The following is a 72089-nucleotide window of genomic DNA, read 5'->3' as shown; positions in this document are numbered from 1 at the left end:
ATGCAAAATCACTAGGAGAGTGGACGACTACCGGTGGGCTAACGGGGTTAGGTTGGTGGGGGTTTTAGAGAGTAGATGTTGGAAAAGCGATGGGTGGCGAAATGGGTGATTTCCAATGCCAAGATTGACCAGAAAAGGCTTGAGAAGTCACGGCCCAAAAGGTATCGGTGGTCAGCGATTGGCGGAGTAAACAGATGAGGTATGATAGGGGTTTTGGTGAGAGGGCTAAAGGGAGGAAGATGGTGGTGTCAGGGAAGGCCAACAACGCCGGGTACTTGCCAACGAGGCCGTCTCGAGAATATTTGTAACCCTAAGTAAGAGTTACTTTGAGGGTCTTCTAATAATATAAGCATATATTAAAAAATTTATTTCAAATTTATTTTTCTTGCCTTTTGAGATGCAAAATCACTAGGAGAGTGGACGACTACCAATGGGCTAACAGGGTCAGCTTGGTGGGGGGGTTTAGAGAGCAGATGTTGGAGAAGCGATGGGTGGCGAAATGTAACAACTTCTTTCTACTATCATACTCGTAAAATATATTAATAAAAAGACAAGTATATTTATCAAAATGGTTAGGCTCAAAAATTTTTTTTACTTAATAAATACATTCTTTACATAGTACAACATCATTTGTACAAAAAGACTATCAAAAACAGTGGACAATGCAGCCAAGTCTCCCCGCTTGCCGACGTCCCTCCGACCACGTCCTCACCTATGTCCTGTAAAGCATAAAAAACACGGGGTGAGCACAAAGATGCTCAGTAAGTAAATCTTCTACTCTATAATCCCCGTGCATTACTCGTCAATTCTTTTCGTACTCTCTAATTCAATCTCTCTTGCTCTTTCTCTACTTTTAGTTCTCACTATTCTTTTCTTTCTTTCTATTCTCATCACCCATGGAGAATATCATAACCATGCATGGATGAGACACTAAAGCATAACAATGCAGTTTCTTTCTTTTCTTTTCTTTTCTTTCTATTCTTCTCTTATTTTTATTCTTATTCTTTCTTAGTCTTTCTTATTCTTTTTTATTCTTTGTCGATCGGTCTTGGTCGATGCATGGATTCGAAACCCTTGACCATGTGAGTGTACTCTCTCTCCTGTATAGCTCTCATCCGCATGTATTCTCACGACTATACAAATTCTTTTTCTCTTTCTCATTCTGCTCTCTCATGGAGGAGACCACTCTCTCACGGCGGTTTACATTCGGGAAATTTCTACACTCACGGGCTCCCCATCGCACAACCTATTCTCTTTTCTCTTCTGTAGCACTTATTATTCATTTTATTCTCTAGTGCTAATTCTTTCTTTCTCTTTATTCTAAGAGAATTAGTTCCTTTCTTTATCTCTATTCTTAGAGTGTTTCTTTCTCATTTCTCATATTTCCTTCTTATGTGATTACTCAATTAAAATGGGCAAAAGTCAAAACTTGTCTTATCTAAGGATTTGGGTTGTGGAGCTTAGTCAAGAAATTGACTTCGAACAAGTGGGCCAAAATCGAGAGATATTTCTGTGGGTATCCTAGGGAACCAAAGGTACTATTTCTACACCTAGAAGAGTGCAAAATTTTGTCACTTTACTATGTCTTCTTAGAAAAGAATTTTCCTAAGAATACTAGTGGAGAAAGTAGAACTCGATGAAGTTTTAGAACGCAAGATAATTAGACCAAGGACGGGAAGGTGTCCACAAAAGTGGTTGAACATTGTGACAAGTTACTCCAAATCCGTGGATCAAAATGAACCACCTCAAGTGCACAAGAGCCACGTAGATCTAGGAGATATGCCATGAGCCAGGAGATACGTTATCTCGTGACTCAACATGGTGAGTACTAGTCTACCAAGACGATGAACCCAAAACTTACAAAGATGCTATCATCCAGATTCGTTAAATGGCTTAAACCATGAAATCTGAGATGGAATCCATGTACCAGAACCAAGTAGGTCTCTTGGAACCATTGAAGGGTAAAACCCATAAGTTGAAATGTGCTTCAGAAGAAGACTAACATGGATGCAATGTGTACACTATAAGGCAGATGGTTGCCAAAGGTTTCAAACAAATTCATGTATTGACTATGAAGAAACCTTTTTCACTGGTTCCTATTAAGTCCATCAGATTATGCTTGCAATTCAGCATATCATGATTAGAGATTTAGCAAATGGATGTCAAACGGCTTTCCTGAACAAAACCTTGAAGAGGATGTGTATATGACACAACCCGTGGTTTTGTTCTTGGGTCAAGCTATAAGGTATGCAAGTCAGAGGTCCATTTATGGACTCAAGCAAGCTTCAAGGAGCGGAACATTCTTTTGATAAAGCCGTAAAAGAATTTGGTTTATCAAAATGAAGATGAGCCATATGTTACAAGAAAGTGAGTGGGAGTGCAGTGACATTCCTGTGTTGTATGTCTGACATACTTCTGATCGAGAATTAAACTAAACTTGCAGTCGGTAAAGACTTGGTTATCCAAGTGCTTCTCCATGGATTTAGGAGATGCACCTACATCCTCGGAACAAAGATCACCGAGATAGATCACGTAGGTTTTTTGGCCTAAGTTAGAGTACATACATTGGCAAGGTACTGAGATATCATATGGAAGAATCCAAGAAGGGATCTTGGATTTCTTCCAATGTCACATGGTGTCTATCTCTCTAGGATATGTGTCCAAAAACACGATAAAGATAAAATGAAGAGGTCCCATATGCGTAGCAATTGGATCCATCATCTATGTCATGTTGTGTACTGGGAGTAATGTCTCATGTGCATTGAGCACTTGTAGTTAATATCAATCGATCTGTGAGTGTCATGGATAGTTGTCAAGAACATCCTAAGTACTTAAAGAGACTAAAACATGTTCTTGGTTTTGGAGGGGAAGATGAGCTCACGTAAGAGGATACAATGATGCTACTTTCGAAAGAATAAAGGATTATCGATCACAATTAGGTTTGTATTTATCTTAATAGGGTGTAGTGAGCTGGAAGAGTCGCCAGCAAAGCATGTAGTAGACTCTACAATGGAGGCGAGTATATTGCATTAGCATGCAGCCAAGGAGGCATTTGGACTAAGAAGTTCATCACCAACTTGGTGTGGTTTCCACAATTATTGATCTGATAGATGTCTATTGTGACAACAATGGAGCAATCGCTCAGCAAAGGAACCATGGTCTCACCAAAAGTCCAAACACATACTCAGACATTCTTATCTCATCAAAGAAATGGTTGAAGGAAAGATGCACAGATTAGTAAAGTGCATACTGATGACAAACTCGCCGATCCACTCATGAAGCCTCTCTCGCAGTAGAAGCATGAAAATACTTAAGGTCATTCGGTATTAATACATGAATGATTGGCTATAGTGCAAGTGAGAGATTGTTAGAGTAGTGCCTTAAGCCAATCATTATTGTAAAATTGACTCTGTAATAATTTTTATTTCAATAAAGGCATATTCTTCTAATATGTAAATCTGTCATGTATAATGATATATGTCCTTAGGAAGGCAGGATCATGACGAGGGTATCAAGTATTTCAATCTTGATAGTGAGAACTATGATACATGGTGGCCATTCTAGAAACATTCGTAGCCCTAGTATTATTTTGACCAAGGACACAGATAATACGGTAAGGCTATCATGGTGTTGAACGACCCTGTCGAAAGAGTGACTGATCTACTTGTCGAGGTTGTTTCCAACAACAACGCATGGGTGCTTGCTAGAGGCAAGTTCACTAGACACCCCAGAAGATTCCATATGGATGGTAACCCAAGTATCTATGGAACAAATCCCCTAACATTGGTGGTGTATGTGTCTTAGATTGAGATCACGAGCGCTTGTGCACCAATTGGTGTTTTGACACTACCCAACATAGTTCTATTCAGAGCTATCAGTACGTAGTGATTGGCTACATTGAGAAGTATATGAGACTATTGGATAGACAAGGATTCATCACTCCTAGGTACGGGAGAAGTTATCTCACTGGGTAATTTAGTAAATGACAATGACACTAAATCTGTGGCCACAGTGGATTGAGTGTTGCTCAATCAATTTATTATTCCGGTATTAGTCAGTAACTGAATACAAATATGTCGAGGATATCTAAGGTTGACACATTTTTGTACCTCAGTCTCGATGAGATAACAGATGATGAAAGGATTTGATTGTATGAGAACCATATCATTGACAAGCTGCGGTTTCACTAAATCTGAACTTGGTGGCCATGATGCCTTGCTAGGGACCAATCTTGGTCTGGTGTATGTGAGACAATTAATTGTGTAATGCGATACTACACTACGATGTGATGAGGAGCCTACGGGTCACACACTTAGAAGATAATTTAAGAATCAATTTGCGAGAAGGGTATTTTCGCTTTAAGATGAAAGAGTATTTTGGTAATCTCACAGTGCAATTAAATTTGCTAAGGTTACTGCTGTATTAATTTTAATATCTATGCTATATTAAACGAATTATTAAATTAAGTGTTAATATATTATTATATTATTTGATTTAATTATAATAATAATTAATTAATTAAAATACCATAAAGAGCGTGTTGGTTGCAAGGGTGAACTAGGGTTGGGTCCATGGTTATTCCTAAGAGGAATAGGGTTTAATTGTTGCACTATATAAGTGCAACTCAAATTAACAATAGAGAATTAATTCATTATTAAATAATTTAAAAACCCTAGCCACCTTTTTTGTACTCTCTCTCACGCCCCAGTCTTATTGAAGAGAAATATTCTTTCTCTTCTTGACTCATTGAAAACATTGATTCTTGAAGCCATCAAGAGGATCTAGCAAATCCCTGATAGTTCTACGGATTATCTTTGTGGATGAGTGAGTGGATTCACTTTAAATGAGAGAAAATCAAATCAGAATATTGAAGGGGCCTCTAAAGTTGGTAATGTATTCTAAATCCTTGTGGGTTAGACTTTGATTTATACATATTTTTTTACACTGTTTTGTTTATAACGTTATATCATTGCCCAAATTTGGGTCGATAATGTGATAATCAGATTTGTTTTTTTTATATTGTTTCTTTTTCGCTGCGCGAATCTATTCACTCATTACAACATCATAATAAATGTGCATACAATCTTCTTAAGTTGACAAAAACACTTACAATCCCCTTTGTCAAACTTATGAACAAAACACAATCTCAACATATATCAACACAAACATCTCTCAAACAATGCCAACATCACAAGCATTGAGACAAAAGAGAAATACACAAACACAAAAACATATCTCAAGTAACATCATCACCAACAAACACAAAGATATGCAATAAACACAAGAAACAAAAGAGAATTTAATTGAGAAGAAAAAAGACAAGATCTCAGGACAAATAAAAGGTTTAACATCAACAGAATTTTAAAAACATAAACACACAACTCTCCTATAAGAGAAGAAACTCCCCCTGAGTCAAAAACCCTTCACACTCCACCATCTTCAGCAGTTAACAAAAACTTTGAAAACATAAAATAAAACTATTCCCCCTTTTTTTCATAAGCTCTAGATGTGAGTGGCTAAATCGGTAGTAGTAATGTAAACTAGGTTTGGTGGCAAGCGGTAGGTCAACAAAAATGGCGCTCCAGATTTCATTTTCTTGTGTTTGTTTAGGGTTTCCTTTAAGTACTTGATTTTTTATGACTTTCACTCTTCAATTTAATATAACATAAAAATTATATATTAGTTTCCCATTTTGCCCTTGCACTTTCTTTAAAATTCCATCTATATTCCTTAGTCAATTACCATAATTCCCTCATTTTTATTGCAATCTCCATGAACTTTTATCTCTTTTCACTCCCCACAATTTCAACTAATTTTGAGTGAAAATACCATTTTACCCTTAATGCAAGTTTAAGGCATTTTCTTCACATTTTTTCAAAATAACTTCAACAAAATCAACTAAGGGTATAAGAACATAAATTAAATTATGTATCTCCATGTGGGCGTTACAGCTTGCTTCATATTTGAGGTTGGTAGTGGGAGCTATTAATTGGTGTGGATTAAGTTTGTTGACCTACCTAATCAAGCTATTTTGGTTTGTTCACCAAAGCGAAGGTTTGAAATGGGCTAGGTGGGATCTCAGTCCACTAGGAAAGCCAATGGACTTTCCTGAGTTAATAGTGGGGCTATTAGCTTGAGGAAAATAGTGGGAGCGATTATTTAATAAAAGGTCTTATTAAATAATGAAAATAAACATAATAATAACTTTACTTTTCTGCATTGTAGATTCATTTAAAATGAGCAATATCAACCTACGATCGATAATCGAAAAAGAAAATAGGCTGGATGGATCTTATTTCTTGGACTGGTATCAAAATCTTCAGATTGTACTAAAGTCCGAAAAGAAATTATATATCCTTGACAAGCCTTATTTGGCTGAGCCTAATCCTGATGCCAATCAGGAAGTAAAGGAAACTTACCAAAAGTTCCTTGATGATGCTGACACTATTCAATGCTTATGTTAGCATCAATAGCACCTAAGCTGCAAAAGCAGCATGAGAATATGGACACTGCTGCCATAATTTTGCACCTCAATGAGCTTTTCGAAGGAAACGCTTGACATGAGAGGTACAAGGTGTCGAGTGCATTGTTTAGAAGTCGCATGACTGAGGAAGCCCAAGTTGGCCCTCATGTGCTCAAGATGATTGGGTACATAGAGAGGCTTAAGACTTTGGGATTTGGGTTGGATGCAAATTACAAGTGGATGTAATTCTGTAATCCTTACCTGATACTTTTTCATCGTTCATAATGAACTTCAATATGAACATTATGATGAAACCTCTATCAAAGCTTCTGAACATGCTAAAGACTACAGAGCAGGATGGATAAAGTCCAAGCCTATTTTCTTGGTTGCCACTAGTAAAGGAAATGCTAAGGGCAAGGGAAAGGCCAAGGCTAAAGCCAATCCCAAGCCCAAGCCCAAAGGACAGGATACTCTTAAGCCTGAGGGTGACATTGGGAAAGGTGGGAAGGTAGTGTGCTTCTATTGCGGCAAGCCTGGCCACTGGAGGGAACATTACAAGGCTTGCATCGCAAACAAGAATTCAGACGCTTTAACTTCAGGTATGTGCATGATTGAAATTAACTTCTCTCCTTCAACATCTTAGGTCATTGATATAGGGTGTGGTACTCACGTTTGTACTGATGTGCAGGGACTAAGGCATAGTAGATTGCTCGCCAAGGGAAAAGTAGACCTATGAGTTGGAAATGGAGCACATGTGGCTATATTAGCTGTAGAGACTTATTGTTTATCTTTTCCTATGAGCTTATTATTAGAACTCAAAGATTGTTATTATGTACCTGTTTTGGATAATATAGGATATTATTTTGAAATTTTTAATGGATTGTTGTCCTTTAGTTTGAATGGTATTCTATTTGGAATTGCAAGGTTATATAACAGATTATATGTTCTTGATTTAAACAATAAGGATATTCTCAACGTTGAAACTAAGAAAGCTAAACATAGCGATCAAAACCATGCATACCTCTGGCATTGTAGATTGGGTCATGTCAATCAAACCTGCATTGCAAAACTTCAAAGGGATGGAGTTTTTGACCCTTTTGACTTCTAGTCAAATAATGGATGCGAGTCATGCCTTTTAGGCAAGATGACCAAGTCACCTTTCACAGGACAAATTGAAAGGGCTATTGAATTATTAGGCATCATTCATAGTGATGTATGTGGTGTACTAATAGTTGAAGCCAGAGGTGAATATTCCTGCTTCATCACATTTATTGATGATTTCAATAGATATGGTTATGTTTACCTTATGAGACATAAATCTGAAGCCTTTGATAAGTTCAAAGAATTCAGGAATAAAGTATAGAATATGTTGGGCAAAAGTATTAAGGCTCTTCGGTCGGATCGAGGAGGTGAATACTTGAGCTTAGAGTTTTCTAAATACCTGAAGGAGTGTGGGATAGTATCACAACTCACCCCTCCATATACACCCTAGCATAATAGAGTGTTTGAAATGAGGAATAGGACCTTACTTGATATAGTTAGGCCCATGATGAGTTTTAGTGATCTACTTGCATCATTCTGGGGTTATGCCTTGGAGACTGTGACTCAAGTATTGAACCGTGTGCCATCAAAGTCTATAGATAAGACTCCATATGAACTATGAAGTGGGCGAAAGTCCAACTTGTCTTATCTAAGGATTTGGGGTTATGGAGCTTACGTCAAGAAATTGACTTCGAATAAGTTGGGCCAAAATCTGAGAGATGCATTTCTGTGGGGTATCCTAGGGATACCAAAAGGTACTATTTCTACCACCTAGAAGAGTGCAAAATTTTTGTCACTCGTACTAGTGTCTTCCTAGAAAAGGAATTTTCCCTAAGAAGTACTAGTGGGAGAAAAGTAGAACTCGATGAAGTTTTAGAACCGCAAGATACATTAGACCAAGGACGGGAAGGTGCCACAAAAGGTGGTTGAACATCGTGACAAAGTTACGCCATAATCCGTGGATCAAAATGAACCACCTCAAGTAGCATAAGAGCCACGTAGATCTAGGAGAGTATGCCATGAGCCAGAGAGATACGGTTATCTCGTGACTCAACATGGTGACGTACTAGTCTACCAAGACGATGAACCCAGAACTTACGAAGACGCTATATCGGATCCAGATTCCGTTAAATGGCTTGAAGCCATGAAATCTGAGATGGAATCCATATACCAGAACCAAGTATGGTCTCTAATGGAACCATTGAAGGGGTAAAACCCATAAGGTGTAAATGGGTCTTCAAGAAGAAGACTGACATGGATGGTAATGTGTACACTTATAAGGCACGACTGGTTGCCAAAGGTTTCAAACAAATTCATGGTATTGACTATGAAGAAACCTTTTCACTGGTTTCCATATTAAGTCCATCAAGATTATGCTTGCAATTGCAGCATATCATGATTATGAGATTTAGCAAATGGATGTCAAAACGGCTTTCCTGAACAAAAACCTTGAAGAGGATGTGTATATGACACAACCCGATGGTTTTGTTCTTGATGGTCAAGCTAATAAGTTATGCAAGTTGCAGAGGTCCATTTATGGACTCAAGCAAGCTTCAAGGAGCTGGAACATTCATTTTGATAAAGCCGTAAAAGAATTTGGTTTTATCAAGAATGAAGATGAGCCATATGTTACAAGAAAGTGAGTGGGAGTGTAGTGACATTCCTGGTGTTGTATGTCTATGACATATTTCTGATCGGGAATGATATACTAAACTTACAGTCGGTAAAGACTTGGTTATCCAAGTGCTTCTCCATGAAGGACTTAGGAGATGCAGCCTACATCCTCGGAACAAAGATCTACCGAGATAGATCACGTAGGTTGTTTGGCCTAAGTTAGAGTACATACGTTGGCAAAGTACTTAAGAGATTCAATATGGAAGAATCCAAGAAGGGATCTTGGATTTCTTCCAATGTCACATGGTGTCTATCTCTCTAAGGATATGTGTCCAAAAATACACGATAAGAGAGATAAAATGAAGAGGATCCCATATGCGTTAGCAATTGGATCCATCATCTATGCCATGTTGTGTACTCGGATTGATGTCTCTTGTGCATTGAGCACTTGTAGTACATATCAATCAGATCCAAGTGAGTGTCACTGGATAGCTGTCAAGAACATCCTTAAGTACTTGATGAGGACTAAAGACATGTTCTTGGTTTATGGAGGGGAAGATGAGTTCACTGTAAGAGGATACAGTGATGCTACTTTCGAAAAGAATAAAGATGATTATCGATTACAATCAGGGTTTGTATTTTATCTTAATAGGGGTGTAGTGAGTTGGAAGAGCTCCAAGCAAAGCATTGTAGCAAACTCTACAATAGAGGCTGAGTATATTGCATTATCCGATGCAGCCAAGACGGCAGTTTGGACTAAGAAGTTCATCACCAAACTTGGTGTGGTTTCCACGATTGTTAATCCGATAGATGTCTATTGTGACAACAATGGAGCAATCGCTCAAGCAAAGGAACCATGGTCTCACCAGAAGTCCAAATACATACTCAGACATTTTCATCTCATCAGAGAAATGGTTGAGAGGAAATATGCACAGATTAGTAAAGTGCATACTGATGACAAACTCACCGATCCACTCACGAAGCCTCTCTCACAGTAGAAGCATGAAAAATACTTAAGGTCATTCGGTATTAAATACATGAATGATTGACTATAGTGCAAGTGACAGATTGTTAGAGTAGTGCCTTAAAGCCAATCAATTATTGTAAAATTGACTCTGTAATAAATGTTTATTTATCAACAAAAGGCATATTCTTCTATATCGTGTAAATCATAGTAATGTATAATGATATATGTCCTTAGGATGGCAGGACCGTAACAAGGGTATCAAGCATTTCAAATCTTGTTAGTGAGAACTAGGGGTGTTCGGTTCTGGGTACCCTGCACTTTTTGAAGGAACCGGAACTGGAACCAACGGTTCCTTGAAATTTGGAACCAGAACCGAAACCAATGGTTTCGGTTCCTAGGTACCCAGAACTAGAACCTGTAACAACGGTTCCGGTTCTGGTTTTGGGTACCCTGTAAAATTAAATGACCTCCCAAAAGTTTTTAAAATGGAAAAAAAACCCTTAAAAACTTACAAATACCCCCCTGGACACTTGTTAACAAAAATAAAATTACAAATTATAAATTCAAAATTACAAACTCCATTACTTTGTAAAGGTATATTCTCAAAAGTCAAACCAACTTACTTTAAATGTTATGAAATATAAATATAAATGTATTCACATTACTTTTTCTACAAAAGTTTTTTATTAACCCCCCTAATCTTTAATTTTATTTTATATTAGTCTCAGTTCCTGGTTCCTGATTCTGGTTTCGGTTCCTAACTATAGGAACTGGAACCGGAACTGCACAGTAACGGTTCCAAAAATTTGGAACCGGAACCTACCCATTGATGACTAGTTCTGGGAAGGAACCGGAACCAAACCCAGGGTACCCGCCGGTTTCGGTTCCAACTGGTTCTTTTGAACACCCCTAGTGAGAATCCTATGATCATACATGGTGGCCATTCTAGAAACATTCGTAGCCCTAGTATTATTTTGACCAAGGACACAGATAATACGGTAAGGCTATCATGGTGTTGAACGACCCTGTCGAAAGACAGTGACTGATCTCACTTGTCGAGGTTGTTTACCAACAACAACGCATGGGTGCTTGCTAGAGGCAAGTTCACTGGACAGACCCACCAGAAGATTCCATATGGATGGTAACCCAAGTATCTATGGAACAAATCCCCTAACGGATGGTGGTGCATATGGTCCTTAGATTTGAGATCACTTGAGCGCCTTGTGCACCAATTGGTGTAGTTTGACACTAGCCCAACGTAGTTCTATTCAGAGCTATCAATACGGTAGTGATTGGCTACATTGAGAAGTATATTGAGACTATGGTGGATCGACAAGGATTCATCACTCCTAGGTACGGGAGAAGTTATCTCACTGGATAATTTAGTAAATGGCAATGACACTAAATCTGTGGCCACAGTGGGATTGAGTTGTTGCTCAATCCAATTTATTATTCCGGTTATTAGTCAAATAACTGAATACAAACATGTCGAGGATATCTAAGGTTGACACTATTTTTGTACATCAGTCTCGATGAGATAACAGATGATGAAAGAATTTGATTGTATGAGAACCATATCATTGACAGGCTGCGGTTTCAGTGAATCTGAATCTATTGGATGGCCATGATGCCTTGCTAGGGACCAATCTTGGTCTGTGTGTAGTGAGACAATTAATTAGTGTTAATCGCGATACTACACACTACTGATGTGATGAGGAGCCTACGGGTCACACACTTAGAAGATAATTTAAGAATCAATTTGCGAGAAGGGTATTTTCGCATTTCAAGATGAAAGAGTATTTTGGTAATATCACAGTGCAATTAAATTTGCTAAGGTTGTTGGCTGTATTTAGTTTTAATATTAAAATTAAATTAGTGAGATTAAATTTAAATATATCTATGCATATATTTAAACGAATTATTATTAATTAAGTGTTAATATATTATTATTTATTAATTGATTTTAATTATAATAATAATTAATTAATTAAAATACCATAAAGAGCGTGTTTGGTTGCAAGGGTGAACTAGGGTTTGAGTCCATGGTTATTCCTAAGAGGAATAGGGTTTTAATTGTTGCACTATATAAGTGCAACTCAAAATTAAAACAATAGAGAATTAATTCATTTATTGAATAATTTAAAAACCCTAGCCACCTTTTTTTACTCTCTCTCACGCCCCACTCATTGATTGAAGAGAATATTCTTTCTCTTCTTGACTCATTGAAAACATTGATTCTTGAAGCCATCAAGAGGATCTAGCAAATCTCCTGATAATTCTACGGATTATCTTTGTGTGGACGATGTGAGTGGGATTCAACTTTAAATCGAGAGTAAGATCAAATCAGAGATATTGAAGGGGCCTCTAAATGTTGGTAATGTATTCTAAATCCTTGGCTGGGTTAGACTTTGATTTATACATATTTTGTTTACACTGTTTTTTTTATAACGTTATAATCATTGCCCAAATTTTGGGTCGATAATGTGATAATCAGATTTGTTTTCTTTTTATATTGTTATCTTTTTCTGCTGCGCGAATCTATTTACTCATTTACAACATCATAATAAATGTGCATACAATCTTCTTAAGTTGACAAAAACACTTACAATCTCTCCCTTTGTCAAACTTATGAACAAAACACAATCTCAACATATTATCAACACAAACATCTCTCAAACAATGCCAACATCACAAGCATTGAGACAAAAGAGAAATACACAAACACAAAAACATATCTCAAGTAACATCATCACCACAAACACAAAGATATGCTATAAACACATGAAACAAAAGAGAATTTAAGTTGAGAAGAAAGACAAGAACAAGATCATCAGGGACAAATAAAAGGTTTAACATCAACAGAATTTTAAAAACATAAACACACAACTCTCCTATAAGAGAAGAAACTCCCCCCTGAGTCAAAAACCCTTCACACTCCACCATCTTCAGCAGTTAACAAAAAACTTTGAAAACATAAAATAAAACTATTCCCCCTCTTTTTTCATAAGCTCTAGATGTGAGGTGGCTAAATCGGTAGTAGTAATGTAAACTAGGTTTGGTGGCAAGCGGTAGGTCAACAAAAATGGCGCTCCAGATTTCCATTTTCTTGTGTTTGTATTTCTTTAGTTTGATTTAGGGTTTCCTTTAAGTACTTGATTTTTTACGACAAAAGTAGTGATATTGTGTGTATTAAAGTCTATTATATCATTTTGTTTCTTGAATAATACATAGCCATATGGAAATTTGTTAAGGATTGCTTTCGGGTGACCTTTTTGTTCATGCTTCGAGTGAGTGCTAAAACTGGTGCTGTTGTGGAGATTTTGCCAATGGAGATCTGCAGTTTTGCACTTTGATGTTGTGGAGTTTTTTTCTTTTCAGCTGGAGCTATGATTGGTGGATTACAAAGGGTGTGGGTGGGTCATATGTAATCTAGTTGTAGTGGTTCTCCCTGGTTTTTTTGCTGCCTCTTAGCTGGTGTAGGTTCTTTGATTAACCGTTATCTTGCTTACACCTGGTTTTCTTTTGTCTGGGTATGTTTGGCATAGTTGTATATCCTTGGGCGTGTTTTCTGAATCTTGGGCCTGTCCAAGGTGTTTTGTGGCTGGGGAGCTCTATTTAGTAGGTTGTACTCTTTGATTCTTTATACAATTACCTCAATTACCCAAAATTTTTTTTGTTAAGGATATCCCTTAATCAAAGATCAATCCCACCAATCAAACTACTCAATGAATCATCAATTATGCCAATTAAACTACTCAATCAATCATTAATCAACCTCCCTGATCTGCTCTCAATCTCCTCAATATGTGGATATAATTAGTTGACTTGTAATTGCTTAGATTGCTCCTTGTAATTAGGCTAATTGTAATTTTTATTCGGTATAGATTTTAAAACTTGTATATATTTGAAGATCAATAAAACACAAAGCAAAAACATTTAAAATAAATCTCTATTCTTTACTTCAATAATGAATCTTAATTTTAAAATATTGGTTCGGATTTGATTTTTTGGGTTTTAAAGAAAACTCAAAAACTGATCCGATAACTTCGGTTTTGGATAAATAATGACTAATTGGTTATTTAAAAAGAGAATATCCAATCCGACCCGAGAAAATCGAGTGGAATGTTTCGTTCTAGATCGGATCAAGGCCGTCTCAAGAATATTTGTAATCCTAGGCAAGAGTTACTTTGAGGGTCTTCCAACAATATAAGCATATATTAAAAAAATTATTTCAAATTTATTTTTCTTGCCTTTTGAGATGCAAAATCACTAGGAGAGTGGACGACTACCGGTGGGTTAACGGGGTCAGGTTGGTGGGGGGTTTTAGAGAACAGATGTTGGAGAAGCGATGACTGGCGAAATGGGTGATTTTCAATGCCAAGTTGACCGAAAAAGGCTTGAGAAGTCGCAACCCAAAAGGTATCAGTGGTCGGGGATTGGCGGAGTAAACAGATGAGGTATGATAGGGNAATTTAAGGACTTCAATTTTTAATTTTGAAAACTGATTTAAAACCGGTTAATCGATTAACCAAGCTGAATAATCGGTTCAGTTTGAAAACTAGTCCAGTTTTGATTCGATTTATGTCTAAACCGGTTTTTTAATTCGGTTTAAGAAAGTCCGATTAACCGAGTTTTGCCACCCCTAAACATAATTAGATTACGTCTATTAGTTTTAGAGTCTTTTTGGTACTTGGTAGTGAAAAATTAATTAATGTATCTTGAATTGTAGACCTGGAAAAACGGGTACTGTATCCACGGGTCCATTTTTGCATCTTGAGCTTGGTTTTTCAAGCCTTGGCCTGGGTTTTACACATATTGGCCTAGCTTGGGTAAAATTAAATTTTACATCCCTACGTCTACGTGAATGTTTGAAGAAGAAAGTTTGTTCATACAATGACTTTGAAAGAGTTTGATGTCCAACAGGGACACATGTATCACTTTTCAAAGTTGAGTATTGCAATCTATCTATAAGATACTCAACAGTTTACATGAAAAAGCATAGTCAACGATCCGTTCATGCTTTCGTTTGCCTAGGATATAAAACATGTCACTCTTATTAAGATGATTAATAAAATGATTTCTCCTCTATTGTCACATTGAAAAACTTTAATTTTTCTGTCAAATTGATCGATAACTTCGGTTTTGGATAAATAATAATCGATCGGTTACTTGAAAGAAGAATAAATATTCTTCCTAATAATCTTTTCTGGAAATCATCACTTTGTAAATTAAGTATTATAATGAAATATATTCGAAACATACATGTATAGGACATCTACTTTGTTTGACTTCTCTTTTGCATATTCATGTAACATATTTTCCATCAACAATGTCAAATATAACACAAACTGTTGTCTTTAACGTACGAAAATATTTCTTTGAAGACAATATTTTTTAACGCTTTAAGAAGAATGCTGGCCTAGTTCATGTAGAGAGGCAGGTCCGATATTATTTGTACCTACAAAAACAAAAAGATGCAATACTAGCGCTGGTATAAAATGTAACAGGCCGTCGATGACTTCAACAAAACAAGCCAGAAGAAGACATATTATCAACTGGCATACTGAAAACACAACCGGCCAGGAACCGAATTTCTGCTAGGTTGCAATTAATGTTGATTCTTGGGAATTTCAAATATGCCCAAGAACCAGAAAACAAAAGGTCAACTAACTTAACTTATAAATAATATTGTTGACACGAACTCAATACAATCAAGCAACAAGATGATGAAGGTAGCATTGTTTGCCAAGTTGCTCTTTTCTTTCTGCCTTTTGATATCACTTAGTTTCAGTGAAGCAAGTCAGGCTGATAACCTTCGAAAGCTTATCAAGTCTAAGAGATCAAAGCAGGCCAATTTTCGGGTACAGTATCGGGAGAAATCAAGTGTAAAACAAGAGTACAGTCCTGTGTATATTGGGGCTCAGGATGGTTTAATGGAACTTGACAAGATTACTGCATTGCTTGGCCAACCTAATGGTATAAACTTTAACCAGTACTCGGGCTATGTGACGGTTGATCCTCAGGCTGGAAGAGCACTCTTTTACTATTTTGTTGAGTCCCCTCAGAACTCTTCAACCAATCCTTTGGTTTTGTGGCTTGTTGATGCGTGATTTTGACACCAACTAAACCCACGTGTGAAATGCTGAGCTGGCCCAGAAGACACACACGAATGAGAGTAGTGAAAATGAATAATAGGTGGAGAGACAAAGTTTTAAAGTGGTTCGGATGCTTAAGCAAGCGACTCCTACGTCCACTGATACTGTATTAATATGGAAGGGTCAGGTCGCGTTCAGCGAGCTGACTTGCAAATGATTACAGAAGAAAGAATAAGCTATTACAAAGTGAAAATGAGCCAATCTCACAAAGGGGAGAGGAGCTCTCTATTTATAGTGGGATGTCTTGGTGTAATGATTATAGAATCTATAAAAAGGGAGGCAGATACCGTGCAAATCCTCCTTTGCATCTTGTTACTCACCCACTCGAGTGATTTCCTCATTTAGTACAAGGGTTAGACATGTGGACGACCTCCAGCCTTTCGTCAATCTGGCGTGCACCCACTACACTGGCAGGAGCATGATGCTCATGCCAGCATGTGACGTGGCAGCATCTGAACGACTATAGGATCTGCCTAGACTCTGACCATATACGCTGACCGGGCTTTACGTCAGCCTTACTTTTTCAGGCATAACAGAAGTCCCCTAGTTTTTAAGGTTTGAGGATCGAACCTTGGAAACTATATAATTATGCATTGACTTGATGCGTTCGAAAAGATAATGGTTGACTCGGCCTGCTTGCAAAGAGGTCGAGAACATATTTCAACACAGGCGACCTGAAATGATCCTCGCTATAAGGTTAGCTACCTGATTTTAGATCGAATTCAGTACCATAACGATGATGCCTACCTAAACTGAATTCCGCGACCTGATTACACTTGGCAAGTTTTATTAAGAACAAAGGATCACGTTGCTTTGCAATCGATGTTCGTTGAGGTTGGGGGGTCGCATCGCTTCACGACTGATGAGATGAGGTTGAAGAGTTACGTCGCTTCACAACTTACAAGACGAAGAGTGTTTTTCATGACGACCTCTTTAGATGTTTTTTTCGTTGCGCTTTTGCTGTAGGTGCATTTAATGAAATGTCTTCTGTTCTGACAGATGTGCCTTATGCACAATAAGTGCCAGCCATGCGCATTAAATGCGAGTCATGCTGAAACGACATTCTCTATCAGAGCATTAAATGCGGACGTGAGCGCATTTAATGTGGATGAGGGAGAACGTGTCGTCACTTGAGTTTTTCAATGGAAAAGAACGATGATTTGGTTTCTTGAGGCATGACGATCACTCTTCTTTGTTGATTTGCGACACGTGGTCGCGATCAACGGCCAGATGCGTTTTTCGCCCAAACGTCGTTTGACTTTGGGAAACCAAAGCGCTTTCCTCTCACTATAAAACCCAGATTTACTTTAGGCAATGTCACAATATTCATCTTCTCAAAGAGAGCAAGAGACTTTCGTGAACTCTGATTCTTTGCCTTTCAAATCGGTGCGCACTTGACATTCGAAGCAGAAGGATCGATTTTCTCATTTCAGGAGGTAAGGGTTGTCCCTCTACTACTTTTATTGTTGTTTTCGGTAGTCGCCATGCCACGATAGTCCATCGGTAGTTGACTAGAGATGAAATACTCTCTTTGGGATTGAGCCATTAATAGTGGCTCTAAAAGTATTTTGTTAGGGTTTTTCTAGATTTAAGGGAGGAAATTTCCTTCCACGTCATCGTACGGAATAATGTACGAGGACTGAACGATTCCTTGCTTGTCGCTTTTGCAGACCATAGTAGAATGGACCCCCCAATGACCGGAGCCGAGGAAGGGACCAGTTCCGCTACGTAGGATGCTCCTGCGGGTCCCCCTCAAGAGATCCTGTCGATGCTTACTGACGACGAGCTCCAAAGGGTGATAGACCAATACGCTATCAACGTGGAGGTCTTCCGAGACAGGACACACATAGCTCGAAATCCTCCACGAGGGCTGGCTGTGATCTCCGAGGACATTTTCAAGAGTGGGGGGTTGATCCCTTTCCACCCCTTTGTCAGGTTGGTCCTCGACCATTTTGAGATAGCACCCTTACAACTCACATCGAACGCATGCATGATAGTTGTGGCCATGTACATTGCGTGCTGTGAAAACGGACTGGGCGAGCTAATTGCACTAGAGCTCAGTTGCTTGTATATCCTGAAAAAGAGTAAGGACAAAGATTCCTACTACCTTTCCAGGCAAACCACCATTGGAGTGGGAATACATAGCTACCCGAGCAATGTAGGGGTGTATGAGACGAAGTTTTTTTTCTTTCGTTACGACGACCTTTGCTATTTCCAGGATCCGAGTAGGTTTTCCTTCCTTATCGCTTTGCGAACTTTTTTGGTCTTCGCTAACGAGTTCTTATTTTCTTTGCAGTTAACAAAACGACTAGTTTAGAGCTCCTCACGGATCCGGACAAGATTACTACCTTCGACTTTTTGCCTAAAGAAAGTCGCGACGCTAGATTGCTCGTGACAACCGCAAACTTGTAGAAATACGGCTTTTTCAACTCGGAAGCGACCTTAGAGCCCCTACCGAGTAAGCTTCATAACCTTGGTTTATTATTATTATTATTATTATTATTATTATTATTATTATTTTGTGCGTGTAGCGAATTGTTTTGCTAATGACATTCACATGCAGCGACCATGCCTCCAAAGGTATCCAAATCGCCACGAGTGAGGTAGTTCACCTTCCTTAGAGTGGGGGCCATCGGACCGATTGGAGGAACCGGTCCCCCTACCGGAAGGGCGTCGACTGGTGCTCCGGTTTGACCTGCGGGTGCTCCCCAGCCCTCAGATGTTCATCCGAGGTAGAAGACGACAGCCCAACGGCCCAAGAAGACAGCCCAACGGCCCAAGAAGAGGCAACAAATTCAGACCAAAGAATCAGAGTCCGAGCTGGATGACTTAGGTGTTCAGCCCAAAAGGTCACATGCCTACCAAGCATTCCACTCGGGAGGGCCTGCCAGGGGTACGACCGGCATCTCTATTACCCCAGGGGTACCGCGAACAAGGCAGAGCAAGGTCACGAACCTTGGGAGGAGATCGGGCAAGGAACCGGTGGCGGGCACGACTCCTGTTGGAGGCGCGGGCACGGACACTCCTGTGCTTGACTCAATGGGACAACTTCCGGACCACCTGCAGCCAGTGGTTTTTACCCTGCTAGATTTTTTGGCTTTCGGTTATGTGGACCTGATGTCCACATCCATTCAACACTTGAGTAAGGTAGGACGAGCTGTCTTCGGCGAGGACTTTGCTTTTTTTTCGGTAGCAAAAAAACTAACTTGTTATTTCTTTTGTTCGCATGCCCTACTCTCTATGCAACTGTCCCTACAAAAGGTCCAACTGGGAGCCGCTGAGTGGATGGTCATGCTGAGAGAAGAGAACACCTGGCTCAAACAGGACTTGGAAGCCACTGAAGTAGAGAAAGACTTATCCACTGCTTCGGTGAACCAATACCTGAATGAGAGGAACGTTGCTTTTCGCATGGTGGACTTCTAGAAAGTCGAGCTTGAGAAGCATAGGAAGGAGATGAAAGAGCTTTAGAGGACAGTGGCCAGTGGCCAGACTCACCAGGGAGGCTGGCGAGAAAGACCAAGAGCTAAGAACGACCTTTGAGCAGGCCTTGCAAGCAGAGTGAGAGAAGGGCGAGCTGTGGGAGGCCATCGAAAAGCAAAGGCAAGCGCTTGAGGTCGAGCTGCAAGCTAGTCAAGGAAGAGTCACTTCGTTGACTGAAGAGATACAGAGTTAAGGGGCGGAGATCAAGTCGAAGGCCGCTGAGTAGGCAATTTAGTCCATCTATGCCCTACGGCCGAGGAATCCCATACTGGATATGTTCGACCTCCCAGAGGAGTACCAGGAAATCCTTAGATCTATGGCGCGACTTGGCGATGAGGAGGCAGCGGAGGCCACCCGAGGACCTGACTAGGGGGAGCATTCGGGGTATGTCCCCAAGGAGTCAACAGCTAGCCAGGTGATTGGCGATCAGCCTAGGGATGACGAGGTCGCGCGTCCGAGAATTGGGGATGAAGGCCACTGATTGTCTTTCCCATGCTTGCTTTTTGTATTCCTTTAATGAATAAAGACAAGGCTTTCTTAATCCGTTATGAATATTTACAATTTTCGTACTGTTACATATGAGGTTGCACTCTAACTGTTTTACCATTACAATGGAACAAGTTTGTACGAACAAAATCATACACATGGGAAGATAATAATTACAAACGAACATAATTACAGAATTGTACATTTTCTATTTACAAAGACATAAGAAAGGTAAAATCTTTACAAGGAAAAATTGAGTTTGGAATTACTGATAATATGGTCGCATATGCTCAGCATTCCAAGCTCGTGGCACTATGGAACCATTCATTATTTTGAGATGATAAGTCCTCGGTCTTATCACTTTGGTGATGCGGTATGGGCCTTCCCAGTTTGGTCCCAAAACTCCCGCACTTGGTTCCCTAGTACAGAGAAAAACTTCCTTCAAGACAAGGTCACTGACTTGGAAGTCTCTTCTTCTAACCTTAGAGTTGAAGAAACTTTTAGCGCGTTGCTGATAGGCTACTATTCTTAGCTGAGCCTTGCTGCGATGTTCTTCAACTAGGTCCAAACTTGCGCGCATAAGCACTTCATTGTCGGCTTCATTGAATAGGTCCCTCCGAAGTGAACCGGTCCCTATCTCCACAGGGATCATCGCTTCGCAGCCATATGCTAGCGAAAAAGGGGTTTCTGAGGTGGAGGTTTTCGGAGTTGTCTTGTATGCCCACAAGACTTCGGGGAGTTCGTCGGCCCAATTCCCTTTGGCTACGCCAAGTTTGGCCTTCAGAGTGTGCTTGATGCTTTTGTTGACAGCTTCAACTTGACCATTCGCTTGCGGTCTTGCGATAGAGGCAAACTTTTTATGGATACCCAGCTCATCGCAAAACTGCTTGAACTCCTCGTTGTCGAACAGCTTGCCATTAGATGAGGGTATAAGGAATCTCGTAGCGATACATAATGTTCTTGAAGACAAAGTCCTTGAGCTTTTTGATAGTGATTGCCGCTAATGGTTCAACTTCGACCCACTTGGTGAAGTAGTTGTAGTGACTGCTTTATACTAGGGTACTCATGGAAATATATGAAGTAGAATACATGAATATTAGTAAAAATAAATGGGCCCAAAAATTTTCTTTTATTACATATAAACATTCTTTATACAAAATAAAGTATCATTTACAAAATGATATTAAAACAGCGGACAGTGTAGCTATTGCTCCTTGCTTGTCGATACCCGTCCAACCGCGTTCTCACCTGGATCCTGCAATCACAAAGAAAACAATGGGGTGAGCACAAAATAATGCTCAGTAAGTAAATCCTCTACTCAACTGTCCCCGTAACTTCTTTCTCTTAATTCTTTCCTTACACTCTTTCTTATCTCATTTATTTTTTTTTCACACAACTCTCTTAACTTTTGTTATATGTCACAGCCTCATCTTACCAGAGGCACGGCCGAGTAGAGTTCACACAGCACCAACCCACTCTTCATGACTTTCGGGTGGAGATCACAAAGCACCAACCCCTTTTTATAACTATCGGGTGGAGATCACAAAACACTAACCATTTTTCATAACTATCGGATGGAGATCACAAAGCACCAACCCGTTTTCATAACTATCGGGTGGAGATCACAAAGTACCAACCCATTTTCATACCTATTGGGTGAAGATCACAAAGCACCAACCCGTTCTTAGTGCTCTTCTCATTCTCTTTACTATTCACACAGTTCTCTACTCTTTCTTAAACTAGTTTTCATAGTGTAGCTTAATGCTTAGAGTAGGTTAGTCACAAAGTTCTCTACTCTTTCTCAAACTACTTCTCAATGCACAATTAATGCATATGGATGGTTCATATTCATTAATACACTTAAGAAATGCCAATATGCAATGTTGCAAAAATTAAGGTTCACAACTCATGCTCATACTTCTCTTAAGCATTTCATCAAACAACTAGTGTGCATACCTACATTCCACTTTATTTATAAGTCTATCCCTCTCTTGAACCATCCAAAATGGGAGAAAACTCCCTCACCAAGCTATAATCCCTGCCATAACATAACACTTCCAAAAAGATTTCTCAATCTCCTTTAATTTCATCACAAACTACATTCTCATCACACTTCTCAATTGAAGTGTATTTAACAACCGCAAAATAACTACTCATCTCAACACAAGTTCTCAATAACATAATATATATCATGCATAAATAAATCTCTACTCAAAGAATTTCTCAAATATCAACTTAGATTGGGATTTACTTACCTTGTGATGGTGTACTTCCACTAACACTTCTCTTTTCCTTTGGTAGATGTCTTTTCTCTACACCTTTCAACAATAACACATTAAGACCTCAACACCTTTATAGGTAAATTTCACATCTAGAGCAAGGATTCTTACCTTAGGATGCCTTAGATCCATTCTCTGCCAAGATCCAACTAAAAAACCCTCAAAAATCCTTGAAAGCTTGAAGGAAGAATTGAGAGGAAATGGAGAATGGAAGAGGCGGCGGAAGAAGAGTGAATGAAGGGTTTACTAAACTTAACCCCTTTTTAGCTCAACTTATCTTCATTCATTCCCATTTTACCCTTGCTCTTCCTTGGGAATTCCATCCTTGTCCTTTAAATCATTACAATCACAGCCCCACTCTAACATATTCTTCATACAATTCTCTTATATTTTACTCCCCACTTTTCCTGCTAATTACGGGTAGAATGGTCTTTGCACCCCAAAGGAAGAATTCTCTAGAAACTCGATACACATTTTGTCAAGCCCTTCGCCGCGGCGAAAAATCTTTCTTCGCCCCGGCGAAAACTTCCAGAACCTACACCGTAGGTTGCAGGACTTCATCGTCGCGGCGAAGCTTTTTCTTTGCCCCGGCGAAGTCTGTAAAACAAAGATTCGCCAAGTCTTTACAAATTTCAGGGCAACCACTCAACCAACTCACAATATCCATTCAACCAAGGACCAACCAAACAATATGAACAATATACCAACTCAATTAAAAGCAAAACAATAAAGATTCAAGCAATGCAACGTAAATTAGCTACATACCTCAAATGGGGTATTACAATTCCCCCCCCCCCTTTAAAAGAATTTCATCCCCGAAATTCACATAAACAACTCCGGGTAACGATTCTGCATATCTTGCTCAACCTTCCATATGGCCTCTTCTACCTTGTGATTTCTCCAAACAACTCCGGGTAACGATTCTGCATATTTTCACTAACGGGTAATGTCTGAGTCTAGTGACAAGGCTATCTTTGCCAAGGCATTTGCCATAGAATTGTTATCTCTAGGGATCTATGTGATCGTGAAGTGTTTGAACAGCTCGAATGCGGCCTAGGCCTTCTTCAGATAGCTGATCATATTTTCTTCCTTGGCCTAGTACTCCCCCAAAACCTGGTTGACAACGAGCATGAAGTTGTTGTGGATGCTAATTATGGTCGAGCCAATTTCTCTGGCCAACCGCAATCCAACGAGCAGAGCTTCATACTTGGCCTCATTATTGGTCACTTTGAACCCAAACCGAAGGATGCCATGGATACGAGCCCCTTCGGGACTCAGGAGGAGAATACCTACCCCGACCTTCTTTTTGTTCAATGATCCATCGACGTAAAGGCTCCAGGTCGATAGATTTTGGGTAGTTTCCTGAATGGCTTCGCTGGGCTATTGCTTTGACTCATTCGTCGGATGATATGAGAATTCTAATATGAAGTCGACAACGGCCTGCCCTTTAATGGTTGCTTTCGTCTGTACTTCAGATCAAATAACTTAATTCCATGGCCCATTTAAGCAATTTACCCGATGCCTCTGGTTTCTGGAGGACCTGCCTGAGCGGATAATTGGTCATTATGTGGATCGTATGGGCGTGAAAGTAGGGTCACAACTTTCGAGAAGCAATCAGTAGGGCATAAGCTAATTGCTCTATTTTCGGATACCGCATCTTGGTGTCTAACAGATGCTTGCTCGCGTAATACACTGGCTATTGGACCCTATTCTCTTCTCGAACTAAAGCTGCATTGACCACGAACTGAGAGACAGACAGGTACAGGAGGAGGATCTCTTGTGGGAGAGGTTTGGATAGAAGAGGTGGCTTTTTGAGGTGCTCTTTAATGCTCTAGAATGTCTGTTCGCATTCGAGAGTCCACTCAAACTTCTTGTTGTCCCTTAGTACATTGAAGAATGGCAAGCAGCGGTCTGTTGCTCTCGATATGAAGCGACTTAGTGCCGCAATTCGCCCATTAAGGCTCATAACCTGCTTCTTGGAGGTCGGGCTTTCCATATCGAGGAGAGCTTGGATTTTCTCGGGGTTGATCTCTATTCCCCTTTGGTTAACCATGTATCCTAGGAATTTTCCTGAGGATACTCCGAATGAGCACTTGAGAGGGTTTAACTCCATTCTGTATTTCTGGAGGATGTCGAATATCTCAGCGAGATGCGCTATGTGATCTGAAGTGACATACGACTTGACTAGCATGTCATCTACATAGACCTCCATCGATTTCCCGATTTGCTAGGAGAACATTTGGTTAACCAGTCGTTGGTAAGTTACGCCAGCATTCTTGAGGCCGAAGGGGATAACCTTGTAGCAATATAGCCCCCGATCTATAACAAAAGAGGTATGCTCTTCGCCCGGCGTGTACATCGAAATTTGATTATATCTTGAGTATGTGTCCATAAAACTTAGTAGCTCGTGCCCGGAGGTGGCATCCATGAGCTAGTCGATCCTAGACAGGGGAAAACTATCTTTCGGTCATGCTTTGTTGAGGTCGGTGAAATTAACACAGGTCTGCCATTTACCGTTAGGCTTTTTACTAGAACTGGGTTGGTAACCCAGCTCGGATAGAGCACTTCTTGGATTGATCAATTCCGAATGAGATTATCTACCTCAAGTTTCAAGGTAGCATATCACTCCGGATCCGTCACTCTTCTATTCTGGCAAACCGGCTTGGCTTCACTGTCAATGTTCAAGGCATGACAAATAACATTCGGGCTAATCTTGACCATATCTACATGCAACCATGCGAACACATCGATATTCTCTTTGAGGAAGCTAGTCAGTTTGGTGGCGAGCTGGGGGTTGAGATTGCTCCCAATACTCAACACTCTGCTCGACTCGCTCTAGTCGACTGACACTTTAGACAGATCCTTAACTGGTCCACTGGAAGGGCATTCTTGAATACGAGGATCTATATTATCCTCGGTCGGGCCGGGCCAGGCTGCGGTTCGATCCGACTGATCGCCATTGCGCACGCCATATGCACTACCCTTACATAATAGTCGCGAGATACGCGCTAAGATCTACTAACTTCCCCTATCCCCGTTGAGGTGGGGAACTTCATCTTGAGATGGTATATCGAAGTGACTGCCTTGAAGTGTCTCAACAGAGGTCGCCCTAGGATACCATTAAAAGCAGATGGGCAATCCACTACTAAGAATTCAGTTACTTTGGTCACCTGATCAGAGTCACCCAGCGTGACTGGAAGCGAGATCGTACCTTTGGGGATCAAGTGGTCCCTTGTAAAACCATATAGGGGCATCGAGGCAGGCTTCAGGTCAACCTCATCCAAATTCATTCTCTCAAAAGCTGTCTGGAACAGGATGTTCATAACACTTCTGTTGTCCACCAACATTCTATGGACGTCGAAGTGCCCTATTAGAGGCATGATCATGAGAGCGTCATCGTGGGGATGATGCAATCGGACCGCGTCCTTTTCGGAGAAGGTAATTTCCTCCTCCTTGCAAACCTTTGGTGGTCGCCACGTCATGTTCATCACACTGATGGGGTCGTGATGGGCTGCGCAAGCATATCTTTCTTGGGCATCTCGCGAGGTGCGACCCTCCGAAGATTACTCCGACACTGTAGATACCCTTGCGATCACGACGCTTATTTCCTGGTTCCTCTTGATTTTTCTCCCTTGCGGGAGCAGAGTCATCAACATACTCTTTGAAATGCCCCTGCTTGATGAGGTTTTCAATTGCCTGCTTGAGAGCTCGGCACTCATTAGTGTGATGCCCATTGTCCCGATGATAACAACAATATTTTTTGTTGTTTCTAGATGAAGAGGGACCTTTCATGGGCTCGAGCTCTCCAAGAAGACTGGCCTCTTCTAACTTGTCAAGAATGGCCGAGACAGATGCATTTAAAGGGGTATATTGACTCATATTGTGATCGCGACGAGGAACCGGAGCATAAGACTTCTTGGGCTCGAACCGTGGTTTCTTTCCTTTTCATTGATCGTCATTAGTCCATTTGCGATCAACCCTTCTATTTTCCCCCCGACCAGGTGCACTACCTAAAGTGCCGGGGTCATGGCGGTGGAGGACTACCATGGAGTTTTCATTACGAAGGTATTTCTCTGCAAGGTTGTAGAAGCGGGTGAGGGAAACATCATCCTCAGCTTGTAGTTCTTTCCACAGATCAGTCTGCAGGCGAACTCCTGCAATGATGAGAGTTCAAACAAACTCTTTGGGAGTGTGACCCACCTTATGAAGCTCTTTGTGGAATCGGTCGATGTAAGACTGGAGGGATTTATCCCTCTCTTGCCTAATGTTGCTGAGGTAGCTCAAAGGCATTGAAAACTTTCTGTTTGCTTGGAAGTTTCTCAGGAACGTCGAACTCATCTGAGGCCACGAGCTGATCGATCCCGCTAGGAGTGACCTGAACCAACGTTTGGCATGAGAGGTTAGAGTTACTGCCAAACAACTACATTTCGCCAAGATTAAAACCCGGTGAAACTCCATCAGGTCGTTGAATTCATACAAGTGATCCTGCGGATCAGAATTTCTATCGAACGCCCGCATATCGAGCATTCTAAATCTTGATGAGAGGGGGGCGACTAATACCACCGAAGAAAAGGGAGACGCTGCTGCGACCTGCCCTTGCTCATTTTGCTGAGCTTTTAGCTGATCTAGAACTTGCTATAGCTCCTTAATCTGAGGCAGCAGAGCTATCTAGGGATTGCTTTCCCCCATGCGAGTTCGACCCTCACGGTTGCGGTTGAGGAAAGTCTAGAGGTTGGATTCCTCTTCACCTCAGTTGGCAGTTCCGACCGCTCTTAACACACACTGGTTAGAGCCGTGTGATGGCATGAATGGTGCAGAGAATTTTCATGACCTTCGCAGTGGTACGAACTGTCCCGTGAAGTGTGGGAACCTCCCGCACGATGACGATCGGGATCATTATTCTGGCGGTGATAAGAATCGCCCCACCTAGCACTTTTATGGGAGTGCTCATGCGACGTGGCATGGGACGGTTCGGGATGCGACCTTTCACCGAGCCTTAACGCCATGGGTATTCTACTCGGGACGTGGTCGGTGTTTGCCGGCCTTTTGGAGCCCTTAGGCCCGTTGTTTGCCACTTGCTTACCCTTCCTCAGACGCGCTGCAGTGTGCGCGGCATGGGCTATTGTCCTTTTCCGCGCTTTCACGTAACCTGCAGGTGTTTTGGCGGTTACACCTCCCCATTTGATTCGGGTGGCATGCCCTAGTCCAAACGGTCCAACCTTTGGTTGACCGTTTGGAAAGTATTGTCGAACCTCTCCAGGTAGCTCATGACGGCAGGGTCAAGTTGTGAGCTTGAAGGGATATCTCCCACGACATTTTGTGGAACTGAGGGCACCTCGGGAGAAGTGTCCACTTGTACCTGGGGGATCTCCTCAGCACCATGATTGGTTGGCTCAGGTTCGAATCGGCGAGCCATTTGCTGTTGTAGGACCAATTAGTCAGAGATTTTCCTGATGAAGGAAGAATACTATATCAAGCCCTCCTTCTAACGCCAAACTATTGATGCGTGATTTTGACACCAACTAAATGCACGTGTGAAATGCTGAGCTGGCCCAGAAGACACACGCGAATGGGAGTAGTGAAAATGAATAATAGATGGAGAGACAAAGTTTTAAAGTGGTTCGGATGCTTAAGCAAGCAACTCCTACGTCCACTGATATTGTATTAATATGGAAGGGTCAGATCGTGTTCAGCGAGCTGACTTGCAAATGATTACAGAAGAAAGAATAAGCTATTATAGAGAGAATTTAGCTATTACAGAGTGAAAATGAGCCAATCCCACAAACGGGAGAGGAGTTCTCTATTTATAGTGGGATGTCTTGGAGTAATGATTACAAAATCTATAAAAAGGGGAGGCAGATACCGTGCAAATCCTTCTTTACGTCCCATTACTCACCCACTCGAGTGATTTCCTTATTTAGTACAGGGGTTCAACACGTGGACGACCTCCAACCTTTCGTCAGTTTGGCGACGTGGCAGCGTCTGAACAACTGTAGGATCTGCTCAGACTTTGACCATTTAAGCTGACCGGGCTTTGCGTTAACCCTACTTTTTCAGGTATAACATGGCTCAATGGAGGTAATCAATCAACTAATGTGCTTTCATCTCAAGTCTCTTTACAACCATAAAAAACGCATGCATGAATATCATGTACATCATACAATTAGTGACATCACAATTTCTTCCGTTATTTTGTTATTTTAAATTATATTCTCCATTATGGTAAGCCATGAATCATTAATTAAGTAATGGAAGAACAGAATTTTGGGTGCTTTAAAATAAGAGAGGGAGTATATATATATATAAGCATAAATGTTACACTAAATAAATCAAATTATGCTTCTGAGATTTTCAGTACCAGGATCTTCCTCGCTTGGGCTAGGAGCTATGGCTGAACTAGGACCCTTCAGACTAAATAGTGATGGCAAAACACTATTCCAAAATGACTATGCAAGGAACAATGGTGAATAAATCTATCACTCATTTATAATTTCTAATCTTTATTTTTCTTCCCAACAACACTCTGACAATCATAATTCTTGAAATGTTGTCAAACGAATGGCAGTGGCAAACGTAATCTTATTGGAGTTTCCAGCTGGAGTAGGCTTTTCATTTTCAAATACATCTTCGGACTACGATCACTCGGGAGATAATGCTACTGCAAGCCGATGCCTATACATTTCTTGTCAACTGGCTCGCGAGGTTCCCCCAATATAAAACAAGGGGTTTTTTTTATAACTGGGGAGAGCGACGCTGGACATTACGTTCCTCAGCTTGCAAATGAGATTATGCTCCACAACAAGTATTCAAATCAAACTGTTATCAATCTCAAAGGAATTGCGGTATATATATGTTATTTATTATGATATATATATATCTGATTTGTTCCGGTCCTTGAATTGAATTTTGACTAACTTATTTTGAATGGCAATAACTATTTCAGATTGGTAATGGAGTGCTTAACGATGTTACAGACTTCATGGGAGATATTGACTACGTATGGACTCACGCTTTAATATCAGATGAAACCTACAAAGGCATTTTGAAATATTGTGACTTGGTGAATGAAACTTTTTCGGAAAAATGCGAGGACTTTCTAGACACATCATGGGATGAGACTGTACATATAGATCGTTACAACATTTATGCCCCACTTTGTCACAGTGTCGATGCAGATTATGCTCAAGAGTCAAGGGAACAACTACACTGGTTCAGTAAGGATTCTACTCGGCCTTTAGATTTAATTCATTATTATTTTAGTCAAATCGTTTCAAATATTATGGTTAAGCAGGTGAACAACTTTGATCCCTGCTCGGACAGCTATGTGTATTCTTACCTGAATATTCCAGAGGTTCAAACCGCTCTTCACGTAAATCACACAGAATGGTCAGGTTGCAGGTAGCCAGCATTACGGTTTTTAAATTAATTAGATATCATAGAATAGTTTGAAAGAATTAATGTTGCTACTAGACATGAATTTTTTCAGTGATCTTGGGTGGAATGATAGCCCCTCGACTGCCCTACCCATTATCGAGAGCATTTGGCTAGCGGAATAAGTGTGTGGATATACAGGCAAGTACAGTTTCACACCAGTCAAACAATATAAATAATAAAGTGAATAGACTATATATATATATATATATAGAGAGAGAGAGAGAGAGAGAGAGAGAGATACAGAAGAAGCATAAGTTAAAAGGAGCCATAGCCTAATTAAAAGTAGATTCTAATCCATACATCATCCTCTAGAGAAGAAATCTGGAAGATTGACAAAAACACAGCTTCTTTTTCTTTATCATATGGCTTGCTGCTTCAGAATAATTACATATTTAACTAAAAACATATATAACAAACAAGTGACACTAGCCCAAATTTCAAAGCGTGTACTGAGATTTCCAATTAGACTTGTTATTTTCTAAGAACATAAAATTTGAAAAACTGCATCGGTTCAAATAATAATAATAATAATAATAATAATAATAATAATGATATATGTTAAATATTTCTCTAGTTTGAATGTTTTGATATTAATTTGTCACGAATATATACCATTAAATCTTAATTGCAAAATATTATTTCAGTTCTACATATATATATATAATTGATGAAGGTCTCTAACAGTACAATTATCTTTTGCAGTGGTGACGTAGATTCAGTTGTGTCTGTTACATCATCTAGGTACTCAATATCAACCCTTAACCTTCCCATTAAGACTGCTTGGTATCCATGGTAGAGCTGGGCAAGAGACCGGTCCCTTGCGGGCCCAAGCTTGGGCCCGTTTGGGAATGGTCCCAAATGAGACTAGTCACTCATGGGCCTGGGACCGATCCCAGGCCCATGAGAAAAACCAGGACCCGGACTAGGCCTTAGGCCTGGTCGGGACTGGTCCCATGGGCCCAGGACCAGTCCCATGGGGTTTGGATAATTTTATTTTCCCCCCTCAAATTTTTTTATATTTTGGAGGCAAAACGAAATTTTATAGGGGGTTTTTAGTATTTTTTTAGGGGTTGATTAGTAAGTTTCTAAAAATTTAATTAATTTTAAAAAATAATAAATTAACAGTTAATTTTAATTTTTAACATAAATGTAATATTCACATTTCATACATTCACGCTTCACAAATAAACAATTAAATAATTTTTTTATTAAATTATTCATCTTCAATTTCATCGTCAACACTAGTTACATTATTCAAATCTGTATTCCTAAAGAGTTCGAGTAGTTCGGGATCTTCAGGGTGCTGTTTTAACTCTTCTTCTGCATTGAGTCCAATCCCGTAAACAAGTTATCACTTCAATCATCTCATCGGTTAAAGAACATCTTCTGTCTTCAACAATCCGACCACTCGTTGAAAATGTTGACTGGATGCAATTGTAGAACCGGCACAGATAAAATGTCACGTGCCATTTGGGATATAATGGGGAATTGACTTTCTGTTGGTTCCATCATTGAAGAAATCCATGTCAAGTTGCCCTTCATCGTCATAAAGGTCAAGTCCATCTGTAGGTAGCGAGTCATCTCATTTGGTCTATGTATGTATGAGTTGGAGCTGAAGCTGGAGCTTCTCCACGTCCCACATACGCCCACTTGCTCGACCATTGGGGGGGGGGGAGGGGGGTGGCCCTACATCAGCTCCTGATCGCCTCACCTAGACGTTCCACTTCCATTTCCACTTCTACTTCCATTGTATCTGTTCATATAAGAAAAAAGCCTATCCATTTGTGTTTAAAGTCAGTCAAATAAGACTATAACAATATCCCAAATAATGGCCTACACTCAATTACACCGTTAACTACGGATAATTTAACCTAGATCTAGAAAAAGGCCTAATCCATATAAGAATGGAATATCTAACCAATATCTCTATATTTTTTCTTCCATACTTGAAACAATTTCACTTAAAATGTTATCATATCTATATTGATCAAAAGATTAGCAATTTGAACTAAATATCTAACACTAAATTAGTAGTTGGATAATAATACCACTTATGTTTAGTGCATCATAAAAAATTTTAAGAAATAATAAAAAATTCACAAACCGCCCAATCATCATAGTTGACAACTTCCTCTGGATAGTTCTTCCGGTTGACGAAATCTGTAATTTGTTTCGCGGTTGGCAAAGCTTTTTCCAACATCAAGTAGGTAGAGTTCCAACGGATAGGCATGTCGTACATGACTTCAAAGGTCGAACCGGTGGCTCCTCTTGCTGACAATATTTGACGTACTCCTGCCATCTTTTATTGCTACCCCGACGACGATAAATCCGATAGCTCTACGCACCCTTTCCATCTTTGAATGTATAGCTCTAAACCTGCTTTAACTATCAAATTGATGATGTGACAAGCACATCTCTGGTGATAAATTTGCCTTCACTAAGCATCCAATTTCTTTTCAAATAAAGAGATTGTCGCGGTGTTAGCAGCTGCATTATTAAGCGTTAGCGCTAACACTTTATCAGTTAATAAATTCTTGCAAACTTCAAGAATTGTAAAAAAATAGTTTCAGCACTATGTTTTTCATATAATGTTTAAAACCTATCAATTTTGTTGTAAACCCCAATTATGATCTAAAAAATGTATTGTGACAGTTAAAAATCTGTTTTGATCTACAAGCCCATATGTCTGATGTAAGTGCAATAGATATATTCCTAAAATTTTGAAATTCGTTTTTAAGTTTTATTTATTTTTGTTATAAAGTTTTAGTATATCTCTTCTACTATAACTTCTATAACAGGGGTATATGCTGGACAAATGCAGTTTTAACCATATTAACAAAAAAAGGATTTTCAAATAAACAAATGGGAGAGTCCAGCAACTATATATCTTGCTATTTCCTCTTGTGCACCATGTGTATTGTATTGCCATGTTGAGAGAGTTGAGGATTGTGGATTAAAAGTAAGTTGATTTGAATTTTCTACTTGATCTGCTTGAAGATGCATTTATTTGGGGATGCTTCTTCTCTACGGGTCGTCGTATCGTCGAAGTCCCTCTCAGCCCCAATAATGGTTCCACATAAATTACATATCCCACACGATTCTTCCCCCTCCCCATTTGTCTTTGGCCGTTTTGATTGGTGAAGTATCGCTAGACATCGGACACACCCTTTGACGGTTCGGGAGGTTGGGCTATGTCCGTGCCTGTGCTCCAGCTCACATGTTTGGCTACACCTCGTCTCGACCAAATGTGGTTGTGGAATTACAGCTGCATCCTCTGGAGAAATGGTGAAAATGGATTGAAGCTTCATTTCTTCGTGGATGGAACATAAAATTCATTTGGGGAAGACATTATAAATTTATGATAAAATAATAAATAATTAAAATGAAAAGAAATTAAATAATAATATGAAATTATGATGATATTGAAAAATAGAAAAAAATTTGAATAATATAAATAAATTATAAATATAAATTGAATGAGAAATTGATTGGAGATTTGGAGTAGAGAGATTGAGAGAATGAAAGAATGAGAGATTGATTGGTGTGAAAAAAATTAAAGGTTTTAGGGTTATTTATAGTGTAGTTGTGGGGGGGAAAATGAAAAAAAAAAACTTATAATTATAAGTTTATAATCGTTGGTGTGAGTTGACCGTTGGCAGCCAACGGTTAATTTTTTTTTTTTTTAATAAATTTTATAAAATTTCATTTTAGTCCTTATAATTTATACTTATTTTAGGGGGTTTAATGTAATTTTATAAAGGACTAAAATGATAAAAGGTAAAAAAAATTTGGGCCCAGGCCCGGGCCTTGGAGGAAGGCCCAGTGGAGGGCCCGGGCCCTCCTCCTTAGGCCTGGTCCCGTTTTGGGACCAAGTCTCCTAGGACCGGTCCTCTCAAGGACTGGTCCTAAGACTGGGTTTTGGAGCTGGGCTTTTGGACCCGGTCCCAAATGCCCAGCTCTAATCCATGGTACACAAACGATGAGGTAATAAAAATAGTATTTTTATTTCAACAGTATTTAGCTTATATGTGATTTTGACATGTACGTTAGCCTCAACTGGATATTTCTTTACTAATCATAATTCTCAGAATATCAAGGATTTGTTTAAACAACATATTTAACATTAGACTACCAAGTCTATCACCATCTAATGTGGTTTAATACGTTTTAATTAAATTGTTAAACTATACAGTTAAATTTTAAACTATTAAGTCTAGCTTTTTAGTATATATATTAAGGGTATAGTATTTGTTGTTTCATTAAAAGTGTAATTGGTGAGTCATTAGTTCTATGATTAAATTTATCCTTTAAATAAAATTTGTACAACTTAGAAAAGTGTGATTATTAAGTTGGCTATTTGTTCTTTTATTTCCCCCTTCTTTTCTTTTTCTTTTTCTTTCTTCCTCCTTCCTTCTTCCTCCCAAACAATCCCTCAGATCTAGCTTATGCAATTGCCTTGAGGTTGAATCAAACCTAGATTGATTGCCTCAAGGATGAATCCGTCCTCTCGTGGCTGCTACAAGGCCAAATTCAACCTCCCATGGTTGTCATGAGGCTAAATCTGGCCTTCCGTGGCTTTCGTGAAGCCAGAAATGGCCTTTAATGACTCTCGCAAGGACTTTCCTACCTTAATCGACACCATTAACCTATTTCCTTTTATTTTTCCTTTCTCTATGTTGTCTAACCTATTTCAAAGTCGTGCTTACTGTTATAAATTATCTTTTAAAAGGCCCCTCAAATTAGTTTTACTTATTTAGTCTCCCCTGTTTCTGGGGTGTTTTTATAGTCTCTTATATCTTCTTTATAAACATATCACTCAATTTTTATAAAAAAAAATACTATATGTCTTTAAACTCTTCAAAATGATAAAATTATGATACCGAGAACAGGTGGGAGGCTATGTGGTGGCTAGAAGTGGAACAAATGGGTCGGATTAGGTGGGTCAACCCTAACTCGGCCCGCATTAAAGAGGGTTCAACCCGGACCGCCAATAAGGCGAGTCGGGTTGAACCCGACCCACATGCAACCCCCAAGCGGGCCGGGTTGCCATGCGGGTTGCTGTTTTGTCCTTTCTAAGAAAGGACCGTCAACCCGCCAGGTTGACCCGCTGGTTGGCTGTTTCCAACCTGTCGGGTTGGCCCAAAAAAAATTTTAAAAAAAAATTAATTTATTTTTTTGAATTCCCCTTTTACCCTTGAAATATAGCCATTTTATAGCAATTAGAGGAGTCTTTTTCATCATTTTCTTTTCCCATTTTTTTCTATAAATTGGCCCTAAACTCTCATATTTTCTCACAACTCAAATTCTCTCATTCTCTCTAATCTCTAATCTTTATTGAAATCTCTCAATTATTCTCTTAATCTCTTTGTTATCAATTTGCTCTTATTTTAATTTTTATTAGTTTTTGCAATTTTCCATATTCCAATTCTCCTTCTTTAATTTTTTATTTCTTCTACATCAATTTTTTTTTCAACTACAATGGATAGATATTTCTCTTCCATCAATTTCAATGATGAATGAAACTACTATCCTAGTCCTAGTCCCGCTGAATTTACTAACATGAATACAGGAGGAGATTCAAATAGTCCCGCTTTCCCAGTCTCAGAATCCAATACACCTCAAAATATGCCCTCGATTCCTCCCCATGTTGCTACACCTACAGCTCCCGGTGGTTCTAGAAGTCGTCCTCGTCCAACTTCATCTCAAGCTGAAGCGGGTTCATCAACTGCTGTCGAAAGCGACGACAGACACACATCAGACGTTTAGACGTATTTCGATAAGTTTTACGAGGCAAAAAATGGAGTTCAAGTGAAGAAAGCAAGATGCAAGTATTGTGGAAATGTTTATAAAGCTGATTCAGGTAATGATACTAGTACTTTAAAAAAGCATGCTAATAAACATATTACTCAACATGGAAATAAAGAAACCAATCAAACTCAAATAACTAATATGGGTACTACTTGGCATTATAATTTTGATATATATAGGGAACAATTAGCTTTATATATTGTTGCAACTGATCAACCTATTAATATGGCTAAAGATAAATATTTTGAAAGATTTATTAAAAATTCATTTTTTTCTAAGATTTAAAAGTTATTCTAAAACTACAACTAGAAATGATTTAATAAAATTGTTTAGGAAAATGAAATTAGAATTAAAAAATAAAATACATACTTGTTATGTTAGTGTGGCTCTAACTATCGATATTTAGAATAGTAGAGCTAAACAAGATTATATTTGTGTAACTAGTCATTATTTTGATAACGAATGTAAATTAAATAAATCTTTATTAGGATTTAGATTAATGGATGTGGATCATAGTGGTCAACAAATTTATAATAAAATTGTTGAAGTTTTAGAAGATTATGATATTGTTACTAAAGTGATAAATTTAACTTTAGATAATGCAAGTGCTAATATTATAGCTATAGATTTTTTTCAAAGTAATTATCTTTTTCATAACAATTTGAAGTTTTTTCACCAGCATTGTGCATGTCACATTATTAATTTAATTGTAAAAAGTGGTATGAAAACAATTAAAGAAAATATTGATAGAATTAGAGATTGTTTAGCTTGGATTATTGGTAGTAATAAAAGAAATGCTGAATTTCAAGATACTTGTATAAAATCAAATATGCCTCCTAGAACTTTTGCATTAGACATGCCTGTTGATGGAATAGTACTTATTTAATGTTTGATTCATGTTTACCTTATGCAAATTTAATTAGTTATTTTGTAGCAAAAAATAGAGGTTCTCATTATTTGGTAGAAAATGATTGGCAAATAGCTAAAGTATTTCATTCTTTTCTTAAATTTTTTTACCAATCCACTTTACAACTTTCTAGTGTGTATTATCCCACTAGTCCATTGGTAATACATACAATTATACAAATTTCAGAGTTATTTACAAAAAACAAAAACAATGAAATTTTAAAAGAACCAATAAAGGCAATGGAAATTTAAAAAAAAAAATATTTTAAACCCATTCCTTTTCTTTATTGTTTAGGTGCTATATTTGATCATAGAATTAAACAAGAAGGTTTAGAAAATGGTTTAGAGACATTAACTGAAAATTTACAAAACGTAGCATTTGCTAATCAAATAGGAGAGGTAAAAAATTGTCTTGCAGAGGTATATTTCCAATATGAAAACAGGTATGGGAACCCGCAAAGACACGAAATACACAGGAAAGTTGCATAAAAAGAAACAAATGAAGACTTCTACACCTGGATTGCATTTAATAGGCCGAAGAGGAACCGAACCAGAAGCACGGGCACATCCTCCTCTTCAAAAGCACCAATGGCAACAACGAATATACTGTCCGCCATGCAGTCACAGAGTAACGAGCTTCGACCATATTTGGGAACTCCCGAAATGTTACCAACAGATCCACAACAAAGAGCCAACTTTGATGTCTTGGAATATTAGAAAACCAGAAAATGTATTTTTCCAGTATTATCAAGACTTGCCTTGGATGTTTTTGCTATTCCTGTCTCAACCGTCTCATCCGAACAAACATTTAGTGCAAGGAAGAATTTTAAATGAAAGGAGGACTAAACTTTCACAAAAAATGATTGAAGTCCTCACATGTCTTCGAGATTAGGAACGGTCGCGCCATCAAGATCAATACGAGGTTGTCGACGATACTTTAATAGAATCATTTCAATTTTGTAATATAGATGATATGGATGAGGGAGGTCCTAGTCAATCTCAAAATTAGTTGCTTTGTAAATTGTAACTTGTAAATTAATTGTCAATTATTGTACTCTTTTTTCCTTACCAAGTTTTTGTCCCATTGAGTTTTTCTTGGTGAGGTTTTTAACGAGGCAATAATTATTGTAATTTCTTATTTTATTTTTTGATGAATGAATAAATTTAATTTTTCTTATATTACAATTTTAATGTATTAAAATTGAATTAACATTTGAAATGTTAACAAAAAAAAAATTAATTTAATTTAATTATTGATATTTGAAAAGAAGTTAACTAAAAATAATTACATTTATTCATTTATAAATTATTAATTATTCATTTGAAAAGTTAACTAAACAAAAAAAATAAAAATAAAAAAATAAAAAAAGCGTGTTAACCCGGCCTGACCCGCAGCCTAACTCGGCAGGTTAGGGTTGGCGGGCCGGGTTGGGCCAGCCAATCCCCAAAAAATGGCGGGTTTAACCTAGCCTGCCTTTGTTGGCGGGCGGGTTAGGACCAACCCGCCAAAATCAGTAACCCAACGCAGGCTGGGTCGGGTCGGGCCGGGCGGGTTACTTTTCCAACACTAGTGGTGGCATATGAAGGATTGACATTTGTAACAGTGAAAGGAGCTGGGCATATGGTTCCAAGCTACCAACCAGAGCGCGCACTTGCTATGATTTCATCGTTTCTCAAAGCAGTTCTCCCTCCTTCCAAATGATTGAGCTTTTTCTAAGCACCAAACAATCAAGCCTATGTTGTCAAAACTTTCTTTATTGTTACCAAATTCTTATTTTATGTACTGTAATATTTTTCCACATTTAATATGCTGGACCATATTTTAGTCTAAGGTAAAACTATAAACCGGGTCTTTTTATATTTAATAAAACGGAAGCGATTTTTGGCTTTGTAATGACTGCTTAATACTAGGATACTCATAGAAATACATCAATAAAATACATGTATTGTGCTAAAAGTAGTTGGGCCCGAAAATTTTCTTTTATTACATATAAACATTCTTTATACAAACTAGAATATGATTTACAAAATGCCATTAAAACAGTGGATAGTGTAGCTATTGCTCCTCGCTTGCCGACGCCCATCTGACTACGTTCTCACCTAGATCCTGCAACCACAAAGAAAAACAATGGGGTGAGCACAAAATAATGCTTAGTAAGTAAATCTTCTACTCGACTGTCCCCGTAACTCTTTCTCTTAATTCTTTCCTTACACTTTTTCTCATCTCATTTATTTTCTCTTTTACACAGCTTTCTTTACTTAACTTCTGCTATATGTCACGGCCTCATCTTACCGGAGGCATGGCCGGGTGGAGTTCACACAGCACCAACCCACTCTTCGTGACTGTCGGGTGGAGTTCACAAAGCACCAACCCGCTCTTAGTAACTATCGGGTGGAGATCACAAAGCATCAACCCACTTTTAGTAACTATCGGGTGGAGATTACAAAGCACCAACCCGTTTTTAGTGTTTTTCTCGTTCTCTCTACTCTTAGAGTAGTTCATTCACAAAATTCTCTACTCTTTCTCAAGCCACTTCTCAATGAACAATTAATGCATATGGATGGTTCTTCTCCATTAATGCACTCATGAAATACCAACATGCAATGTTGCAAGAATTAAGGCTTACTACTCATGCTCATGACTCTCTTAGGCATTTAATCAAACAACTCATGTGCATACATAAACACTACTTTATCTAGAGTTTTACTTCTCTCTTGAACCATCCAAAATGGGAGGAAACTCCCTCACAAAGTTATAACTCTTGTCATAAAATAACACTTCCAAAAAGATTTCTCAATCTTCTCCAATTTCATCTCAAATTACATCCTCAACACACAACTCACTTCTCATAATTGAAGTGCATTTAACAACTACAAAGCAAATAGTCATCTCCATCTCAAATCTCAATAACATAACATATATCATACATACATAATTTCTATTCAATCTCTACTCAAGAGTTCTCAAATCTCAACTTGGGTTGGGATTTACTTACTTGTAATGGAGAGATCTCACTAGCCCTTTCCTTTCCTTTACAATGCTTGTCTCTTTTCTATAACTTTAAACAATAAAACCATAAGACTTCAATATACAATATATGCAAAACTTCACATCTAAAGCAAGGATCCTTACCTTAGGATGCCTTAGATTGATTTCTACCCCAAACTACTCAAAAAGCCCTCTAAAATTCTTGAAAGGTTGAAAGGAAAGTTGAGAGGAAATGGAGAATGGAAGAGGCGGTGGAAGATGAAAAATGAAGGGTTTACTAAGCTTAACGCCTTTTTAGCTCAAAAGTATCTTCATTCATTCCCATATTGCCCTTGCTCGTTCTTGAAATTCCATCCTTGTCCTTTGATTCATTACAATCACACCCCCACTCTAACATATTCTCCATAAAATTTCCTGACACTTTACTCTCCACTTTTCCTGCTAATTAGGGGTAGAATGGTCATTTTTCCCCTATGGAAGCATATCTAGAAACTTCATTAAACTTTTCAGCAGGCCCGTCGCCGAAGAATTTTTCGTGGCCCCGGCGAAAATTACAGAACCGACACCACAATTACAAAGCCAACGTCGCCGCGGTGAAGACTATTTTTCGCCCCAGCGAAGACCAAAATTCTAAAATTCACCAAGTCTCAACCAAAAATCAGGGCAAACACTTAACCAAATCAACTCATCAATCCAACTAAGGGCCAACCAACTGAAAATAACAACATGCAAGCTCAAAAGAGAACACATCAATAAACATTCAAGCAATACAACACAATTTAACTACATACCTCAAGTGGGGCGTTACAGGCTTCCAGCAAATTAATAGTATCTTCATTTTTTTTTTTGACAATTTTAACCTTAATAAAAATTACTAAAATTAATATAATAATTTTTAAATACACAACCTTGTGTGGTTTAGGAAATCAATTGCTATCCATGCTATGATTCTTTGGATGACTATTAAAGGGAACCTCAGCACCAAAGACAAATGAGGTATGATGTTACTCAAAATGCATGTTATTGTTTTTGTAAATCGGCCCAAGAATCTTTGGATAATCTTTTATTTGCATGCATGTGCTTTCACAAAGTCCATTTGGTGTCATGTTCTTGCGGTCTCTTCTCTTGGTTATAGGGAGGTGCCTTGACATGACTATGTTAATTCCTTGTCCATGAATTGGAAGAGAAATAAACTCAAGTATGCCACAGGTGAATTATGCTTGGGTGCTACAGTCTATTTTATTTGGGAGGAGAGGAACAATATATTATTTAAGGGGGATTTATGGATGCTTGGACAATTCACAACTACATTCAAAACATGGTGAGAGATAGGGCTATGGATCTCAACAAAATGAAATCTTCCATGGCCAATAGAAGACTTGCAGAGATTTGGGGATTGCCTATTACTATCTTCAAAATTTTATAGATGCTTGGACAATTCACAACCACATTTGGAACATGGTGAGAGATACGGCTATGGACCTCAACAAAATGAAATCTTCCATGGCTGATAGAAGAATTGCGGAGATTTGGGGATTACCTATGACTATCTTCAAAACCAACATGTGACGAACATAAGTTTTCCTAACCCAAGACTTGTCCTGAGGTAGGAATGATGTTGTGTATAATTGTTCTTAGTTTTGTTTAGGTTTTTTTTGGATCTTATCCCAAGGCATGTCCTGTGGTAGGATGTCTTTGTCATTGTGTTCCTTTGCTTGCCTCTCTTCTCTTGTCTCCTATTCTTCGCATGCTTAAGCTAGACAAACAATGGGAGATTAGGTTTTCAGTCTATTAAACTTGTGTTTTTGTTCCTATTCGAGGGCTTGTCTATCACCTCTCTATACATTCTTTTTCTCTTTTAATGATACTAACTACTTACCAAAAAAAAAAAAAAATGTAATGACTGCTTATACTAGATATCAGAAATACATATAAATACATGTATTGTGCTAAAAGTAGTTGGGCCCGAAAATTTTCTTTATTACATATAAACATTCTTTATACAAACTAGAATATGATTTACAAAATGCCATTAAAACAGTGGATAGTGTAGCTATTGCTCCTCGCTTGCCGACGCCCATCCTGACTACGTTCTCACCTAGATCCTGCAACCACAAAGAAAAACAATGGGTGAGCACAAAATAATGCTTAAGTAAATCTTCTACTCGACTGTCCCCGTAACTCTTTCTCTTAATTCTTTCCTTACACTTTTTCTCATCTCATTTATTTTCTCTTTTACACGTTTCTTTACTTAACTTCTGCTATATGTCCCGGCCTCATCTTACCGGAGGCATGCCGGGTGGAGTTCACACAGCACCAACCCCCTCTTCGTGACTGTCGGGTGGAGTTCACAAAGCACCAACCCGCTCTTATAACTATCGGGGCATTGTCAATTATTGCACTCTTTTTTCCTTACCAAGTTTTTATCCCATTGAGTTTTTCTTGGTGAGGTTTTTAACGAGGCAATAATTATTGTAATTTCTTATTTTATTTTTTGATAAATGAATAAATTTAATTTTTTATATATTACAATTTTAATGTATTAAAATTGAATTAATATTTGAAATGTTAACAAAAAAAAAAAAAATTTAATTTAATTGAATTATTGATATTTGAAAAGAAGTTAACTAAAAACAATTACATTTATTCATTTATAAATTGTTAATTATTCATTTGAAAAGTTAACTAAACAAAAAGAAAAAAAAAAATCAAAAAAGGGGGTTAACCTAACCCGACCCACAGCCTAACTCGACGGGTTAGGGTTGGCGGGCTGGGCTGGGCCAGCCAATCCCCAATAAATGGCAGGCTTATCCCGACCTGCCGTTGTTGACAGGCGGGTTAGGACCAACGCGCCAAAATCAGTGACCCACTGCATGTCGGGTTGGATCGAGCTGGACGGGTTACTTTTCCAACACTAGTGGTGGCATATGAAGGATTGACATTTGTGACCGTGAAAGAAGCTGGGCATATGGTTACAAGCTACCAACCAGGGCGCGCACTTGCTACGATTTCATCGTTTCTCAAAGGAGTTCTCCCTGCTTCCAAATGATTGAGCTTTTTCTAAGTACCAAACAATCAAGCCTATGTTGTCAAAACTTTCTTTATTATTACCAAATTCTTATTTTATGTACTGTAATATTTTTCCACATTTAATATGCTGGACCATATTTTAGTCTAAGGTAAAACTATAAACCGGGTCTTTTTATATTTAATAAAACGGAAGCGATTTTTGGCTTCCATCAAATTAATAGTATCCTCCTTTTTTTTTTGACAATTTTAACCTTAATAAAAATTACTAAAATTAATATAATAATTTTTAAATACACCACCTTGTGTGGTTTAGGAAATCAATTGCTATACATGCTATGATTCTTTGGATGACTATTAAAGGGAAGCTCAGCACCAAAGACAAATGAGGTATGATATTACTCAAAATGCATGTTATTGTTCTTGTAAATAGGCCTAAGAATCTTTGGATCATCTTTTATTTCCATGCATGTGCTTTCACAAAGTCCATTTGGTGTCATGTTCTTGCGGTCTCTTCTCTTGGTTATAGGGAGGTGCCTTGACATGACTATGTTAATTCATTGTGCATGAATTGGAAGAGAAATAAACTCAAGTATGCCACAGGTGAATTATGCTTGGGTGCTACAGTCTATTTCATTTGGGAGGAGAGATACAATATATTATTTAAGGGGGATTTTATGGATGCTTGGACAATTCACAACTACATTCAAAAAATGGTGAGAGATAGGGCTATGGATCTCAACAAAATGAAATCTTCCATGGCCAATAGAAGACTTGCGGAGATTTGGGGATTGCCTATTACTATCTTCAAAATTTTATAGATGCTTGAACAATTCACAACCACATTTGGAACATGGTGAGAGATATGGCTATGGACCTCAACAAAATGAAATCTTCCATCGCTGATAGAAGAATTGCGGAGATTTGGGGATTACCTATGACTATCTTCAAAACCAGCATGTGACGAACATGAGTTTTCCTAACCCAAGACTTGTCTTGAGGTAGGAATGATGTTGTGTATAATTGTTCTTAGTTTTGTTTAGGTTTTTTTTGGATCTTATCCCAAGGTATGTCCTGTGGTAGAATGTCTTTGTCATTGTGTTCCTTTGCTTGCCTCTCTTTTCTTGTCTCCTATTCTTTGCATGCTTAAGATAGACAAACAATGGGAGATTAGGTTTTCAGTCTATTAAACTTATGTTTTTGTTCCTATTCGAGGGCTTGTCTATCACCTCTCTATACATTCTTTTTCTCTTTTAATGATACTAACTACTTATCCAACAAAAAAAAAAAAAAAAAAAAAAAATTCTTCCTACATTTGAACATGCATAAATATTAGCTAAAATTTTAGGTTTATCTAACTAAAGTATTATTTACAAATAATATTGCCCTTTGTGCCCAACGATTTTTTTTTTTCCTGTAAATATCATTAAACCAAAATGGATACCCGAAGGAGTGTGTTATTTAAGCCCCATTCTCTCTCTTTTGCATGCCTCAATAATTATTTTTCAAAAAGTTATATATTTTTTACACTTTTAATAACAAAAAAGGGTATTTAATCTCTTATTACACCCCAAGTATTTAGAAACTCTTTATTTATTGAAACCCTAAACCCTTTGACATGTTTGGGATTTTTTTTAAAGATTAAAATATTTAGAAGTAATGGAAGATTGTTTCAATTCAATAAATGGAAAAAAAAAAAAAAATTCTTGAAGAGGTAAGTTTTAAATATTTTTTTTCTCAATTTTTTTTTCTTTAATTTATTGACATCTATGTTTCTTGGTAAAAATTTAAAAAAAAAAAAATCATGAAAATAGAAAATAAGCTAATATCGAACAAGGCTCACATCATCCTCTTCTTGCAGCAAATGGTTTTTGGCTTGACAACATTGAAACGTTGTTCCCACTTTCTATTCCTCTATAGTAAAGGAGGCATTAAACGTAGTGGAATATATTTAGAATAAAAAAGTATTTAATGTAGATTTTAAAGGGGAAATATGAGGTTGTTGAAGGAATACTAAGAAAATGCAATTAGAATTTAATACGGGAGAAAAGAAAAAACTGATGATGCAATTAATTAAAAGACTTAGAAAGAGCATATTTGAGAGGGGTAATTTTGGAATGAAATATAAAATGTTTTGTAAATTATATCTTTAAAATGATTTTAATTATTATTGACACTTAGAAAAAAAAATTAAGCGGGGCTCAAATAAGACCACTCTACACTAAGTTGAGGGAACACGAAGCTTACAAATTAAACTTATAATCCATCTACTAGCGATATAAGATGTCAGAAAAATACGCTAATTGCATTTTTATTTTCGCATCATAATTGACAATTTTCAAATTTTTCACAAAACACAAAACGAATTTCTAAAAGAGCACTTACTTTTATCTATTTTTTAAAGAAGGGTAGAATTTTCATTATCGAAGTTGAAAGCATGGCTAACATGGAAAGGGATTTTAAACTTGGTTATTTTGCCTTAACACCCACCAAATATGGTTATTTGGCCTAATTTTACTTCAATATATATATAATTTGTTAATTTAAAGACAAAAATTAAAGTGGTAAAGTTTATTGGATGATTATCCAGATAACGACGTATAGCCATTCACGGAAAACTCTCTCTAGATTAACAAAAGCTTGTTTTAATTCATGGAAAACTCTCTCTAGATTAACAAAAGTTTGTTTTAATTACAATCATGACCTCTGTTTTAAAACATGGCCCAGCCTGACCGGTTCAACTGGTCGGACCGGGAACCGGCTACTGAGTCGTGTCGATCAGGGTGAAAAACCGAGGATGATAGTTCATCTAGTTTGACCTACGGTTGGACTGGGGTTGTTGTAGCAAACTGCCGGTCCAACTGATTTTAACCCAAAGTCGGGTTAACTTCGAAAAATTTGAGAGTTCATAAGAAAATGATCGGGAAAAGGTTACAATAAATCCACAACAATCACACACTCCAATATAAAATCAATTTCATCTAATAACTCCACACAAAAAAAAAAAAAAAAAAAAAAAAAAAAAAAAAAAACTCCTAAAAACCTTCAAATCGCAAAAAACCTAGGATGGTCAGCGCACGGATCAATAAGCGATCTTGCAAGGGTGTTCGGGGTTTTGTGAGGAGGGTGTGATGCCAGGGGTGGCAGTAGGTAGGATTTGGGGTGATGGGATCAGTCAAAATTTGGTTGAGAGGGGCGATCCAGAAACATAAGGGATGTGGTGACTGCTGTTTTGAGGAGATGACGGTTGGGTGGTGGTGGGGGAGGGCTCGGAGGTGTGAGGAGGCACGGCCTTCTCCAAGTGCACAATAGGAAGAGACAACAAAGTGGTGGAGGAAGTAGGATCTTTGTTTGTTTTGGAAGGTAAATAGAGAGAAAGAGAAATTACTTGAAAAGATAAAATTTTAAAAGGAGTAAAAAATCGCAGGGGTGTGTTTGTCCATTAAGCTTGAGGATGACAAATTTTATAGGGGCTGTATTACTAGATTTCAAACTATAGGGACTATTGAGTTCCAGATGTGTTTGCTTGCACAGACCAATCAACCCAAAAATGGGCCCCTTGACCAGGCAACGGATGGTCAGTTTAAAAACATGTCATAAAGACAAAGAGATATATTAAGAGAAAAACCAAATGTTTTTTTTTTTTTAATTACTTGTGAAGTTCTCTTAGATGTATTAGCTGGCATGACACATATAAATAGTGCTGTTAGATTCCAAGTAAATTTTAAAATGCAGCCGGTCAAGATTTATGAAATATAAGGGTCATGTACAAATAGTTAGATACAAAGAAATGTAATTAAGGCTTTTAAGCCCCGGTTGACTTGATAATTGCATCGATAGCTTTACCAAAAGAAAGCCAAAAGAAACACATTTTAAAATGCATTTTTAGAACGCAACCGGCCAGGTTTAATTTTGTTAAGTGTAATGAATGTAGCTATATCACTTGGATTTTCTAACGTCCCCAAGAACTTAAAAACAGGTTAACTACCTTAATAGGGTTTAAAACAATTTCCTCCTGAGGTTTGGGGAAACATAAAGGCACCCAAGGGTTTCGGATAGTAACAAATGCACTCAAAAAATTGATTACCTTGCTATACAAAGTCTATAATACCATTTGTCAATTATATATATTTTCCATTTTATTTCTTCAATTATTATATAGTTAAAATAAAAATTAAATGAATCTAAAACTTCGTTGGAAAAAATTTAGTATCATTTATCTTATATACTTAATCTCATTTCATTTATTTAAGTATGTAATTTAATTATATCAAGTCTTACTTTTTTAGTTAATTGATAAATTAATAATAATATATTATAATATTTATATATATATATATATATATATATATATAATTATATTATATAAAATTGGTTAATAAAAATTAATATTTATATAGTTAAAATAAAAATTGAAAAGAATATATATTAGGCAAAGGGTATTATATTCTTTATATGGTAAAGTAATCAATTGTGGGGGCATTGTTACTTTCCGAAAACCTTGGGGTATTCTGTTGTAAATCAAAGCTTTAGTGTTATAAATCCTACCTTTAATATTATCGTCCTCTCAGTCTTACCTTATATATATTGTGAACTGATGCCATGCAAATTAAGGCAATTTAAGCAACAAGAAGATGAAGCTAACATTATTTTCAAAGCTGCTTCTTCTCTCCCTTTTGGCATCACTTAACTTTATTGAGGCCAACCAAGCTGATAATCTTCAAAGGCTGATTAAGTCTAAAAGATGGAGAAACTCTTTTCAGGCAAATTCTCAAGAGGAATCAAGTGTAAAACACGAGTATAGTCCTGTGTATATTGGGACTCAGGATGGTTCAATGGAACTTGACAAGATTACTACATTGCCTGGCCAACCTAATGGTATAAACTTTAGTCAGTACTCAGGTTATGTGACGGTTGATCCTCAGGCTGGAAGGGCATTGTTTTACTATTTTGTTGAGTCACCTCAAAATTCTTCAACCAAACCTTTGGTTTTGTGGCTCAATGGAGGTAATTAATTAATAATAGTCTCTTTCAGCTATGTCTATCCGCATGAATATACGTCTATCCGCATGAATATACGTATACAGTTGGTGACATGTAACATTGATATATATATTTTTGTTTAACTCAAACATAAGTAAAATAGTTGATGTGTTTAGAATTGGCATTATTCATCATATAAAAATGTGTTAATGTTATTATAATCATCATATTTTAATTATTATTTCCTCTGTTTTCATTTTCTTATCTTAAATTTGTCCTATCTTTTGTTTTGCTCGCATAGCTACTAAATAACTATTTTTGATATTTTCAGGACCTGGATGTTCGTCTTTTGGGTATGGGGCTATGACTGAATTAGGACCCTTCAGAGTAAATAGTGATGGCAAAACACTATTTCAAAATGACTATGCATGGCACAATGGTAAGCAAAATTTATCAAGATAATTGTATATACCCCTCTAGAGTTTGGGTTTAGTATTGTTCTAATCATTTAGTTTAAACCACTAAGATAGGCTTTCTCTAATTCTAAGAGACGTTAATCCATGTAAGGGTAGAACACCCGTCTCTCCATAAAATATGTTGTTTCAGATTTATGATTTGATTAGGGATTGTTAGTTTGAAAGGGGTATTTCCTAGTGTTTGAAAGGCTAGGACCTTGACGTTGTTAGACCAAAAACTTAGGGTGGATTAATCCTTTCTCTCCAAATCTATTACTCATCATTCATATTTAACTTTTCACTTCATTTTTCATCAAGACAACAACGTAACAACCATAAAACTTACTTTTTTTCTTTTTCAAAAAATGTCAGTGGCAAATGTAATCTTCTTGGAATCTCCAGCTGGGGTAGGCTTTTCATATTCAAATACATCTTCGGACTATGACCACTCAGGTGATAATACAACTGCAGTTGATGCCTATACATTTCTTGTCAACTGGCTGGAGAGGTTCCCTCAATATAAAACAAGGGATTTTTTCATAACTGGAGAGAGCTACGCTGGTCACTATGTCCCTCAGCTTGCAAACACCATTCTGCTCCACAATAAATACTTAAATCAAACTGTTATCAATCTCAAAGGAATTGCGGTATACATATGTTATTAATTTTATATATATATATATATAATCTGTTCCGATCCTTGAATTGAATTTTTACTAACTTTTGTAATGCATATAACTATTTCAGATTGGTAATGGAGTGCTTAACTATCATACAGACGTCATGGGAGAAATTGATTATCTATGGACTCACGCTTTGATGTCAGACGAATCATACAAAGGCATATACAAATACTGTGACTTTGTGAATAGAAATTTTTCAGAAAAATGTGTGGACGTTTATGAGACGGGATTGAATGCGATAGGAGATATAGATCCTTACAACATTTATGCCCCACTTTGCCATGATGTGGAACCAAACAATGCCCAGAAGAAAAATTCAATTGGTTCAGTAAGTCTTATAAATTTCCTTAACAGATATAATGCATAGTTTCAATATGATTAGTAGTTATTAGTTTATTACTTATATTTATAATTGGCATGTGCAGACTGTCATTGCAACACTTTAGATTTTCTCTTCATTTTTATATATAGAAAAAGATTCTTAGGAGAAAAGAAATTTGAGTTAGAAATTAAGAGATTGACCTTTTACTTAATTTTCTCTGTTATATGAAGCAGGTAAGGAACTTTGATCCTTGCTCAGACAATTATGTGAAGTCATATCTGAATATTCCAGAGGTTCAAGCCGCTCTTCATGCAAAGAATACAAAATGGCAGGGTTGCAGGTATTCATATATAAGGATTAAACATAAGCAATCAATTAGTAAACTTTTGTTAGATCTTAATTAACGAATAGCTATTGATTATTTGTCACATGCACTAAACAGCTTTATCACTGTGCAGCTATTTAATTACCAGCTGGAACGATACGACCCTTACTGTCGTACCCCTCATCAAGAATATCATGGCTAGCGGTGTACGAGTGTGGATATACAGGCAAGTTCAATTAATTAATAAACTAGCGTTTTTCCATAACCATTTATTTCCTAATGTTAGTGTTTCGATATTTAATTTAATGGATTAAGAATAAAACAATAATAATTGGAAAGAAAAATTGTCATTTAATGAAAATTGTAATTAACGATGCAATGTTATCTTTGCAGTGGTGACATAGACTCAGTTGTGCCCGTTACATCATCTAGGTACTCCATATCAACCCTCAACCTTCCTATCAAGGCTGCTTGGTATCCATGGTACACCAATGAGGAGGTACTAAAGTATATCAATAATGCATTTGTTTTAACATTTTTACAGCCACAACAAAATTAGTTTGGTATAAAACCAGATATTTCATTCCTAGTGTTAAAATAAATGTTTTGAGTCATGGGGTGCATTTATAGTGACATGAACTAATATAATATTATTTAAAATATGATGAAATTATGATGATAACGAACAGGTTGCAGGATATGTGGAGGCGTACGATGGATTGACATTTGTGACAGTGAGAGGAGCTGGACATTTGGTTCCAAGCTATCAACCAGAACGTGCACTCACCATGATTTCATCATTCCTTAATGGAGTTCTTCCTCCTTCAAAATGATCCCCTCTATGCTACAATGAGTGAAGTCTGTGCTAATAAAAATTTCAATTAATAAAAGAATTCTATAATTTTTCTTTTAATATTAATGTGTCCATATATGAGATCCTTGTCACATTTTTAAGATTTCACTCTTTAATTCAAAGGGGAGTCATTGCACTAGATTGGATTGAATATTTCGTACTGGACTATATTGAACTAGAGTGAATAAAATTTGATACTGTCACTTTAGTGCAAGTTGGACTAAATAGCCAATAATAAGTTAATGACAAAGTAGTCCCTATGGTTTTAGTTCATTACAAGTCAGAACACCTTTATTTTCAACAAGCAAAATAAGCAAATAGTAAGTTAATTACATAGTAGTCCCTATGGTTTTAGTTCATTACAAGGCAGAACACCTTTCTTTTCAACAAGCAAAATAGTCCATCACATGTAGGGTTGAGCGGCTTTGGGTACCCTAGCCAAAACTAGGAAACCGAAACAGCAGAGTATCGGTTCTGAGTTTTAGGAACGGGAATGGTACTGTACGGTTCCTAAATATTGGAACCAGAATCGTTACTTTGCGGTTCCTAAATATTGAAGCTGGAACTAGAATCTACTAGTTCTGGTTCCGTTGGTACCTTATATTGTTTACAACTCCTTTGTACAACCACACTTTCTTCAATTGATTCTTCTTCTTCGAATCAAAACCTGAATCAACAAATCTTGAGAATCAATCATTGATTTTCAAAACTAAACCCCCAATTTCAAATCCAAACCCATTAACATTGAACCACATTCACCATTTAATGATTATTCAAATTCCATCATCTTCCAACAACAAAAGTCGATTAAAGCAAAAAAGAAAAAAAATAAAAATCAAAGATTTTGTAAAAAATATGAGCCATTATCAAGTAAACATTGCAACAGAAGGACTAAATTTGAAAACCCCAATTTGAACCCTAATATTCAAATTTATTCACACCACAACCACCAAAACTACCACCGATCCGCCACTAGCACTGTCATACCACATCACCAATCACTCTATTATCACAACCATCCACTACCATTAAGTTCAATACACCAATTACAACAATTGCCAAACACTAAATCAAAGAAATAGAAATAAAAAACTGAAAAATACCTTCGCCGAAGAAAATTAATCAACGACTTTTGTATAAAAATAGCCGAATGAGAATGAGAACAATGGCATGGAATTCAGGGAGAAATCAGCTTCACAGCTTGTGATTTGCAAGCGTGAGAAGAGAAGTGAGAGGAAGACAAATAACGGAAGAATTAGAAATTGAACTCAAATTCGTAATTTATCTAAATCGTAAAATTACAAAGTAGCCCGTAATTTTTGCTGAAATTGTAGGGTGCTCTTGGTTCTCGGGTCGGTACCGGTTCCTAAAGTTGTGGAACTGGTACCGAAACTGTAGAATACAGATTCTTGAATTTTCGAAACTAGAACCAGAACGCAGGTCCCTTGCAGTTCTGGTTCCACTCGAAATTTCTACTCAGCCCTACTCGACTACTCACATGCCCTCTTTCTTGTTATTGTTACCCTAACGTCTATCAAGTTGGAGGATAATTTTGTTAATAAAATATATTCATGTCCTTTACTGAGGACAAAAACCATAGGGAGCAAAAATTTCATTTGCTGAGGCAAGGTCTTTTCACACACTCATCTTTTGACACAAAAACCATACGGAAAACACTAATTGCTGTTGCTTATAAGGAAGGACCAAATGAAAGCGAAAAAAAAGTGTCCCATGGCACCGTTTGCTACACTTTTTTTTTTTTTTTTTGTAATAGTATTCTATTTTGAATAAAATATAATAGGATTTAATTAAATAGGACAAGATTTTAAGAATGTGTTTGATATATTTTTGAAAAACATTTTCTAAAAATATTTAGATTAATTTTTAACACCCTATATTTGTTAATTTAGCTAACACACCTCCAACAATAAAAGCTTATAAATTAACAAAAATAACTCTACCTACCCACCCAATTGATTGTCGACAGTCGGCCACCACCATTGGACAGTGGTTGAAAGTCACCAAAATGGCATCGTTTCGGCTCTGGCAACTAGCGGCCGACGATGGTTGTTGGCGAGCGTGGGTGAGTGGGGGTGTTTTTATTAATTTATAAACTTTTATTGAGAGAGGTAATTGTTCTCTTATTTAGTTGTACACATGAAGTTTGGAGAATGGCAATGCATGTTTGAACTTTTGTTTGTTGACCTTAAATGAGCATTTGGAAGTTCATTAATAAAGTTATATACCACGTATGGTTTTCATTTAAAAGAGAAAATTGTATTATAATACGTGAAGATAATACTTATCTAAAGGACTTATATTCATGTAATTTAAACTCTTTTGTTTGAGTGCAAGGATATTATATATATGGGAAACATTTGAGGATGTATCAATGTTAATTGTTACATATTAAGTGTTTGATGGGTCAAATGGGAGAATGTTTGAATTTAATTCCAAATAACCCGTGTCATTAATATGACCATCATTATCGTTGTTATTAATATTTCAATTTAATTGAAATATTAATATCTCCCAATAATAGTTACTTATTAATATCTCTCAATAGCAGTTCTTTTCCCAACCATTAGTGGTAACAACCCTTTATATAAATTCTTCTTCTCTGATGGAATATGAATAGACTAGAACTAATCCCAATTTACAAGCATCTCTCAAAGTATTTCAGATTTTCATTTTCTCACAACAAGGCTTGGGGTATGTTCTTGGGCTTCCATTTTTACATGTTAAATTAATGATATTGCTTTCAACAAGGTTTTAAAACCTGACTTGGGGGGTGACCCATTCAGGTGACCGGGTCATGGGTTAACCGGTTAAACAGGTTTAAAATTTAGCAAACATACCCCTAATAAATACCATCAGACCCTATAAGTTTGATATCTAGCAAACACAACTCCTGGCCAAATGCAAATCGGAGATTGATTGAGAGCGGCGACGACACACCAGGGAGGGTAGATCAGGTGATGGGGAGGACGAATCGGCAACTAGCAAGTTGAGGCATTGCCGAAAAATGGCAAATCGGTAGTGGAAGTGAAACGGTCGCAATGGCTTTTTTGGGTGAGATGATTGTGGATCTTCGTGAATGACGACAAGGGAGCTTGGGAGAAGGTAGATCGGTAGCTGAAGAGGCCTATCGACGTCGGGAAATGGAAGAAAAATTGATGGACAAAGAAACATTGCGCGACGATGGGAGATGAAGCGTTATGGCCTCGGAGAAAGTCAGAAGCTGGTTTTCGACAGCAAAGGAAGGTGGAAGGTCGCCGAAAAAGGGAAGGTCATCGCCGATTTGCATTTTGCTAGAGGATATGTTTGTTGGATTTCAAACTTGAAACAGTTAAAAGGGTAATCCGACCTGGAGAAGGCCTCGGGTCCCAATCCAAACGGCCGGGTTTGTTCGGGTTTTAAAACTGTAACAACTGCTGTAAACTAGTACAATGCATGCATAATAATAATAGAAAATGGGCCCAAAACTTTCTTTTTATTATATGTACTAAGTCTTTTATACACAAAGAGCATTATTTACAAAATGCCATTTAAAAAGACAAAAACAGGGGAAATAGTGTAGTTATTGCTCCTCGCTTGCTGACGCCCCTCTGACTGCATTATCACCTAGGTCCTGCATCCACAAAGGAAAATGATGGGGTGAGCACAAAATAATAGGGGTGTTCGGTTCTGGGTACCCTACACTTTTTGAAGGAACCGGAACCGGAATCGGAACCGACGGTTCCTTGAAATTTGGAACCAGAACCGGAACCGACGGTTCCGGTTCCTAGATACCCAGAACCAGAACCTGTAACAACGGTTCCGGTTCCGGTTCTGGGTACCCTGTAAAATTCCATGACCCTCCAAAAGTTTTTAAAATGGCAAAAAAACCTTAAAAACTTACAAATACCCCCCCACCTGGCACTTATTAACAAAAATAAAATTACAAATTATAAATTTAAAATTACAAACTCCATTACTTTGTAAAGGTAGATTCTTGAAAGTCAAACCAACTTACTTTAAATGTTATGAAATATAAATATAAATATAAATGTATTCACATTGCTTTTTCTACAAAAGTTTTTATTAACCCCCCTAATCTTTAATTTTATTTTATATTAGTCTCGGTTCCTGGTTCCTGGTTCCGGTTCTGGTTCCTAACTATAGGAACCGGAATCGGAACCGCACAGTAACGGTTCCAAAAATTTGGAATCGGAACCTACCCATTGATGACTGGTTCTGGGTAGGAACCGGAACTAAACCCAGGGTACCCGCCGGTTCTGGTTCCAACCGGTTCTTTTGAACACCCCTACAAAATAATGCTCAGTAAGTAAACCCTCTATCTATCTATCCCCGTAAGTACTTCTCTTAATTCTTTCCTCACACTTTCTTTCTATTGTTATCTACTAAACGTCATGGCCTCATCTTACCGGAGGTACGACCGGATGGCGTTCACACAGCACCATCTCACTCTGCATGACTGTCGGGTGGAGTTCACACAGCACCAACCCGCTCTTAATGAATATCGAGTGGGGATCACAAAGCACCTATCCGGTTTCCATAACTATCGGGTGACGATCACAAAGCATCAACCCGTTTCTCATGATTTTCGGGGGACGATCACAAAGCATCAACCCTTCCTAATAACTATTGGGTGACGATCACAAAGCATCAACCCTTTCTAATAACTATCGGGTGACGATCATAAAGCATCAACCCTTTTCTCATACTCTTCTCATAGCACTTCTCATTCTCTCTACCCTTAGAGTAGTTGCATTCACAAAGTTCTCTACTCATAGAGCAAGTGCCTACACAAAGTTCCCTACTCTTTCTTAAGTCATTTCTCAATGCACAATTAATGCATATGGATGGTTCATCTCCACTAATGCACTTATGAAATGCCAACATGCAATGTTGCAAGAATTAAGGTTCACTACTCATACTCAAACCTCTATTAGGCATTTCATCAAACAACTCAAGTGCATAATAAAACTCTACTATAACAATGATTCTATGTCTTTCTCTAACCATCCAAAATGGGAGAAAACTCCCTCACATAGCCATAATTCCTGCCAAAGAATAACACTTCCAAAAAGGATTTCTCAATATCCTTCAATTCCATCTCAAACTACCTTTCCAACCCACATCTCATTTCTCATAATGTAAATGTATGAACAATCACAAAGCAATAATAATCTCCATTTGAGACTCAATAACATAGCATATAACATGTATACAACATTCATACATAAGTGTTATTAAAACCCTAATCAAGAAAATTCTCAAATCTCCACTTGGGTGGGGATTTACTTACCTTGTGATGGAGAGATCTCACTAGTACTTCCTTTCTCTTGGTTTGCTTGACTTTTCTCTACCCTTAAAACAATTCAACCAAAAGACCTCAATATTCAAATATACACAAAATCTCACAAAACTTCACATCCAAAGCAAGAATCCTTACCTTAGGATGCCTTAGATTGATTTTCTACCCCAAATCACTCCAAAAGCCCTCTAAAAGTCCCTTAACAAATGAAAGAGAAATTGAGAGGAAATAAGAAAGGAAAGTGGCGATGGAGAAGAAGAATGAAAGGCTTTACAATGACTTAATTCTTTTTAACACATTTTATGCACAAGCCTTCCCATTTTGCCCTTACTCTTCCTTAGGAACTCCATTTATATCCTTTGATTCATTACAAAAACACCCCCACAATAACATATTCTCTATGAAAAATCCTTTCAATTTACTCCCTACTTTTCCTACTAATTAGGGGTAGAATGGTCAAATTACCCCTAGGGAAGAAAATATCTAAAACTTAACAAACAATTTGGTCGGCACGTCGCCACGGCGAGGAAGCTTCTGTCGCCGCGGCGAAACTGTCCAGCAACTGCCCCGTGGCTTCAACACCTCTTCGCCGCGGCGAAGCCTGGAACACAAAACTTCCTTTATTTTAACCAATTCAAGGCAAAAGTTCAACATAACACTCGATCAAAGGCCAACCAAACAATAATACTAATAAACCAACTCAAATAAGAGCAAAGGAAGAAACATTAGCTACGTACCTCAAGTGGAGCGTTACAAAAACCATGACTTTCAATAGGTTCATATGAACTAGTGCCTAATATCACGTCTTTCCCATTATCCATTGCAGGGTAAAAGTAATTTTTGAACACTTTTTTCAAGTATGTAATTGCAGATGTAAAACTAGGCCTCTTCATAAAGTTTATCCCATAGATTTCCTAAGAGCTTAAGTCACACTTCTTCTTTTTAATGTACAGTGCAGTGCCTTGAATATTTCTTGTGCCTTTCTTATTCTTCAAACATTCATTATATCCTCACACAGTCTTCGTTGGCTAGTGTCTGCAAGATTCTCCTGCTGAACAATTTGCCTATCCATGTGCATGCGCCATTCTTTTTAAGTTCTCTATAAAGAGTTTTCGTAAAGTTTAAGAACACGTCCCAACGGTGTCGGAATGAAGAGATGTCATCATCAATGAACTTCAGTTGGATCCAACAAGCAAATTCCAACGCTTCTAAATTCTACAACAGGCTTGCAAGAGCTACAAGGTCAACATCTTTTGAGACATGAGACTTTCATAAATTTGCAGTCGAGAACTCTCATATGATAAAGTTATGTGTATCAATTGAGAATCAACAATATATGGCCCTAATTACAAAGATGGTTGATTCATCAATCATATACGGTAACTCCACCAATTCTCTAATCTGTCCCTCACACCCCTAACATCTAGCTTCATAACCAACACCAATGAACCTCTCCTCATCCTCTCTCTTCACCAGTTCCCCTGCACGAAAAACCTCAATATCAAGACTTGTCATCAAGTGGAAAAACATGTACTCTCATTGCTTTGTTTCGTATCTTTAACTTAGAAGACTTGTTGCTTCTGCATATTTCAGACCGTTACTATTCAACGGTAACTTATATTAGGGTTTTTGGTAATTACAAGTTTTGACAAGGGTATTTTAGGTAACAAAAAATTGGCAGTTGCACATATTACAAAAAGTATTAATTTAAATCAACATATATTTGAATTTGACGAATAATTAATGACCCACATAACATTAGCTAAACACAAAAGAAGCATGATCTCTAGCTCGACTTCAACCATGGCTGCCCTCTGAAGTGTCAACTCATAAACCACTTTCACTTCATTCAAATTTCTCCTTACTCATCTCAAAACAAGAAGTAACAGCAAAAAAGTGTCTGCATTTTCTTCTTCTTTACAAGTTCCAACATCATTAGCCCCATTCCCATGAACAAAGCGCCATAAAAAGTTTCAAATTCCACTCAAACTCAAACCCCTTCAACAACAACTACATTCTCAATTTTCTTTCATCCTTCAGAGAACTTTCCAGTGTTTCTCTCAAAGGCAATCCACCCAACAAGAATTTGAATTTGAAAGACTCTTTTCTAATCTTAACCAAGCTACCTTGAAGAGAGAACCTGGTACAATCTTTTTTTTCTCTTAACATTATTATTTTAATTTGCAGTCTATTTAGTTTCATTTGCGTTGTTGTTATTGATCATTCACATTTATTTTCAGGAAGTTTATCCAGTGCCATTTTTCTTGTTGCCGGTACAACGGTATGTTTTTAATTTTTTTTTTTTGTTTTGGGGTTTCTTGGAAATTTTATAAACCCTAATTGTTTATTTTAAAAGGCCCCGCACGCCAGGACCGGGGGGGGGGGGGGGGGGGGGGGGGGGGGGGGGGGGGGGGGGGGGGGGGGGGGGGGGGGGGGGGGGGGGGGGGGGGGGGGGGGGGGAGGGGATGTTGTTGTTGTACTTTTGATCATGTAGGAGAAGGTTTCAATGAACTCAAACCCATGTAATCTGTCCGTATTTAACTGGAACTTGAAAGAAGTGAAATTTAATTATATCTAATTAAGGCTAGTGCATGATTGTTCAGGGTCCTTGCGATTCCCGCTGTGACCCAAGAACTGGATTTTTGGCCTCTGCGGTTGCCTGCATTCTTTGTTCGATTTTTATGGTAATATTCAAAACAATAACCTTTTTTTTTTTTTTTTTTTTACTTTTTATATAAATGTCTAACATTGCGTTTGATGTCTTACTGTGCAGGTTGCGACTGGACTGCTCATTGCTGAAGTCAAGTGATTACAATGTGCGAACTGGGTTCTGGGGGTGTTCTCTTGGTAATTAACTTACTCTTTTTATTCAGTTAGGAGAATGTTTTATTACAGATATAGGTCTATAGTTATGCGTGTGATGAATAATACACACCTATACAACATTTCTCATACGGCAAAACATGATTGACTGATTTTAAATTAAAATTAAACTTTCACCCAATCATCTTTTGCCACATAATGTTGTATGTGTAGTATTATTCATGTGTGATTTATGTCGGTAGTTATATACTTTATTCAAATGGCTATAGATGCTAATGATTGTTTAGGATTGTATTGAACATACTACTCTTAGCTCATTGCTGAAGTCAATGTGATTACAATGTGCGAACTGGGTTCTGGGGGTGTCTCATTGGTAATTAACTTACTCTTTTTATTCAGTTAGGAGTCTTTTTATTCAGTTAGGAGATATGTTTCTATTACAGATATAGGTTCTATAGTTATGTGTGATGAGTAATACTACACATACAACATTTCTCATACGGCAAAACATGATTGACTGATTTTAAATTAAAATTAAACTTTCACCCAATCATCTTTTGCCACATAATGTTGTATGTGTAGTATTATTCATGTGTGATTTATGTCGGTAGTTTATATACTTTATTCAAATGGCTATAGATGCTAATGATTGTTTAGGATTGTATTGAACATACTACTCTTAGCAGATTTATTAAATGCACTATAAGATTGCATGAATTTTCATTTTTTCTTTATCTTTCGTCTTTCTCCGCATATGGCTTCATGACTTATTGGGTGGATAACTTAGTTGATATACATTTGATATATCACTTATCATTCTATCTTTCTCCAACTTCTTTTGCAATAATTTATTTGGAAATAGTTTCTTATTGGTGATTCTATGCAAAGATTGTTGCTGATGTGATAACATGTAGCAAACAAGATAAAAATGCCATGTTACCAAGTGTTGTTGGCTTGTGTCATTCTGTATTTGTTACAATGCTGTTTATGTTACTCCTCCAGAATGTAAGATGATTACTAACTTTTTGGTGCAATAATAATGTTGTGAGAACTTAGGCCTTCCAGAAGTGAAATTTATGGAATATATGAGCTGGAAATATGTTTAATAGGTTCCATTTAATTGCTTCATTTTCTTTTTTTACTTATTATATGTAATTGACTGTACAAACCATATTCAAGATTCAAGACTTTTGTAGTGGCTTTATGATTCTGAATTTGAGTAGCAATTACATGGTTACATTTACATTTTCTGAGAAAATAATCATTTGTTTGGCCAAATAAAGTTAATGACCTTTAACCAAAGATGTGTATTCTTTTACAGATCTAGGGATTTGTTATTTTTTCCATGCAATTTGAGTAGAAGAGGATGTACCACCACTTTTTGGTGTAATGATAAGATAATGGGTTGACTAAGTGGTGCCGGTTTAAGTTTTTAAGATAGCTAATTTTTATGAAAATGCTTTAGGAATTTTACATAGTACTAAGACCATAGGGATTTCAAAATATATTAAAATCTGATGGGACCTGGACAATGAGGGTGTAGGAAAAGTGAAATAAGGTAGCAAGTAGTGGATTGAGGGGATGTTGGCAGGAAACTTCCATGGGTTTAGGCTGGGACAGGTGGCGATTGGAGGTTGGGACAGCAAAGGAATTCAGTTACAGAGAGAGAGAGAGAGCTGGAGGATAAAAAGAGAGGGAGAGCACAGACTAGGGGGAAGAAGAATATTGGTAAATTGGGAGGAGCTAACCCTTGAAGTTAGCAATTAGGGAGGAGCTGGCCCTCGAAGACCAGTTGGTGCTACTGTTTTATTCACACAAACTCTTTGTTCTTCTTAAACTCTTTATTATGATTAATATACCATTTTCATTATTTTGAGCTGTTGTGTTGGATTAATGCTAGACTACTGTTGAATGTTGCATCTAGATAGTTCTTATTCTTGTATTTGAGCTGTGTGTGTTGCGTGTAAGTTGTGAAGAGGGTCTGGTAAAGTGCTGGGTTCCATCAAAATCTCAGGTTTAATTTTAGAGTTTTATTATATTGAGCTTTTATTCCAAGGAAAAGAGAAGAGTTTTCATGGATCCAAAGTATCTAGACTGTTCTTTTCTCAAAACCCATTTGTTTTTCTTTTAAACTGTATCTGGGATTATTTTTTTTGTTGGAAATTTTTTTCTTTCCCATTACAATATTTCCTTTAATCTTTGTTAATGAACCTCTTCGGAACAAAAGTTTAAATTTAACACAAGAAAAAAAGAAAATCAATGATAAGAAGTTAAAAGGACCATTGTATATGCTCATCTCTTTTTCTCCTTTTGTTTTTCCTTTATTGGAACTTATCTATATACGTTACAAATTATATTCAAAGATGGAAAAATAGTTGGCAAGATAGAATTTCATAATATAATCCTAATGTTTTTCCTCTTGTCGTATCTTTTTAGTTGATCCATATTGGTTTTTATGCCAATAGTTTGATATTTCGCTTGACACGATTTGAATCATAATATTCTGTATTGATATTATGCCATATAGTTTTAAAATCATTGCTAGATACATAAATGTAGAGAAAGACTATTGAAAATAAAATCTCTGCTTAGGATTTGTTCATCTATTGATATAATTCTGTTTTGTTGGTCAATTTTCTATATCTTTTAATCTGTCTGCTTCAGTCAAAACGAATTTAACAAGTAATTTAAAATAACTACTTTAATATCTCAAAGGAAAAGAAAAAGCCTCTGTCAATGATAAATTGTAAAAGTATGATATATACCTCTCATTTTCTTCTTATGCTTTCCCTAGCTGTTCAGTCCTAATTACTTTTTGGATTAAGCCAATAGTTATGGGTGAAGCAGCTTACTGGTTAAATATATCTCAATGAGTTGAATTCTTGGAAGGTTCATCACAATTTTTTATCAAGTAATAATTTATCCATTGGTCAATGATACAACACGTGAAGTGAAGGTTTATAAGAAGAAACGTGGGATGAAGCACCAGGGAATCAATTGTGATAAAGGGAGCAGCTAAAGTGTGACGAGAAGCAAAAAGGTAGAATAAACAGGTGGCGACAGATGAGTGGCTAAGAAGGAAATTCTGTTAGGAAGGGAGTGAATAAAAAGGAGTAGCAGAGGTTAAAAAGGAGAAAAGAAAGTAGAGAAAAAGGGGAGGAAGCTGGCCCTCGAAGTCCAGCGTAGCAGTTCCATTTATTTTCTTTGTTGTTTGTTAATTACATTCTGGTGTTGAGAAGTGTCCATTCATGGATGTACCTCTAACTTTACCAGGAAATACATATTTGAAGTTTTGAATGTTTATGTTGTTTATACTTAATGGTTGAATACTTGAATGCTGTGAAATTGTGGATTACTGAACCAGTACAATAGAGTAGGTTCGCATCAATTTGGTATCAGAGCACCCGTGTGGGTAATGGTAGCAACGAGAATGGATTCGAGACTAGAAAATATGGAAAAAGAAGTGACGAAATTGGGGGTTGACATGGGAACAATTCGTGAGTGCATGGTGGAGATACAAAGTTGGATGAGAAGAAAAGATGAAGAGGAAGCTGGGCGAGGAGAACCATCATCATCCAGGAACATGAGAAATCAAGGGAGTGAAAACCAAAACGGGATCAATGGATCTGGAAGCTCAGGACAGAATTAGAGTGAGGTGGGAGGACGTAAACTGGAGTTACCTATTTTTATGGGTGAAGATCCGTATGGGTGGATTTTCAGAATTGAGAGGTACTTCAGCCTAAATGGAATTCCAGATGAAGGGAAACTCACAGCTGCAGCAGTTTGTATGGAAGGGGAGGCCATTAACTGGTATCAGTGGATGGAGGTCAGAGCTCCAGTTAACTCGTGGCCATTGTTCAAACTCGCCTTAATTCAGAGATTCAGCGGATCCCAAGAAAGTAGCCCTTACGAGACTCTCATGGCCATGAAACAAACCAGTACAGTGGCAGATTTTAGACGCAGGTTTGAAGCGGTTGCTGCTTTGTTGGTGGAAGAGAAGGAAGAAATTTTGAGTGCTGCATTTTTGAATGGACTCAGGGCAGAGATTCGGGCCGAATTAAGATTGATCCAGCCCAACACACTTCTTCAAACCATAGAGAGAGCCCATAGAGTGGAGGAACGCAACTGGGCTTTAGAGGAGGCAAAAAATAGCCCTGCAAGAACCAATAGGTGGAATGGGCCTGGTCCTCATGCTGGGTCTAATAATTTTGGATCCAGATATTTTAACCCAAACTTTAACCCGACTTCAACCCGACCCGATTCACTCAAATCCCCAAATGCAAATGAATCCCTAAGATCAAATACATTTTCAAATTCCTTCTCCAGCGTGGGATGACGAAACGTGGAGAGTAACACAGTGGGTTCATCGACCCATCCTTCCCCTCGCGAACAAGCATCTATGACCTTCAGGTCCTTCGACAGAGCTCAACCACCACGACGAGATTTTCCTTTTAGAAAGATGACAGAGGCCGAAATACAACGAAAAAGAGAAAAGGGCTTGTGTTTTAAGTGTGATGGGAAGTATTTCTTTGGTCATAAGTGTGGTGAGAAGCAATTTCAGGTAATTTTAGTTGACGAGGAAGAAGAAGATCCGGGTCCAGGTGACGTAGAAAGTAGTGAAGCAACGATGGAAGAACAAGGTCAAGGTAATGTGGAACTTTCTTTGAGTTCAGTTGTGGGAATCAATGGCCCAAAAACGATGAAGTTGAAGGGAAGTATTATGGGTCAGGAGGTGATTATCTTGATTGACAGTGGGGCTTCCCACAATTTCATTAGTAAAGAGATAGTGGACAAGTTGGGTATTACGGTGACACAAACACAGTCATTTGGAGTACGTGTGGGAGATGGTTATAAGGTACGAAGTGAGGGAGAGTGTAAAGCAGTCTGCTTAGAGGTCCAGGAGGTAAGGATAATTCAAGATTTTTTTCCTTTTGACATGAGTAGTGCAGACGTTGTCCTTGGTATGGCTTGGTTAGAAACATTGGGTGAGACTACAATGGATTGGAGGAAACAGGTAATGAAGTTTCAGCTTGATAATGAAATGGTCACTCTTATAGGTGACCCGGCACTTAGTAAAACCATGATCTCCTTGAAAGCAATGATCAGAACACTTAAGAGTGAAGGAACTGGTTATCTGGTCGAATTTGGGCAATTACAAACACAATTGGATGAAGAAGCTATTGTCAGTAGTAGCCTGTTGCCAGTGTTATCACAATTCCAGTTTGTCTTTGAGCCATTACCAGGATTACCACCGTGTAGACCTCAGGATCATGCCATTCACTTAAATCCTGATGCCCAAACCCCAAACCTTCGCCCTTATAGGTATCCCTATTACCAGAAAAATGAGATTGAGAAAATCATTAGTGAGATGTTAGCTTCGGGGATCATCAAGCCAAGTATCAGCCCTTTTTCCAGTCCGGTTCTGCTGGTTAAGAAGAAGGATGGTGGGTGGCTGTTTTGTGTTGATTACAGGGCACTCAACAAAGTAACAATCCCAGACAAGTTTCCCATCCCCGCCATCGATGAGTTATTCGACGAACTTGGCGGTGCCAAAATATTCTCCAAGCTGGATTTAAAGTCCGGGTACCACCAAATCAGAGTCCGATCAGAGGATACCCACAAGACGGCTTTCCGAACTCACGAAGGGCACTACGAATTCCTCGTTATGCCATTCGGATTGACCAATGCCCCATCCACATTCCAAGCCTTGATGAACGAGGTTTTCCGGCCTTACCTTCGGAAGTTTATCCTGGTCTTCTTTGATGATATTTTGGTGTACAGCAAAACAATGGCCGACCACATGCAGCATCTCAGTCTCACGTTTCAGACATTGCTTAAACATCAGTTAGTAGCCAACCGAAAGAAGTGTTTCTTCGGACAACCCCAATTAGAATATTTGGGCCATTTTATTTCGGCACAGGGGTTGGCTGTGGATCCATCAAAAATTGAAAGTATTGTCAACTGGCCCCGTCCGAAGGATTTGAAAACACTCAGAGGATTCCTCGGTCTAACAGGGTATTACAGACGCTTTGTAAAAGGGTATGGTAAGATCGCACTTCCTTTGACTAATTTGTTGCGAAAGGATTCTTTCATGTGGGGTGAGCAACCTTAGGAAGCATTTGAGGCATTGAAATCTGCCCTGACCAGTGTACCGGTGTTAGTAATGCCTGATTTCTCTAAATCCTTTCTCATTGAAACTGATGCGTCAGGTTGTGGTTTGGGTGCTGTTTTAATGCAGGACGGAAGGCCTCTTGCTTTTCTCAGTGAAGGCCTATCAGCAAATTCGAAACTCAAGTCGGTCTATGAAAGAGAAATGATGGCTATAGTGATGGCGATACAAAAATGGAGACATTATCTGCTGGGCCGACGTTTTATCATCCGAACTGACCAGAAAAGCCTCCATTTTCTGACTGAACAACGGTTGCTGAATGAAGAGCAACAGAAATGGGTGTCAAAATTACTTGGGTTGCAATTTGAAATACAATACCGCCCAGGACCAGAGAACAAGGCAGCGGATGCATTATCCTGGCGCCCCGAGAATGTGGAGAATAATGCAATATCAATGGGCTGTTTCGGCGGGTTCGAAGAATTGGAAGAGGCCATCCAACAGGATGATAAGTTGCGGCAGCTCACCCAGCAGCTCATGGTTAATCCTCATGGCCACCCTCATTTCAAACTCAGGGGCAGACACCTTATGTACCAAAACAGGTTGGTTGTTCTGAAACATGGCCCTCATATTCAAAAACTTCTGCATGAATTTCACTCATCCCCGATAGGAGGCCACTCTGGATTTTACAGAACATACAAGCGCCTGATGAATGTGTTTTATTGGGATGGAATGAAGCGGGACATCCAAAATTATGTGAACTCTTGTAGTGTGTGTCAACAAAGCAAATACGAAGCATTGCGGCCTGCTTGTCTTTTGCAGCCCCTTCCTATTCCAATTCAGGTTTGGGAAGATATTTCCATGGATTTTATATTGGGGCTTCCGAGGGCATACAATGTGGATACTATCTTGGTGGTCGTTGATAGACTCACTAAATATAGCCATTTTCTCACACTCAAACATCCGTATACAGCCAAGGAGGTAGCGGTCGCATTCATCAAAGAGGTAGTACGACTTCACGGCTTTCCAAGGACGATTATTTCGGATCGAGATCGCGTTTTCATGAGCCATTTTTGGGGAGAACTATTTAAGCAGGCTGGCACTAAGCTCCATATGAGCTCTGCCTATCACCCGCAGACAGATGGTCAAACGGAGGTTGTTAACAGATGTTTAGAAACTTACCTTCGTTGTTTTGTAGGAAATCAGCCTCGGCAGTGGCCTCACTGGATTCCGTGGGCTGAATTCTGGTTTAATACTACTTACAGCAACTCCACGGGTATGAGTCCTTTTAAGGCCGTGTACGGACGAGACCCTCCAACATTGTTAAAATACGCAGACCACAGCTCTCCGGTTGAGGCAGTCAATCAGCAGATTCAGACTTGCAACGATATTCTCTTGGAGCTTAAGGAGAATTTGTGTAAGGCTCAAAACCGCATGAAAAGTTCGGCCGATGCAAAGAGACGGGATGTTCAGTTTGAAGTCGACGAATCTGCATACCTTAAGTTACAACCCTACCGTCTGCAATCACTTGCCGCCCGCTGCAATGAAAAGATAAGTCCCCGGTTTTATGGGCCGTTCCGCATCTTAGAGAAAATCGGATCAGCCGCCTACAGGTTAGAACTCCCAGCTAGTGCTCGCATTCACAATGTCTTTCATGTGTCCCAACTCAAGAAAGCCAACTTTCCTCCGCCAAACAGTCAGCCTCTTCCCGACTCCTTAACTGAGGACCTGGTTTTAGTTGTTGAACCAGAAGACGTACTGCAAATGCGCAAGCTAATCAATGGTCAAAGGGAAGTTCTGATTAAGTGGAAAGGGTTACCCCACCATGATAATACTTGGTAAGAATATGACGGTCTAAATTCCCAATTCCCTTCCTTCCACCTTGAGGACAAGGTGGCTCTTCTTCTGGAAGGTATTGATACAACACGTGAAGTGAAGGTTTATAAGAAGAAACGTGGGATGAAGCACCAGGGAATCAATTGTGATAAAGGGAGCAGCTAAAGTGTGACGAGAAGCAAAAAGGTAGAATAAACAGGTGGCGACAGATGAGTGGCTAAGAAGGAAATTCTGTTAGGAAGGGAGTGAATAAAAGGGAGTAGCAGAGGTTAAAAAGGAGAAAAGAAAGTAGAGAAAAAGGGGAGGAAGCTGGCCCTCGAAGTCCAGCGTAGCAGTTCCATTTATTTTCTTTGTTGTTTGTTAATTACATTCTGGTGTTGAGAAGTGTCCATTCATGGATGTACCTCTAACTTTACCAGGAAATACATATTTGAAGTTTTGAATGTTTATGTTGTTTATACTTAATGGTTGAATATTTGAATGCTGTGAAATTGTGGATGACTGAACCAGTACAATAGAGTAGGTTTGCATCAATTTGGTATCAGAGCACCCGTGTGGGTAATGGTAGCAACGAGAATTGATTCGAGACTAGAAAATATGGAAAAAGAAGTGACGAAATTGGGGGTTGACATGGGAACAATTCGTGAGTGCATGGTGGAGATACAAAGTTGGATGAGAAGAAAAGATGAAGAGGAAGCTGGGCGAGGAGAACCATCATCATCCAGGAACATGAGAATTAATGGTTCTGATGGGTGAACTTTTATTTGCACTGATTTTTCTTTTTGACCCTTACTTTTTAAGAAAGAAAAAAAAAATCTGATAATAATCATTCGTGGTGTCACATAGTCAAACACACCGGGCTTAATTTGTTAGGGTCATCATAATTGTCTGCACACGCCTAATTCGTTTTACTCATTTCTTTCAGTGTTGAGGTTGAACCTTGTCATATCCAATTGATGCCTTTACCATAGGGCTATAACACTGATAGCCTTTTGCATGATTTAGTTCTTATAAAACACTGGCAAAGCTTTCTATTCTGTCATGTAATAGAAAGCCTTGTCACTGTTTGAACTGTATTAGATATCTTTAAGTCTAGTGAGCCTTAGAGAGAATACTAGAGATTAAAAGAATTGATGAGATTTTTTAGCTTTTAAAATTGTCAGTTCTCCAATTATTGTACCTCTCTCTTTCTCATTTTCTTATTCTCTCATGAATGACAATGAACTAAAATGGAGCTGACTTTCAACTTGCCTTTGATTGTAGCCAACGCATTATTGGTGCAGTTAATGGGGCTTTAGTATTGGAATCATCATGTCGTTCACAGCTCTTGTGGTAATTCATTTATTTCATAATTTTGAATGTCATCTCTTTTTCAACAATTGTATTAAAAAAATTCAAATTGTAAAATTAATCCTTTTTCAATAATCTATTTTCTGTCATGCTAAATAAAAGAAGCTCTTTTCTATCACCATTTATATGATGATTTCTGGTGAAAGTTAATTTTTCTCCGCATATAGGGACATTAAATTTTCTCTCTTAGGTAGTTGCCTCTGGAGACCTGCAATGGGATGCACTACTGAAAGTTAATTTTGAAGCTGTTCCTATGAGTATACCCATAATTGCACTTTCATTTGTTTACCAGGTAACATTAGTACATCACCAACCTTCAGTTATTTAATATTAAAAATTTTCGTATTATAAATATATTGTATCTGCTTTATTCAGAACGTTGTACCTGTCCTTTGTACAAATCTTGAAGGAGACCTGTCAAAAGTAAGGTAGATATTTGGATATATAAATTCATAATTTTCTACTTCATTACTTATGACGTATTGCTCATTGTCATCATACTTTTGCTTGGTAAACAGTACTTTTTGATAAGCAAGTCAAAATATCAATATATGGATTTTTTTTTTTTTTAATTAATTGAATGTTCTTATTATCATCATAAAATGACTAGACTAGACAAATTAAGAAAAGAGTAATGGCATACATACAACATTGTCATACAATATTTTTCATACAATATAATATGACAAAAGATGATTAGGTGAACATGTATTTTTAATTTAAAATCAACCAATTATCTTTTATTATATCATGTTGTATAAAAATATTAAATGTGTAGTATTATCCCTAAGAAAGTAGTTAACTAATTATTTATTCAAAGCTTTTACCTAGATCGGAAGCATCACCTTTTTATGAAGATAACATGTTTCTTGTTTTGCTTTCCAATTATATTGCAATCTAGGTGTTACCAAATATAGTAAAATTTGTTAAAATGTCCACATTTTAGAAATAACCTATCCAAAATTCTTTTGCATGATCTAGTCTTTGAGAAATCCACTGAACAAAAGACCCTTTTTTGGCACCATCTTCACCACTCGGGAGCAGAAAATCCTGGAGAGAAAACCCAGAGAGATTGAGAATAAAATCATACTGTATTTTAATCTGACATTTCAAGATAAATGTAGAAGATCTGAAAAATAGTTTGAAGTTCATTGTGCTTAACACGACTCTCAAGTGTCGTCATGCACTGCAGCATGATGATCGAGTGCCTTCCCACACAGCCTTTGAGCACCATATGTGTTGTCAAGCGACTGTTGCACCGCTGTTGAGCATGACATGTGATTGAATTGTTTTAATTGACATATAATAGGTATTTTTGTCAGACTATGTAAAAGCTGGCTAGGTTATGGAAAAATTTCTGAGATTCCTTTTGCCCAAAAAATCCCTCTAATTGTGATCATGTACACTGTTTTCCCTTCAATATGTGATGAATCTAGATAAAAAATGCCTAGTTTTGTCCTTCTATATTCCTTGCCTTAACCTTATCAGAATTGAGGGACAGACTTAATTAAACAGCCACGTCTGTGGTTTCGAGGGAAAATTAAATATGAATAAGAAGTAATTGCATAATGTATGAAAGATAATTTAGCGTCAAACTGAAATATCATTGATCAACCCAACTTTAAAGAAAATGAGGCTAATCATGTACAGTGAAATCATTTGATTGTTTCCAGTGACCTTCAATTGGAACGGATTTAAATAACAAATTAGAGAAGAGGGAAAAAAACTTTCAACTGAATGAATTCTTCTTGAAAATCCACATGATTAAATTAACTTGAACTTGTATAATCAGCAGTTTTTCACATGTAAGATTGAATTAAAAAATAAATAAATAAATAATAACTATATTACAGTGTACTCAAATGTTAATTCTGCTTCAGAACAAATTCTGGTCAGCATAGGTGAGTTCAACTTGATCTCTCACTGCTATATTGTTTATCATTTTTTATTTCGTTTGCATAGCTTTTACTAGTACTCTAGGGCACTTGGCTTAGTGGCCAGCTGTGGAAAAGGATCTTGTAAGTTCTGAATTATAGTAAATTTTTTGAAGCCTGGCCAACATCTTTTTATGCACATAGAAGAACTGGAAGCTATCCTCCTACTGCCTTGAGTTTAGCACTTGATACCATTGATCATATGACACTAACATGTAAAAGTCATGAAAGGGTGTACACTAAAAGAGGAACTTAACTTTGCCCTGCTGGCTGTCTGTTGTCTGTTGGCAATTTGAGTTTATGCTTTTAATAAAAATGATTCTGATTTGCAAGATTTTATATTGCCTGCCAAAAACATTGTATTTTATATATATCACCACCCATCCAATTATTTTCTTTCTTTTATTTTTCCTGTTTCTTACTGTCTCTTTTTATTCCAGGACTGCAATTGTATTAGGCACAGCTATACACCTTGGTTTATTTCTTGTCTGGAATGCTGCTATTCTATGATCTATTACAGGTCTTGAGACGGCCTTGGGCAAGGTCATTGACCCATTACAACAATTGCGATCCTCCAATGGAATTGTTGGAGTAAGTTTCCAGTAACAAGTTCTTAGATATTAACCGAACTTAAAAATGACAAATAAAGGGGATTTTACCGTGATGACATTTTTTTTTTAATAATTTGCAGACTATAGTTGAGGTTTTTTCGGTTCTTGCAATTGCAACATCTTACATTGGATTTGTTCTGGGCCTGGCTGACTTCCTTGCTGACTGTGAGTGGCCCTCCTTTCTGTCAAACTAGATCTTATTGTTTTGGGTTTTTTTCTTCCGCTTATGTTTTCTGTCCTTCTCGCAACATCATAGCTCATTTATACTAGGAAATTAATGAGAAGGGAAGCAACTTTCTGCATTCTCTGTACAATTTTAAGTCTTTCATTTGATAATTTGCTTTATTTTGTCGTATTAAGGTCAGTTTTATTTTGTCGTATTGATAAGTGTGTTCAAGTTTTAACCTGTCCCAACATTTTGGATTTCAAACATGTTGAAAATTAAAATTGGATTTATTATCACTGTATGAAGTTAGAGAATTCAATAAGTTTAGCTATTATTGATAATATAAGGAAGCTATTGTAAGTTTTCATTGATCCTTCCGTTTTCTCAATCTTTCTCTTATCTCAAACCTAAGCTTAACATGATATTGGAGTCAAGTTTACCAAGTAATCTTATGTTTGAATCTCCTTATTTCGCTAATTATATTATAATAAGTTGTGTTACATCTATATTTAGGGTTGCATTTGATTGACGCGCCTTGCATGTGAGAAAGTGTGTTAGAACTTAAATACTATTGTATGTCAACAATTTAAAGTTAGAATTTGACTTAAAAACTAAAGCTGATAGGTAACGGTCTAATGGAACCGTTTAAGCCACAAAAGAACACAAGTCTTGTTTTCTGTAAGCAATTGATCAATAAACGGCATATTTATATTTCATTGTATATTAACAAATCTGTGGTTTTGTACGTGGAAAGCCTCCAAGCACTAAAGAGAGGGTCAAGTTGTGTGAATGATAACCATTATTATAGTTCGTCTTCAATTTACTAGTAAATTGCTTTGAGTTTACCACAATTTAAACAAGTTCACTGTTTTCTTGTTAATTTCGAAATAATGCATCATATGATGAAACAAGGACATTATTGTAGTTATAGCAGTGAAAATGCATTAAATTCTATATATTCATATTGTAGAGCTACAAAAAGTGCATTAAGTTAAGAATGAAAAAGAGCATATATTCAAGGAAACATGCAGTACGTAGGAGCGTTAAACTTATTATGGCCTTTTTTTCTTTTACTACTTTTATAAGTTATGTATGAAATTATACATTGCTCAGGTTTAGTAAGTTCCTCACTTAAGGAAGATTCTTCCTCTTTCATTTTGTAAATATTCAGTGCTCAAACTCCCAAATGGTCAGAGCAGTCCTGAACCCTACTTGTTGACTTTGATTCCGCCACTGATTCTATCATTACTAGATCCAGAAATATTTTTCAAAGCGTTGGATTTTGCGGGAACATATGGAGGTATGGCTTCTGAATGCTACTCCATTTCAGACATAGATTTTAAACTGAAACCATTTCAGATTATTGTTCCATGAGTTCATGTTCGGACCCCATACGCGACATTCCCTACAGATACTCATGAAACATGGCTTACGATTAGTTTGATTTTCCAATTTTCACTTGATTCATAATCAATTATCTGTTAAAGAAGTCTTATTTCAATTGTTGTGTTAGATGTGTTTGCTAGTGTTGGTGTTATTTGGAATTCTTCCTGCTGCAATGTCTTGGTCGGATAGGTATTCCAGTTCTTATAATGGGAGGTGCAGGATGTGTCATTCTTTCTGAACTATTTGAGAAATTTGGGAACTCATCAATGCCATAGAAGATGAAGATG

At 37.6% G+C, this 72089-nt stretch overlaps 2 protein-coding genes and 1 pseudogene across 3 annotated transcripts; all 3 read left to right on the top strand.

Annotated features, from left to right (window-relative positions):
- The first annotated feature begins 15808 nt into the window (after window positions 1-15808).
- LOC116129400 lies at window positions 15809-38335 on the top strand (annotated as a pseudogene).
- An 8940-nt stretch (window positions 38336-47275) lies between these two features.
- On the top strand, window positions 47276-50278 carry LOC116129370 (serine carboxypeptidase-like 40). Of its 2 annotated transcripts, none has more exons than XM_031415115.1 (8): window positions 47276-47656; window positions 47964-48071; window positions 48460-48734; window positions 48835-49098; window positions 49326-49432; window positions 49551-49643; window positions 49811-49916; window positions 50107-50278. In XM_031415115.1, the coding sequence occupies exons 1-8, from the start codon at window positions 47284-47286 to the stop codon at window positions 50248-50250; spliced, it is 1470 nt and encodes a 489-aa protein (XP_031270975.1). In that variant the 5' UTR covers window positions 47276-47283; the 3' UTR covers window positions 50251-50278. The 2 variants fall into 2 exon arrangements, with proteins under 2 accessions (XP_031270975.1, XP_031270974.1); XM_031415114.1 differs by having other exon boundaries at window positions 49323-49432.
- A 16638-nt stretch (window positions 50279-66916) lies between these two features.
- LOC116129399 (tyrosine-specific transport protein-like) lies at window positions 66917-72077 on the top strand. The gene is given in 9 exon segments (XM_031415145.1): window positions 66917-67107; window positions 67281-67287; window positions 67896-67997; window positions 68081-68133; window positions 70080-70230; window positions 70331-70415; window positions 71588-71716; window positions 71943-72000; window positions 72002-72077. Coding segments are annotated over 9 exon segments (852 nt in total).
- Window positions 72078-72089: the final 12 nt, after the last annotated feature.

This window comes from Pistacia vera, unplaced genomic scaffold (genome assembly GCF_008641045.1).
Source record: "Pistacia vera cultivar Batoury unplaced genomic scaffold, PisVer_v2 Contig211, whole genome shotgun sequence".
Taxonomy (NCBI): domain Eukaryota; kingdom Viridiplantae; phylum Streptophyta; class Magnoliopsida; order Sapindales; family Anacardiaceae; genus Pistacia; species Pistacia vera.
This window is presented reverse-complemented; position numbering and strand designations above follow the sequence as displayed.

What these genes read in the sequence shown, in the direction of transcription:
- LOC116129370 (XM_031415114.1), top strand. Translation starts at nt 47,284, where the DNA reads ATGAAGCTAACATTATTTTCAAAGCTGCTTCTTCTCTCCCTTTTGGCA. An exon ending in GGTTTTGTGGCTCAATGGAG is followed by an intron (nt 47,657 to 47,963) that starts GTAATTAATTAA and finishes TGATATTTTCAG; the next exon opens with GACCTGGATGTTCGTCTTTT. An exon ending in CATGGTACACCAATGAGGAG is followed by an intron (nt 49,917 to 50,106) that starts GTACTAAAGTAT and finishes GATAACGAACAG; the next exon opens with GTTGCAGGATATGTGGAGGC.